Raw genomic sequence first — 72089 nt, 5'->3', positions numbered from 1 at the left:
TCTTCTCAAGTTTAAGTGGAACCTCTTGTGTTCCAGTTTATACCCATTACCCCTTGTCCTATCATTGTTTGCCATTGAGAAGAGCCTGGCTCCATCCTCATGACACTCCCCCTTTATATATTTATATACACTAATAAGGTCCCCCCGCAGTCTCCTCTTCTCCAAACTATAGAGACCCAGCTCCCTCAGCCTTTCCTCATAAGGGAGATGCTCCACTCCCTTAATCATCTTAGTTGCCCTGCGCTGGACTCTCTCCAGCAGGTCCCTGTCCTTCTTGAACTGAGGGGCCCAGAACTGGACACAATATTCCAGATGCGGTCTCACCAGGGCAGAGTAGAGGGGAAGGAGGACCTCTCTCGACCTACTGACCACTCCCCTTCTAATACACCCCAGGATGCCATTGGCCTTCTTGGCCACAAGGGCCAACTTCCTTGACCTCAAAAAGACTCCATAATTGTTCTCTAATACTAGATGCTATGTTGACATAAGATTTTTAAACAGTTTATTTTTGCCAGAATACTCTTATCTCAGTGCATTTTCCAGCAGGTTTTCCTGACATATCACACTACATGACTCAAAAGGAGAAGAAAACCTGGTGACTGCAACAGGAACCCAGAAAAATAAAAGACAGAGGAAATTGCTAATTTGTGAGAGGGAGCTGGAAAATAAGTCACAAAGAAAAACAATAGCTGGAATTAGAAAGCTGTGGGAAGAGATCTGAAGGAAGAATCAGAGAAAGAATAGGCACCATGGCTAATATAATTTAAAAGAAAATTAATCTAGTTCACAAGCATATAAATGCTCACTTAGAGATAATTCCATAAGTGGCATGTATTTTTTTGTATTATTTTGTTGGAAAGGACTTAGTTGGTAAACTTTAGATTTAGATGAGGTATCCAGGAGGCAGCCAGCGGGCTGGGAGCATAGAAAACATCTAGCATCATGTGAGATACTCATGCCTCATGCCTCCCTGAATGGTTAGTGTCCCTACACTACAAGTGGTGAGAAGGGAGGCTTCTTCCAGACTGTGATGTAGAATGAGGATCTCCCTCTGGAAGTGCTCACCTTTTCAGTAACCAGAAATTGTCACTTGTCTTTCAGAGGTAGGCTGACTGAAGACTGAAAACGTAATTCCAAGCTGTATCATACTGAAAGTGCTCAAGATCCATTGCCATTCAGTGGATTTGGGCTAACACATTCTTTCTTTCTTACAAGCGTTTCTTAGTAACTGAAGCAAGGTTCTAAGTGAAATAATTTGGAGAATTTATATACTTTGTAGGTATTTTAGCTATATCATAATGACTTTTTTGTCAATATTTCACTTGCGATCAACAATTACCTTCTGTCGTGGTTTATGCCCAGGCCGTAAATTAGAACCACGCAGTTTCTACTCCCTCCCACCCCCCCCAGAGGGATGGGGAGGAGAATCGAAAGAATGTAACTCCCACGGGTTGAGATAAAAACAGTCCAATAACTAAGGTATAACACAAACCACTACTGCTACCACCAATAATAATAATGATAAGAGAAATAACAAGGGAAGAGAATATGATACCGCCCGCCGGAAAAAGAGCCCGACAGAGAAGAGAGCGTGCCCTTCCGGGTAGCTCCCAGTTACATCCCTGGGCATGATGTGCTGTGGTATGGCATACCTCTTTGGCTAGTTTGGGTCAGGTGTCCTGTCTCTGCTTCCTCCCGGCTTCTCCTCCTCCTCCCTGGCAGAGCATGAAACTCACAAAGTCCTTGGTCAGGGTAAACATTCTGACCAGCAACTGAAAACATCGGCTTTGTCAGTATTATTCCCAGGCCGAAAGTCAAAACCACAGCACTGCACCAGCTACTAAGAAGGAGAAAAACTGATTGCTGCCGCTGAACCCAGGACACCTTCCAAGTTGTTATTTCCAGTGGTTTAGAACCACGGTAGCTCATCTGTGTCACCTTTTTTGTAAGTGATTTATGGCAATTTGAGCAATGATAAACTGATAAACTCATGGGCATTCTTACTAAGCATGTACATCTTTAAGTTCTCTGGCTGTGCTTGATGATGGCAAAGTGTTCCCCTTGGTAATTAGTCACATCTCACGTACCCCTCACCCTGCAGAGCCCTACCCCTTACCTGTATGGGCATGCTGGTCTAGGTGAGAGAAGGCTGTGAGAGTGAATGGGTGGCAGGTGTTCCAGGTAAGCCTCCCTTAGCTGGGAATGGCCATGGCTAAGGGAGCAGGGGTGGATTGGGACTAAAACCCATGCAGGATGCAATGTGTTTTTTCTGGACGTACTTAATGTGTCCTAGCCCTTTGCTGATTTACTAGATGCTGAAGTTTGATTACTCTTTGAGACTAATGGAAGTAAGGCAGGGTGAAAGAAGAGGCAAGCTTGTATTTGACTCACAAGGCAATGTAACTGGTTGCATCTGGTCAGGAAGAACTCAACCAATATGAAATGACAACTAAAATTACATATTGATTTGTTAGTAACAGTGACGTAGTAATCTTACTTGTTTTAGAAGCTGTCACACCAATGTATGCAGCTCAATCCTTGCTCAGCTATATGACAATATAGATTAAGCATATATGTTCAAAAGATATTTTAAAAGTATTGTTAAATGGTTATGTGTTTAAAGCTGCAAGGTATTTATTCAAGCTCACAAGATGTGATCAGTGTTACACTGATAAATCAGTACAATCTCTGTGTTTACCTTTCTGTCTTTAATTACCCCATTACAATGTGGACAGCCCACACTCCTCTGTAGTGGAAAAAGTAGTGTTTTGGATCTTCCACCTCATACACCCCACATTAAGAAAGGAGCTTCCTGTACTTGCCTATGGAATTTTACTCTGATTTACACACTGGACCTTGTATTTATAAATTTGAAATTAAATTCTCCTCACATTTTATTGAGAGATCTTTATTTCTTTGCTCATGATCTTGAACTGTGTTTGCATGTCACAGTCGAGATCAACACAGTGCAAAGTCAGGGCCTCAGAGGTGCTTCCAGTAATTTTGTTCTTGTGAAAGGATTTGCCTCAGATTTCTATTACTAGGAATTTATTGTATTTGCAGTATTGATATACATACTGGCCCAGAGAGGATGACAGCAGATGTGAACTGCAGCTTTCTTTTCTGTTACTGAATTTCTAGCCTATTGCTAGAAAAAGAATTGTGTGTTGTGTTTGCAGTATATCAGACATTCAGAAATCTAGGAAACTAGTATCAATGAGTTGTTTAAAAACGTTACTTTGCCCTGTGAATTTGGGCAAATGGTTTTGTTTGGATCTTATCTGGTTTAGACAGGCTATCACTGAACAAAAGGAAAGAGCTGGAGGGATTCCAGTGGATGGCAGTGGCAAGTGAGGATAAAAGCTAGCTCTTCCTGTACACATCCAAGTTAAATTAAAGACTCTAGAAATGAATGATGGGCAAAACAATGAATCTTCTCTTAATTCTATTCTCCAAATTTCTATCGTACTGAATTGTCTTTCTCAGTTTCAAACTGTAACCCTGTAATCTCCAACAACCCCTATTATGGTATTGTCTCATCTTTTTTTTTTTTTTTCTTCAATTTATTTAGTCTTCCTAACTTTTGATACACTTGATATAACAGCTAGCGCTGGTTTCCTGTTACAATGAAATTTTAAGCCTCTGCAAGGGTTTTAGGTTTCCTATTGATTTTTCTTTATGACTTCTATATTTTTATGTTATTTCCCACACTCATCATCATTTATTTTAGCACATCAAAAAATCCCTCTGGTCTTCACAAAGTGCTCCTGATCTATTGAACCATAGCCTATTTAATGAGTTGTCCAAGGTCTGAAATGAATGCTACAACATTTCTCTGCATGTGAGTGGATGTTTTTGTGTGCTTGCAAGAACAGCAGGCAACTCACTTCTGAACCTAACTGATATGGTCATATCAATTTATTGACTTATTTGTACCTGTATGTGGTTAGGTAAGGAATTCTAAGCTGAGATGATGAAGGCTCATGGACTCTGCATGTGAAGTGGTTGATTGCCTCACCTTCTATAAAGTTAACATCTCAGGTAGGGAACTAACCTTAGCTCAACAGCTCAGACTGAATCAGACGGAGGTTTCATAGATTCAATCTGAGAGAACATAGCTTCTTCTCCCCCCCTCATTAAACTAAGATAGATTTCCAAATTAAAGTAACTAGCCAGCAGCTAACTGTGGCTCTGAATCTATTTACTTTATAGCAATAGGAGAAATCTTCTCCCCAGAGTCGTTTTTTAGTTTATAAAATGTATTACATGCAATTATTAAAAAAAATAAGATCAAATCTAGATTAGATGTAAACTTGCTTTGCTCTGATGAAGCAGGAAAGCAGATACTCAAAGTAACCTGATGTGACTGTTGATGAGGTGAGTTGGGATTTTCCACTTAGAAACATCTATGAAAAGTACTGAGGTACATTTTGGACTAGATTCTAATCTGAGGAATGAGGATGGTTGTGTAATCATGAGAAGAGAAGGCTGCATGGAGACCTCATAGCAGCCTTCCAGTATCTCAAGGGGGGCTATAGGGGTGCTGGGGATGGACTATTCATTAGGGACTGTAGTGATAAGACAAGGGGTAATGGGTTAAAACTTAAACAGGGGAAGCTTAGATTGCACATAAGGAAGAAGCTCTTTACTGTGAGGGTGGTGAGGCACTGGAATTGAAGTTGTCAATGCTCCATCCCTGGTGGTGTTCAAGGCCAGGTTGGACAGAGCCTTGGGTGACATGGTTTAGTGTGAGATATCCCTGCCCATGGCGGGGCGGTTGGAACTAGATGATCTTAAGGTTCTTTTCAATCCTATCTATTCTATAATTCTATGCCCATCTAAGGCTACAGTTACCATAATATTTTAAATGCCTTTAGGAAGCTTCTGTGATGGTCAATAGACCCTTTTGGTGCATGTCTCAAAACAACTCAACAGACAGAAGCAGCTGAGGGAGGCTGAGGCCTGTTGATGGTGAGCAGCGTGTTGGTGGCTGGGGGCAGAGCAGGGACCATGCTTCACAAAGGTGGGGGATGGTTTCCTCTCTTGTCTGCCCTGAGGCCCAGAAGATCAACTGCCCAGGCAAGAACCTATCCGGAGACAGTGGCACAGCCCCTGTGGCTGCCCACAGCACCATGCTGCACCCCTCAGGGTACAACGGGAACTGGCAGTGGGGCTCACGACAGAGCCCTGGCACCGGCTGGAACCTTCCAGAACAGCTTCTGGTGCGTGTGAGGGCAGGAAATGAGTCTGAGCCCGTGACAGGTGTCCGAGAGACCTTGACCCACAGGCAACTGGCCTGCAGCCAACTGCTGTATTGTTTTAGCCAGCTCTCTGAAGGGGTAGGGGCTCAGGCTGTGACTGCAAGGGTGTCAACTCGCTGGCCGAGAAGATGTCACTGGATCTATGGAGTGGTGATCCTATTGCTTTGTTTTCTTTCTTCTTCCTTTCCTTTCTCCTTTTGTCTTGTACTTTGGGTCTTTCATAAGAATTAAGAACTTGCAAAGTTTCTTATTCCTCCTGGCACAGTTTTAGGGAACTTTAGAATAAAATTAGTTGTTATTTTGTTTTCAGTCTTTGTTGGGCCTGTCTTTCTCCTGCAAACTGTGCAGTGTGGTAAGAGATCAGCTCCCTACACACCCACCAAGCAGGATAGAACAGTTTTCTTGATAGGACATGCTTAAAATCTGTAGCTGTGAAGATTTTATATGTGCCCCGAAAAGGTGCATATGTATTTTGTCTTTAGTGATAGAATGAAAAAGCACCAAAAAAAATTAAAATGCTTCTTTTTCAGTGGTCTGTATTAGAACTGAGCTGAGAGGGACAGAAAGAATACCAATTGCCTAAGACTTGAAAGGTAGTCAGGTCTTTATCGCTACTTACAACTTAACTTTTTAATTTAAAGTTCATATGTATTGTGCTCACTGGTTTACCAGTGGTTTACCTCTTGGATGCTTTATTATGTGTGCAGATGTGTTCCTTTATTAATACCAATATCTGAAAAAATAACTCTGAAAAAAGAGTGTTTTTGAAAGTCCTGAACAAACAAACCATGCACTTCTGATGGCCTTTATTATGTAAAGGTAAGTGGGCTCAAGCCATTTATAAAATTCCAGTGAGATTTGTAAATTTATGGTCTCGCCAGTGCTGCATTTAGAGTTGCAAACTCATGGAGAAGCTGCGTTTGGAAAAGCTCCCAGGAGGTCCTCTTCTCCAGTGCCCTGCTCTAAGCAGAGCTGCCCTCTGGGGGGGGCGCAGCGCAAGCAGGACCTTGCATGGTTGCGCTGTGAGTCCCTGGGAGGGGAGCTCCAAGGCTTGTCCCCCTGCCCAGCTCCCCTGTTGGAGGTACTGCGGACTCCACTGCAGGTGTGTTTGAAAGAAAAGCTTTATTTTTGGGAGAAAAAGGTGAAGTAGTAAGACTTCAGGTGTTTGAAATGTGTGTATTTCCTTAAGCATGCCTATACCAGTACTTTGAGTTAACAAGATGTCAGAAAAATCCTGTTTATAAAAATACTATTGCTAGCAAGCACCGACTGAAATAGGTACAGCATGTAATACTTAAAGCATTTCTTTTGGAATGATTTATTACTATCATTACCTGAGGACTTACATTGCAGAACTTTGTAAAAAAAAAAAAGTGTTTTAAGAGGAAACTTTTCTGCTACATTCAAACTTGCAAATTACCATTATTCACCTGCGGTTTGTTGTCTATAGTTTTAAGCTTGTTGGTTTATAATGCAGCCCCTTAAACAAATACAGGTCAACACAAGAACTGTGTCTTGAGTTCTGTGTGATAACGACACAAAGTTGGGAAATAGAGGTTTCTATGAGCCTTTTTTTTTAAAAAAAAAATTGAACTCTTTTCAGGTATATCTTACCAGACATTTTATTTACATTTGTCCACTAGGATTTTTTCCTAAGAAATGTCTGGATGCGTTGTCTCTTACTATAAACTGTTAGAGCGGGAATGTATATAAAAAAAAAAAAAAAAAAACAAAACCAAAACCCCTGCAAACAAACAAACAAACAAAAAAAAAAAAAACCCCAAAAAAAAACCAACACAAAAAACCAGAAAACCCAAAACCTCATAATAACTGTCTTTGGTGAAAGGTCTTTCAGTACAAACATGCAAAAAAGGTTTCAACATTTATAAATCTATGAAGTAAGAAAAAGAAACCAGGATTGTGCTGATTCATTCATTTGGTATTACAAAAGATATATAATTTTACTTTTTTAATGAATAATTTTGGTGCTTGTGCTTTTTTTAAAGAATAAAACTACCTTTTTCAAAATTATACAGTGTGATTAATAAATAGAAGATAAAAAGACAACAGAATTGGAAGAGAGCTCAGGAGATAATTAATTTTGCAGGGTGCTTGTTTACCATGTTAGTTAATAACTGCCTCATTTTAAAGCACTGCTCACTTGGTGAACTGCAAAACAAAAGAAAGTACAAACCATGTTCTCAGTCATCAAAAGTTAGCTCTGCCTAAGAATCAGAATACAGCAGAAATTTCTGAACTCTCAATGTCCATGAATTGTGCTGCTCTCTTTCTGTACACTTTGTGTGTTTCTTGATAAAAGGCTTTATTAAGGAATCAGGATCCGGTATTTAGTCTGCAAACTCGGCCTACAATTTTTGTCTGTAAAGGTGTGCAGCAGTTTAGTTCCCTCTGTATGTCTTGCTTGTTTTTACTTCAAGCTCCCAAAGGCAGTACTTAATACAGTAATGGCCTACTTTTTTATTTGACACTTTTTTTTTAGTGGTCTCTGAATTTCAGCATGTTAATCATTAAAAATACTAAAGTCTACAGTGTCTATAAGGACCTGGAAGGATAAAAGTGATGAAACTTTTTTTTTTTCTTTCCTCCTTCAGAAGCTCATGAACACTTTTGAGAAAGTTTCTAAAGAAAATGAAAAGATGGGTAAAATGAAAATGGGCCTTCAGAGTAAAAGTTAATGTGGTTTAATTTGAAGTATAGCCAAGTGAGTGAACTGGGCGAGTTTCAGAAATTTTCCGTCTTGTTACTATCATAAGCAATATTCACACATCTCATTTTATGGAGAACAGTACAACTTTTGCTTCACTGTCCCGCTCTCTTGAAGGGTAGTAGGGGCAGAATCTATATATTTTTGTGGAAAACTCTTTCCATTTACCTTGAAAAAATGTGCCAGCAGACAGAATTTCTCAACACCTAACTCCATGCAAAAAATCCCAGTTTGAGTTTTGTCATCTGTTGTTCAATACATTTTTTTCAAACAGAAATAATTGTGAAGTTTTATGTTTATTAGTCTTGTTAAAAAATAAATCAGAAATCCTAGTTATTTGAAGATTAAATAAATTTTTGAGACTGAAGAAAGGTCTTCTGAAGATGCATACTTAGGAATCTAAAAGGAATCATTTTCCTTGTAAAATTGCAATAATTTTGGCACCTCCTAGAGAATGGAGTAAAAAAAACACTCTAGAGAGAATTCATTGCTTGTTAGAACTGAGCCTTCTTTTTTGTTTTGTGTTTTGGTTTTTGTTTGTTTGTTTTTTTCTTGGTTTTTTTATTTTTGTTGTGTGTTTTTTTGTTTGGGGTTTTTTGGTTTGTTTTTTTTTTTTTAGTGTCTGAAAATCTAGGCAGCCTTGTATTAAAAAAGGATCTTGGATAATTTGATGGGAAAAGTATGTGCAAGATGGAAGTCTATTTTAACATTGGTTATAATAAGAAAGCAGTGAAAGAAGACTGATCTCTGCCTAACGTAATCATTCAACCTTCTGTTCTACTCATTCGTTAGTTTCACAAAGAACCATGTTAAAAGATAACTGGCACGAAGAGGGGAGGAAACATATGTCCCAGTATAAATAAGCTCTTTTTGCTGAACCTGTAGAGAATTTGGTTACACAAATGTGACAGATGTTTCCCCTGACAGTAAGCCAAATTGACAATGACCTTGATGTTTTTGTAAGGTAACATCTAATATGAGAATAGAATGTTCTTGAAGGTGTTGGGCATAGTAGCACAAACAGGATTTTGTCCCTGTTGCATGTGATTTTTCCAGTGCTCCTTTCTTGAGCACTTAAAAATCTCTTCACCTTTATTTGATTCCTCACCAAATTCACCAGCTGCTAATGTGAATTCACAGAGCAGTGCACCAGTTACTTTTTGTAAAAACAGTTAGATTTGGAGAGTACTTGCTATGTTTTTTAGCCATTTGCACACAGATGTAGATTGCCCACAGGAGAAAAACACCACTTGCAGGCCTTGGGTAAGACTTTTAAGCATAGATTGTGGCAATTCTTAACAGGGGCAAGGGCATGTGCATCAGTTACTCTAAGCATCTAATTATAGTCCTGTGGCTTTTGGGAATTGAGTCTCCCTTTAAGTCCTAGGGAGTCAGTGAGAAGAGGTAAATTTCTCTAGAAAGGAAATGCAGGCCCTTTAAATTAGCGTCCACACCACATTAACTTCTACAGGAGTCCACTGTCTGGTGTTACTAGATTTTCTTTTCTCAGAAGAAAACTGCTTGACTACAGGTGTAGGGTACCATTTAGTATCTGGAAGTTTTATGGGGCCACTGGCAATTTAGTAGAAAACTGCTGTATGTATTTGATTCCAAGTAAAAATGTGACCTCAAAATAGAATTCTAATGGTCAAAAGTAAGATTTTTCCATATGCATATAGTTTCAGAGTTTTCGGAGCTTAATCACTTTAGCATCTACTCTTTTAATCTTGAGGCATCTTTACTAATGTGGACTGCAGAGCTTTCATTGCTATTAAAGCTGTTTACTTATGCTACAGCTAGCTCAGTTGTGCATTTCCATGGTGAAAAGCTGTCTTTGCAGACTGTGTAGCAAAATGTATTTGCTGGAGGGTATAAACAATGAGGAGGAGCTAGAAAATAATAAAAATATGCTTTTATAAGTGGAAGTGTGCAATGGAAAAGGAAGAGCATTGTATAAAGCAGAGAAGAAATGGCGAAGTTTGAATGAGCCATTTTCCATGGGTATTTAAATATTCATTGTACCAGACAGATATAATTACACTCTAACTTCACATGTACAAAACCTTTCTGATAGAGAGAGGCTTAGTTCATATCCATGGAAAGAAAAAAAAAAAACAAACAACAACTTGAGTTTTGTCTCAGTGTGCCTGAACAACCAGTTTGAAGAGTTGCTTGCCCTAGCTTACACAGTGTTTAATTATTCTGTCCATTGTGGAGAAACCACAACAGAGAAATCTAAACCCACAAGGGTTTAATATGTAATAGCATGATGCTGATTTGTCATACAATACAGGTGTCTCAAACCCTCTTTCATTTGGAGATAGATATTCATCCCTGAAAACACTTTCTCAATTTCCTCCTGCTTGTTTAGTTGACTTTGTGTTTACCTAGTGGAAACTTCTCTTACTTTAGAGTTTTCCTTGTGGTAAGAAATCCAAATGTAGTCTAAAGACAGAATTACTAGCTTTCACCCATAGGAAATGGAAAACACTGTTGTAGTTTTCATTTATTTTGTTATATTATACATACTACATCACAAAATGTGTCAAAATTAGTCCAAGTGACAGTTTGAAAGTATTTTATCATTATAATTTTGGTATTTGCTTAGCTTTAACACAAATTTGCAAGTACTTTTCTGTGTGATCTTTAAGTTCAGATCCATGAACTAATTTCTGCAGTAGTCAGTCAAGAGTACCTCTTGACAACTGGAATTAACCTTGGCAACAAAATGCTCAGCCTGGAAGGAAGTTTAAACCTGCTGAAGGCTGCTCATGTTGCTCACCTGCTACATCTCCATCTTTGTCTTTTGAGTTAAGCTCTAAGAAATGGTAATTGTGGCCCAGAGTGGCATCAGGTGAGGCTCATGTGAGCCCTTGGCCCTGCAGTCTTAATGCTTTCATTCTGGCAAGTGGGCGGTTGTCAGAATTTGTTGGGTAGGACTGCACCGTACAGACAGTCATTAGAAAGGAAAAATTGCTTGTGATGCCTCCTCTCCTCTTCTCCTCTTCCTCATTCTTCTGAATTAAGACATAGAATTTCTTGCAACCCAAAGGCAGAAAGAGAGGTGCTGAGGGCTCACTCTGCCCTATTTATTATTGGGTGTTCAGTGCATGGGAGAAGGGAAACCTGGGATCTAGCCCTACAGGTATGACTCATAGTTTGTAACAGTAAGGATAGTCTCGCTGCCAGACAGTACTCCCATTCAACAGTATGCACGTAGGCTTAATTTATAGTTAATTATAGCTGTGATGAAAATACAGCAATGAAATCTGCCTCAGTGCATGTGAACATGACATTGATGTATAGAGCTGCACTGTCTCACCACTACAGCTGATTATTGCTACATCTATAGTATATGTATGAGCTAACATTGTATGCTACTGTAATTTCACTTAGAAATATAAGTTCTCATCTTCCCTTTAAAGTGATTACCACAGAACATTTCTCCAATTAAACATTGCTTTAGACAATAATGTACTTTACTGTACTACTAAAAAAATGTAAAGTTTAATTTCTTAACAATTTAAATCAGCTTCTTCATATTCAAGTTTCTTTGTCTTTATAAAAAAAAATAAGTAAGTAGAACATTAAAAACATTAATCCAATATGCAGGTACTTTCTGGAGTTGCATTTGTATTAAGGCTTTAATAATGGGACTGCATTTACAACATGTATCCTATTATATCTATTTATAATGTGTTTGTATATATATGCAATACATACAGTGCACCCTTATTAGAAGGGTGTAGTCTTGCCTTTTGAATAAATACTATGAAAATGCTTGTTGTAGTGAAAAATCTGTTTGGTTATTTTGAAAAACCTCTTCATAAGTTACTAATTAGACGCATTCCTTGGAATACCACCATTAAATATTTTTTTTTACAAGACCTTGAAATATCCTACTTACAAAGAGTATAAGCTTTCTTGTGAAGCAATTAAAGCTCACTTTTTCAAGGCTAGTAGAGTCTAACATCTCTTATTTCAAACTTTGTTGCTTATATTTACTTGATCCTTTTTTTTTTTTTTTTTTTTTTTAATAAAGACAGGATATTTCTGTTTCTCCAGAAAACAAACAAACAAACAAACAAAAAAACAAAACCAAAAACTTGCTGTCAAATAACATTGCATGGGACAGCTCATCCATAGTTTCTAGTGGGGTTTGTTCTCTTGTCCTTTGTGCACTGTCTTCACTGGAAATACCCAGCTCTGTTTTCAGCTAGTTTTCATTTCAAAATAATGAGGTGAAAAATTCTGATCAGTAATGAGAATTATATCTACTTTTGGACTGTGCAAGTTATTGTAGCAGTTTTATTATATAAACAAGCTGATGAAACAGGTGGACAAATATGCTCTAATACAGGTTTGTCTTGGTTTAAAGGTGTCTCTTAGCAAGCAGCTTTGCAAGAGAAAACAAACTAAAATGAAATTACACAGTAGGATGTGTGTAGGTTTTCTTCCTAGCAATTTCTTCACTGTAGGCAATAATAATAGCAAGAATAAAGAAGTAACATGATTTTTTTAGATAGGAAATGTACAAGGGATTGTTACCCTTTGGTTTTTTACTTTGTTACATTTGTCTTTTGCATATGTGTTTTTAAGACAAACAAACAGCATTTCCTGTAATCATAACCCTAGGAGGGTTTGAAGCAGTGATACAGCAAATGTTGTCTTGTATGATTGTTTCTATGGTAAGAAAAAATACTTCCTCAAATGGAAAACCAAATGGTTTTCTATTGATGGAAAATTACTTTAGAAGCCCTATTACAATAAAAAGCTGCATAGAAAATATGGGAAGACTTCAAGAATATTATTCAGATACTCTTATGTGATGCAGTATTAATTCTTTTATAGGCATTGCCTTATTTGTAACCTATCCAATCTATTTCTGGTTTAGCCACTCCTGTTCTGTTTAGCAGTATACCTAAAGATTTGTTGAAGATAGACAGTTTTATTCTTGTTTACAAATCTGCTGTTGTATTGAAATTAAATAATACAAAGGCATCCAGTTGGTTTGGCATATTCTATCTTTAGTAAAATCTCTGAGTTTATTTATTCCTAATCTTACATATATGTTTAATTACTCTTCATTTCAAATTTTTGAAGGAAACATAGCATGTTTTAAGAATCTGAGTTGCCTAGATTTTTTTTCTTTCTCTGCACTATTATTTTTCTGTATCTGCTACTACGATATTCCCAGGGCTCTGGATGGAGATTGTATTTTCCTGTCCTTGTTTTCTTTATCTTCTGTTTATTTTCTCAGGCTAGGCACATCAAATCTTGATTCCAGTATGAATATGAAAACTTACATGCCCATGTTTCTGTTAGTTGTTCTGCCTTTGCTCCAGTGAATACAGTCATTCTGAGAGAAATTACTGATTTGGGGGTCATGTGTAAAGATCTCTCATCTTCAGTGCATCAGTCTCACAAAACAATTTAACTCTAGCTCTTATATTTGTTTATATAACTGACAGACTGCAAAAAAAGAAAAAGATAACAACTTACTCTGAGGAGTTCAAACTCCGTTTTGATAGATGTAATTCTCATTTTAATCCAATGTTTATTAGTTTATGCTTGCAACACCTTAAGGGACATTTAACAAGAGTATAGTACAGTGAGTTTCTCCTTATTTCTTTGTGCTTAAGCACAGTATTAATGAACGTGACAACTTTTATCCTGAAGATATAAATGGTACTAAGAAAACATGCAAATATTAATTATCTTGCAGTGGCTGTGGCTCGTTCATATGGCAATTTTCCTGTCAAATTCAAAAGGCACATACCAGTCATATAATACTGAATTAAATGCACGCTCTCCAAAAACAAAATACCCCAAACAAGCAAAAAACCCCAAACCTCATGTTAACAACTGTAACAAAGCAACAGAGTCATGTTTACCAAGAATGGAAATAGATGCCAGATAGAACTTCTCTGTGTTGTCCTAATAGGATAGAACAAATTGAGAAAAAAGTTACTAAATTAAAAAGCAATGTGCCTTTAAATCTGGTAACCTTTTTCTACCACTGACAAGGGCAGAGTTTTTCTGTTGACACTATGCATGAATGGAACTCAAATAATCCCACTTTCATGTTAAACTAAACTTCTAGAGGCGTTTCTTACATGCTTTTATACTTGACTTACAATTTATGAAAACTTAAAGGTACCATTATAAAATACACAGTAACTAAAGATCTCCTAAATGAATTGTCACTCTTTATAACTTCAAAAAATTAAAGTAAAAAAATATGTAGATATAATATAAAATGTAGGCTTCTATTCGTTTTGTAGAGTCAGACACTCCTAGCGATACATGACTTGTCAGACCATAGAATCATAGAATAGTTAGGGTTGGAAAGGAAAGTAAGATCATCTAGTTCCAACCCCCCTGCCATGGGCAGGGACTCCTCACACTAAACCATGTCACTCAAGGCTCTGTCCAATCTGGCCTTGAACACCGCCAGAGATGGAGCATTCAAAACTTCCCTGGGCAACCCATTCCAGTGCCTCACCACCCTCACAGTAAAGAACTTCTTCCTTATATCCAATCTAAACTTACCCTGTGTCCTGGGTTCAGCAGCAGCACTCATTTTTTCTCTTGCTTAAGGGGGCAACCGAAATTGGTATGAATTGGTCCTCTGGTTTAGCTGCAGTGATTATCACTGTGGTTTGAGTATCAACTTGTCATGGTTTAAGCCAGTCGGCAAGTCAGCCACACAGTTTCTACTCACCTCGCCTCCCCTCCCAGAGGGATGGGGAGCAGAATCGAAAGAATGTAACTCCCATGGGTTGACAAAAGAACAGTCCAGTAACTATAACACAAACCACTACTGCTGCCACCAATAATAATAATGATAAGAGAAATAACAAGGGAAGAGAATATGATACCGCCCACCGGAAAAGAGCCCAACAGAGCAGAGAGCCTGCCCTTCTGGGTCACTTCCAGTTACATCCCCAGGCATGATGTGCTGTGGTATGGAGTACCTCTTTGGCTAGTTTGGGTCAGGTGTCCTGCCCCTGCTTCCTCCCGGCCCCTCCTCCTCCCTGGCAGAGCATGAGACTCACAAAGTCCTTGGTCAGAGTAAACATTCTGACCAGAAACTGAAAACATCAGTTTTATCAGTATTATACCCAGGCCAAAAGTCAAAACACAGCGTTGCACCAGCTACTAAGAAGGAGAAAAACTGACTGCTGCTGCTGAACCCAGGACACCCTGTTTAAGTTTTAACCCATTACTCCTTGTCCTATCACTAGAGTCTCTAACGAGTAGTCTGTCCCCAGCATCCCTATAGCACCCCTTCAGATACTGGAAGGCTGCTATGAGGTCTCCACGCAGCCTTCTCTTCTCCAGGCTGAGCAGCCCCAACTTTCTCAGCCTCTCTTCATACAGGAGGTACTCCACTTCCCTGATCATCCTCGTGGCCCTCCTCTGGAATTGTTCCAACAGTTCCACATCCTTTTTATGATGAGGACACCAGAACTGCACACAATACTCCAAGTGAAGTCTCAGGAGAGCAGAGTAGAGGGGCAGGATCACCTCCTTCGACCTGCTGGTCATGCTCCTCTTGATGCAGCCCAGGATACGGTTGGCTTTCTGGGCTGCGAGCGCACACTGAAGCCAGCTCATGTTCATTTTTTCATCGACCAACACCCCAAGTCCTTCTCCGCAGGGCTGCTCTGAATCTCTTCTCTGCCCAACCTGTAGCCATGCCTGGGATTGCTCCGACTCGGGTGTAGGACCTTGCACTTGGCGTGGCTAAACTTCATAAGGTTGGCATCAGCCCACCTCACAAGCGTGTCAAGGTCCCTCTGCTTTTATTTGATCAAATCTGGCTTTATCCAATGAGAAGGTATGACTTTATTCAGTAGAAAAAAATAATGTATAAATTATCCTGATTTATACTGGAAAATGAGGAAGCATTATTACATTAATAGTTGGGGTTGGTTTCAGTTTGTTTTGTTGGCTTTGGTGTTTTGTTTTTGCTTTGTGAGAGTTTTGTTTGGTTTTGTTGCTTTGGAAACAAGCTGCAAGAAATGTAAAACCCAGTTAGAAAGGTAGCATAATTAGAAAGTGAAGCTTTCTTTAGATTCACATTAAGATGTGAATATCCATTAGAGAATTTTATTCACACTTTAATTCTTAGACAGTGAAGTTAACTTATACAGCATGCAGTGCAGTCACAATCTAACAAATACATCTATGCATTCAAATGAAATACCAGAGACATTGTTCATTCTGTATGCATGAGCAGCTCTCCCACAAATTCTCCAAACTACAGCTATTTTTTTACTTATTTCCAGACTCTAGTGCTTCTTTCTATTATGCTTTTCTCTTCTGTGAAGCTTTTCAGATGTGTTACATGTCTTGTGAAAAATCCTACAGAAGTAACTCTACACCAGCCCAACACAGAAATCGGGAAAACCCCTGGATCTTGTAATCACTGAAACTGCAAAAGCTAAAGTTCATGGCACTCCCTGGAAGCATAATGGTCCACATCTATGACTTCTGATTTATAACTGAAGCTCAAGAAATAATTCATGTTTTGAATTATGTGTAATAGGTTTGATGCAATAAGAGTCACATAATTAAAATGTCAATAAGAGAATTAATAATACAGAAGAAAGAGGAAGAAAAGGTGGATGAGTCGCACAATATGTCAAAATATCTGGAAAAAAGATAAAATTCAGCAAGATGTAATTTGATAAAGAGTGTTGAGCATCAGTTCTCTGGTAGAGAGAGAATAACTGTTACAAAACATGATTCTCAGCTCCAAAACAGAGATAAAGATGAGAAAATGTTTAGATTTTACAGTACCTTAAATCAATTTATACAGCTTGAATTTACTTGTATTTTTTTTTAAATGCAGCCCCTTCCTACTTCTTCATACTGGTAATTCATTTGCAAGACCATCTGTTCTGAATTAATTTTCAATACTTTGTATCACTAATTCACTAATCCTAATCTCCATTCTTGGTATACAACCTGGTTAACAGAGGCTGCCACAGAGATTATAGTGAAACAGTTGATTTCCTACCAGCATCAGCACAAAGGTTGAGTGAATAGGTATCTGCTCGCTCTCTGATAGCGCCTTCAGTGTCAAGCAAAGCCAACCCTCTAATACTCTGAAATGAGCCTAATTCTTGATAGTTTATAATGCTACATCTTACAGAGTCGAAAGAAACACACACAGGTTTCTTTTCTCCAAGGCAGCAAAAAATATTCTAAGTGTAGAAGGTGCATGTAGTCCTAGCTACTAAATCTGATTTCAGATTTAATGGACATTATAGTGTACAGTAATTAGGAATATAAATACTGGACATGTATTCCCATATGGAGGAGGAATTGTAAACACAAGCCTATCCTACACTTGAGCTTACTCTGGTTTACTTAAGGAAACCAAGTCCAGAAGACTGTTTTGCCACTCCTACATAAAATATTCAAAACTACAAATTAATTTTATCCTTCAAAGAATCTCTTCTATTTTACAAACATGCATGAAATGTGTCATTTAAACAGCGAGGAAGCTCCTATGAAGTCAGCGTTCTCTACACCAGGTGTTTTATGGATTTTCTAGCTGAGGTTTTTAAACTGAGAGTTTTTAAACTAGATTTTTAAACTGAGGTTCAAACTGAAAGTTTATTAGCTTTTTTTTTTTCTTCCCTAAATTACTAAGCACCTACAACAGTGAAAATTGTAAATGCAAAGGAAAAAAAAATAAAATCTTTGCATGCTGCTAATGGGCATTCCTGACTATTCTCAAGTTTTATTTATTAAGCATATTAATGTATGCTGACCAGCAGCTTGAGGCAGAAAGGTATCCTGTGCAATCCTCTAACACATTTTCCTTAAATTCATTATATAGTTTGTCACAGTTACAATAAAGAAGAAAGAAATTTTTTTCTTCAAATATAAAGATAATGCAGCAGGGTGCATTCGACGTTCAGTTTATCCGTGTCCTACTTCCAACTTGATGTAGGCAAAATACACTTCTTCACAGATGACAGCTGGCTTGATATTATTCACTAAACTACATTTACATTATTTGCTCTGTTGAGTGAAAGCTATGATAGTTTTTTGAATACTGACTTCAGACTTCATTTCTCCAGGACACTAACAGTAGAATTAAATCTATTCTATTTTTAAAGTTCAGTTTGATGATTAGCACCCTTAAAGATATAAAAATGGGAAATAGATTGTTTCCATTATTTCTAAACACTCTTTTTAACAGATCTCATAGTAACAGCATCTCTGACATAAAACAAAGTCCTTTCAGTTAGCAATGATTTTGAAACAGTTGATTGCATCTCTGAAATTCACTTCATTTGAAACTTCATTACTGCTAATAAGAAGAGCTTTTGACATTTTGAAAATGTTTAAGTTTGGTAAAAAGCTTATGAAGGGGTTGGCAATGACATGACTTCATAATGTAACTACTCAAAATATAAAAAGTGAGAAGGATTTCAGCTGACATCGTATTTTAGAATCTATAGTAACTACAAAGTGTTTGGTTAATTACATGATTCCAGCTCCAAAACCTGCAATTAAAAGAAAGTCGGAACACTTATGGTCTGATAAGCATTGATATTTCCACTGACAGACTTGTATGAGTTCACCGAAGTTCTAGAAAGATTTTTCAGCCATGCAACTGAATGCAGAATGAAATTGATAGGTTTTTCTATTACAGTGCATTTAAATGCAAATTTCTCCATTTCATCTTGAATAAAATCACATTTAAATGGACTACAATACTACAGTGCTAGTGTCTGAAATATTAACTATATTGAAAAAAGCTGCATTTGACATTCATTAAAATGTGTTACACTGTAATTTGAATGGACATTTTAAATATTCATTGCATAAAAGGCAATGAAACAATAGTTAGATGTCAAAGATACGTAATGTCATTCTTCTAATCATCTCTGTCCCCAGTGAGGAGACCTAAAAACCTATTTTGATTGGTACTAGCCACTATAACATACTCTTTCCTCTATGGAAGAATGAAAGCTTTAGTATTTCATAAAACAGAGCTAGAATCCACCTAGCCCATACATGCCCATACAATATGCTAAAATTGACTAAAAATTGTCATTTCCTGGGACTCAGCCATTACTGAGACTTCTGTGGTTGAAGAAACACAGGGAAATATACTGATTTTCTTTCATGCCAGTCATTCAATGAACAGGTTTAAGGGATTATGGTTAAAAGTTGGCTTTGTAGTGACCTTGATGTCTAAGGAGCAGAATAATAATACCCATCTTAAAATTTTAGCACCATATAATTAAAACAGCAAATACAAGCACCATCCTTTTTTTTTAAACTAAGAATATCCCTTAAAGGAACACTAGCATGTTATATCTTGTAAAGAGACATCATAGAATAACGCTTTTGAGATTAAAATAAAAGTTATTCTCACAGTTTACCTGACCAGAAATTACCTTTTTTCCTTCTTCCCTTCCCACAACAGGTTGTGTAACTAACAAAACCTCCATTTTTAATAATTAGTTTTTTCCCTTATTGGACCATAATTATGTTTGCTGGGTTTTGCGACTTAACTTGGAAAATTTGCCAGAACAGCATTATTTCACAGAGCCAGAATCTCAATCCCAGAATCAGCAAATTAACAAAACAATTCTGCTAAGAAATCTAATCTGGTATCTGAACCCTGCCAGTGTGTATAGGAACTGGGTACTCCTGTGAATCACTGCAATTAGCCAAAACAATCAATTGACCTTCAGGTAAAATTATACCCTGTCAGTTGACAGAGAGTAGGGCAGTGACAGTAAATAATACTAAGGTGAATGCCAAGTCTTGCCAGATTTATTCAATTCTACACGTTACCTAAGAAAGTGGGAATTACAAACTAAAGTTTAGCACACTCTTCCTATTTGAACTAGAACAGTAAAGGCACAGTCCACCTTCCTCTGTTCTTGGATGACATAATTTCTAACCCTTCCTAATACAGCTCTGGAGCACAGAAAAGTCATGATTTGTATGACATTGTTCTGTCAATATAGATGACTGAATTAAAAATAAACATACTACTTGGTGCTGCATCAATTTATTCCAAAACGTCATTTTAAACCAACAGACAACAAGTTCTTATTTTGTTCCACTGTCAAATTTTGGCATTTGAAAGTTAGCATTTTCTGTCTTTGAATGATTCTATTTTTAAATTTACATTGTGTTGTAAGGCAATCAAAGAAATTAATTCCAATGTTGAAAGCACACAGAATATTTTTGTTAGGAGGATATTCTTTTGTGATGAACTTAAAACATTCTTTTTTCCCTTTTCATCTGGAAAGAAGAGAAATTCTGAAATATGTTGAGAAAAAGACTCTTCATCCTCTGCAAAGTGTGTGTTAGCACATAACCAGTGGGACATGGGGTAATTTTTAGTCTTGCAGATTTAAACATTTGACTATTTTTCTCTTAAAGTATTTTCTGCCAGCTCCTATGAACCACCAAGGGGAGTTGTTTGCATAACCATTATCAGAGACTTTCAAATGTTTCTTCAATATGCATAGCTGGGAAATAACAGCAGGAAAAGATGGAAAATGACAATGAATTAAGCTGCAGTGACATTAACATCATCTCTGCCTTTTAAGTTGTTCCTTGGTCAGCCATGCTCTCCAGAAAGTTACTTCAGTGAGACAGCTCATGTTACCAAAGTGAAGAAATAGCTTTAGTGAAAGCTCTAGCAAGTGGTTACAGCGTAGGAAAGTAGTAATAACAAGTTTTCCTTCAAAGGTTAAGTAAACCCAGTTGCCTAAGATTCCTCGTGCAGTACAGGATCCACTGCTGCATCCCACCATGGCAAAGTGATAGTTTACTCCTTAGCAAGTCAGTCAGAATAAATACAATCTACTCCAAGTAATAAAAGATACGTGCATCCTGTTTAGCAGCTCTAATTAAGTAAAGCCTTTATTTTTGCTACACATGATGATGTCTTTATTTGCCTGAGGCCTTGAGGACTCTGATGAACATCTTGCTCTATGTAATCTCTGAACTTGCTTCATTTCAGAACAGAACCTTATTTCACGCAAGGTGCCTTTGCAGGATAATTTGGTGCCCACTAAACTCTGGTTTGGGAAAGTAGCTGGGTTTTAAGGTTGGCTTGTGAGGGCTATGTTTGTTAAATTCTTCTCTGCAACACTAAAATTCCACTTCTGAGTTGTGCCACTGCTGTCCATCACCTCCCACTCTTCCCCCTGGTATTCCTCCACCAGTAAGAAAGAATAATTTCAATGCAGACTCAACCAATTCAGGTTATTCTCTCCCTTCTCATTATATTTGATTTGACAAAATATGGAAACATACATCTGAGCTTCTCCACCATGACGAGGTTCTCCACCGTGACAATGAAAGAAAACTCAGAACTCTTTAGACATGATTAATATCATAATAAAAGCAGGCAGATAAAACAGGTCAGATGAATCTGGCACAAAAATGCCTTTTCCTGCACTAACTTAAAATTATTTTTCTATAAATACTGGAAACCTAAAGTTAGAAAAGAGGAATTCCACTCTTTCATCTTTATTAATTTTCTGTCACAAGCTGTGTTCCATTAGCTCGTACAGTGTTAGATATGCTCATATCACCCCAAAAGATTACAGTGTAGTATGGCTTGTAATTATATCAGTTATACTTCTATGCATAAAGACATACATATTCTCACATGAAACTACTATGCTCCTTCAAGTCACTGGGCCCACGCACCCTAAGAAATGAAGTATCTGATGAAAAATTTACTTAAGTGGGTGTTATGCAACCCTCCCACACAGGGCACCATACAACAGAGGTTGTTGGGGTTTTTTCCCCATTCCTGAAAAAGGCTTAAATTGTGGGTTGTTTAAATAAATGGCAGTTCAAATCCATCCATTTTAAAATCTGTTTTTATGATTCACCCTTTTTTCTTTTTTCTGTTGTAGCCAGTGTTTGAAAAAGTAGCTTACTGACGTACATTTTAAAAATACAAGCACGATGTTCATGCTATCTTCCCTCCCCTCCCCCCAAATCTGTGTCTGAGTGATAATCAGGGTTTCCTTGGTATCTACTTGGAGGTTAGCCTGTTTTATGACAGGGCTTTTGCAGCACAGTGATGTGACAGCTCTGTGTCAGGGCCCATCTTCTCAGGTCCCACACATACCAAGGTGCTGGCTGTGCTACAGCAGGGCTCAGAGGGAGAGAAGACAACAGTACAAATCAGAGGCTGTCCACAGAGGAGGATGTTGAAAGAATTAGTGTAACTGTGTGTGTGAGTGGAAAGGAATTTGGGAAAGCAGAAACCAAGCCTATGCCTGTTTAAAGCTGAGTGCAGATGCTGTTACAAGGGAAGGCCTAGAAATAATGACACAGAGCTATACTGAAATAGAGGAATCTGGTCTGAACTGATTGAGAAGTGAAGCCTGAACAAGACCAGAAAGCATAGAGGAGAGTAGTGTAATGCCAAAGCAATAGAGAAACAACAAAAACAACAATGCTGCCCTTTTTAGCCCACATTTTAACACACCTATTTTGACTGAACTTCAGGCTTCAGAATGCAGAGCGGATACCCCAGGTCACACTGATCCTGATTTTACTTTATTACCTGCTTCATTTTACCACTAGACTGCATTAGGGAGTTATAATCTAACAGGTCCGTGACAGCTAAATTCACTTCTGGTAAGCTAGTCCCAGCAATTCTGCAGACCAAAACGCTTACTGCAGGAAAAAGTTTGTATTTCTATTTCCTAGGCAACATTTCCAGAAGATATTAGATTAACTGCTCCCTAGGGTAAATGTTAGTCACAATGATCCTCTCTACATCCATATCCTCTTATGTTCATTACCACCATTAATTATACTTAGAAATGAAGCCATCAACCACAGTAAAAATCTAGTTAATTCAGAAGCACAGCCTGCTTACTCAGCAATAGAAGCTGTAGTGTTATGCAGAGGCCATTTCAGTATTTCATACTGGTTTTTTAGTGAGTATAATCTTTTTTTAATCCTTCTGTTATGCACCACACAACACACATTGCAATAACTGACCTGAGCTGATGAAATCTACAGTGCTGACTGGGACAGAAAAAAGAGACAGATTGCTCATGATTAGTTTGGTTAGGGGTTCTGATTTTGGTGTATTACCAAAAATGGTGATTGGGTCACGTGTTTAGTGTTGCTTTCAACTACAAATATGTTAGACAAGAAAAGGGAGAAATATGCTTCTTAAAAAATAAACAGGATTCTTTAACACAAATCAAGAAATCTTCTGCTTGCAGATGGGTTATATTATGAGGAATGCATAAACTGATTTCAATTATTGCATTATATTCACAATAATCCCATGGTAATAGTCATTCTAACAATTTTACAATCAATTTGACAGGTGGACCACCTGGTGGATAAAGGACTGGCTGGATGGCTGCATGCAAAGAGTTGTGGTCAGTGTCCAGCTGGAGATCAGTAACGAATGGTGTCCCTCAGGGATCGGTGTTGGGACCAGTCTTGTTCAACATCTTTGCCGGTGACATGGACAGTGGGATTGAGTGCGCCCTCAGCAAGTTTGCCCATGACACCAAGCTGTGTGGTTCGGTTGATACGCTGGAGGGAAGGGATGCCATCCAGAGGGACCTTGACACGCTTGTGAGGTGGGCTGATGCCACCCTTATGAAGTTTAGCCACGCCAAGTGCAAGGTCCTACACCTGGGTCACAGCAATCTCAAGCACAGCTATAGGTTGGGCAGAGAAGAGATTCAGAGCAGCCCTGCAGAGAAGGACTTGGGGGTGTTGGTTGATGAGAAAATGAATGTGAGTCGGCTTCAGTGTGCGCTCGCAGCCCAGAAAGCCAACCGTATCCTGGGCTGCATCAAGAGGAGCATGACCAGCAGGTCGAAGGAGGTGATCCTGCCCCTCTACTCTACTCTCCTGAGACATCACTTGGAGTCTTGTGTGCAGTTCTGGTGTCCTCAACATAAAAAGGATGTGGAACTGTTGGAACAAGTCCAGAGGAGGACCACGAGGATGATCAGGGAAGTGGAGTACCTCCTGTATGAAGAGAGGCTGAGAAAGTTGGGGCTGCTCAGCCTGGAGAAGAGAAGGCAGCCTTCCAGTATCTGAAGCTGGGGTATAGGGATGCTGGGGAGGGACTCTTCATCAGGGACTGTAGTGACAGGACAAGGGGTAACAGGTTCAGACTTAAACAGGGGAAGTTTAGATTGGATCTAAGGAAGAAATTTTTTACTGAGAGGGTGGTGAGGCACTGGAATGGGTTGGCCAGGGAAGCTGTGAATGCTCCATCCTTGGCAGTGTTCAAGGCCAGGTTGGATGAGGTCTTGGGTGGCATGGGTTGGAGCTAGATGATCTTAAGGTCCTTTCCAACCCTAACTATTCTATGATTCTATGTTTCTAAATGTGTATCCTAATGAATAACAGTAATCATAACAGTCATTATTTTCATTACTAGAACCTTACAGTTATACCAGAAAGAAGTCTTATTTCTTCCCTCTCATTTCTATCTCTCGGCCCTTTATTAGGGATTTAAAATTTATTATCTTGCTGATATGACCCTGCAGTTCAATAGGTAAATGGATCTGTATTAGTAATTACAAAATTACATGTATGATTATGGTAGCAGTAAATAATAGCTCTAGCATTTTGAGCAAGAATATGATAGATTACTGCTAACTCAAATTGCAAAGAAGAAAGATCTTTTTTGTTCTGCTGGAAATGTTGGCAGTCACCATTACCTGCCCACCCTTTCCAATTTAGCTATACCAGATATTCTAAATGTTAAGTCTTAATTTGAGACAAAAAAGTCACGTCTGCTAATGAGTCTTGATTTTACAGCCCATTTTTACCTTGTAGATAGTTTAATAGTCCATAGTTTCCTCTTGAAAGAATGCTGAAGTTACAGAAATTATGATTATTCGTCATCTCAACATGTAAAATATGTGCATGGCATTCTAAATAAACTATCAAAATATGTTTCTAATGGTAGGTACTGTAGCATCCTTCTGAAGTTCACTAAAAGGAATTGCATTTCCTCGGGTTTCTTTTCTGTATTTTTCACTCAGTCTTTTATAAAACTGCTATTTTTAACTACAGTGAGAGATTATGAACCAAAGTAGGTGCTGCAATATTATTACTCCTTTATTAGCCATAAATATTCATCAATACTTCTTCAGTACGTACACCTTAGAAATGTATCTCACAGCATGTTTTTGCTGCGTTTAGTGCTGAACCAGTTAAAACCCATTGATCTTACCCCTAGTGCTCAAAATAGAGCTGAAAGAATAATAGTTCTCTTTCCATTTGGTGGGTGAATTGTAAAAGGAATTTGGTTCAAGTGGAACTAAACTATTTTTAGTACTATTTCTGACAAAATGGAAAAATACAACAGTGTTCATTTTTCAGTCAACTTGAAGTTTTTATTCAAGTTGCCTTAGTAAGTATGGAAAACCTATTAGCCAAAGAATAAAAAATGAAATGGAAAAAACGTAACTTTAAAATGTAATGTTAAAAAGTTTATTTAAAATTTTTGATGTTTCCAAATGAAATTTGGAATTCTCTTTTAAAACCTCTTTTAAAGGTTTTCAGTTTTTCTGCTTAACAGTGCTCAAAAAATATCTGTAATGATTAACATCTTATCAAATCTCCACCTTTTGGGAGAAACTACTCTTAGCTAGCACAGCTTTGAAACACTTATGATCAGCTTCTAGTCTTGTGGAAGTGTGATCTTTGTACACACTGAAGAGGAATTTATCTGAGATTTCAATGTTCTTTTGTATGTCTGAAAAAATTCACAAGGGTAATTTTCTTGGTAAGATTTAGTGAACACTAGCTCTCTAAGATTTCATTTAATGAAAGATAATAGAGAAAAATACTGAGAAATGGAGTAAGTTACAATTTATACACAGAATTCTAAAAATACCCATAAAATAATCAAAGACCTGTGTAAATGTAGCTGTAAGAACAATTGGCATTAGACCTGCTAATAGGTATTTTCTCCTAGGATTTACAGTATTGTACGAATTTACCTTAGGATTCAAACTAAACTACAAATATTCCACAAAAATATTCCCATTTCCACAGTGACGTTTCCTGAACATGATCTTTGGTTCTTCCACAGTGTTTAGGAATGCAAACCTCACCATTTTTGAGTAGGCTGAAGGGGAGCACACTGAATGGACAAGGATGTGCTGCACTGGGAGCAGGAGGTCCCACAGGCTTGGTAATGTTTTGAAGGAAATGACCATTAAAAATACCCATAAAATCATTGACTCTAATATCCTGTTTATATTTAGTATCTGGCAGATTTCAGAAATGGTGCTTTTGAACAGGAAGCTAAGAAGATTTTAATATTTTTTTTTTTCCCGTGTAGGAGCATTTTCCGCTAATCCCAAAGGCTATGAATTACTCAACATTACTTAGCGTGGTAAGTAGATAAATATTTTGAGTAATTGTTGTACTTTCCAAAACTTTTCATCAAAATATTTCTTCCTGATTTAATTTCTGATTTAACTTTGTAAATTTAAAGTTCTTAAATCTTTATCTTAGCTTCCTAAACTGGCCTTTTTCCCTTCTCTGTGTGTGAGTGCACATACATATTTGTAGGTGGGTAGATACCAGCATGCTTAAACCAAGATGTTTCTGCCTGTGAGGAAATCTAGATCTCTGCAAGAAGTCCATGCAGTGATATGACTCATCATGCCACATAGCTCCCTGTAACCTTCCTTAAAGCTTAGATGTCATGCAGACTCTGCCGTAACTTCTGGATTTTTGCCTTTTAACTCATATGCTGTCTTATTTCATTAACAGTCTTGACTGTCACGATTTTTCTCTAGGGACCAGATTCTAATTTGTTACAAATTCTGGTCTGTAAATCACAGAAAATTTCTCTGTACTAGCTATTTTTATTTATACTCCTGTTGATGCCAGATAATCTAATCCTATCAGAGGCTGAGAAAGTTGGGGCTATTCAGCCTGGAGAAGAAAAGGCTGCGTGGAGACCTCATAGCAGCCTTCCAGTATCTGAAGGGGGCCTATGAGGATGCTGGGGAGGGACTCTTCGTTAGGTACTATAGTGACAGGACAAGGCGTAATGGGTTTAAACTTAAACAAGGGAAGGTTAGATTGGTTATAAGGAAGAAGTTCTTTACTATAATTTTTACTGTAAGGGTGGTGAGGTACTGGAATGGGTTGCCCAGGGAAGTTGTGAATGCTCCATCCCTGGTGGTGTTCAAGTCCAGGTTGAACAGAGCCTTGGGTGACATGGTTTAGTGTGAGGTGTCTCTGCCCGTGGCAAAGGGGTTGGAACTAGATGATCTTAAGGTCCTTTGCAGCCCTAACCATTCTATGAGTCTATGATTCTGTGATTAGTTAGGGATTGTAGTGATAAGACAAGGGGCAATGGGTTCAAACTTAAACAGGGGAAGGTTAGGTTAGATATAAGGAAGAAGTTCTGTACTGTGAGGGTGGTGAGGCACTGGAATGCATTGCTCAGAGAAGTTTTGAATGCTCAGTCCCTGGTGGTGTTCAAGGCTGGGTTGGACAGAGCCTTGGGTGACATGGTCTAATGTGAGGCGTCCCTGCCCATGGCAGGGAGGTTGGAACTAGATGATCTTAAGATCCTTTCCAACCCTAACCATTCTATGATTACATTTTGTGGTATAACTGAAGATCCACCTGAATCACAGCATAGTTTGGGTTGGAAGGGACCTTCAAAAGCTATCTAGTCCAACCCCCCTGCAATGAGCAGGGACATCTTCAGCTAGATCATGTTGCCCAGAACCGCATCCAGCCTGTTCTTGAATGTCTCCAAGGATGGTGCAACTATCACATCTCTGGGCAGCCTGTTCCAGTATTTCACCCTAGTTGTGAAGAATTTTTCCTCTCATTCAGCCTGAATCTCCCCTCTTTTAGTTTAATACCATCACCCCTTGTCCTTCCACAACAGGTTGTGTCTCTCCCCATCCTTTTTACAGGCCCCTTTTAAGAACAGAAAGGCTGCAATAACGTCTCCCTGGAGTCTTCTCCAGGCTGAACCCCAGCTCTTAGTCTTTCCTCAGATTTACTGTTACATGGAGCAATAGCTCTTCCATGTGCAGTGGTCTTTCAGACAGGATCAAAACAAATAGTCAGGCTGTCCAGCCTTATCACTGTACCTGCTTTGTTGACTAGACGCCTTGGTTACAGATTGTGGACACAGCTGCCAGGGCCATAGAAGCACATTGACTTGTGACACTTGTAGTCGTCTATGATACTTAGCTGCAGATGAGCTCTTTGCTGTTTTCATGGTGCTGCTTTCCTTTTCTGTGTGCCACTGGCTGGTGTCGGAAGGCAATAATCAGATTCTGAAGTGATATGGGAACAGAAGTTAATTAATTCTTTCTTTTTAGGGCATACAGAAAAGAAATTCTGTCACATCCTGAATTTGTTTACAGACATTTGTTTTTAAGCAAGAAAATTTCTGTAGATAATGTTCAGAAATTATTTTTATACGTGTCCATATATATGCCATTACTTGATGGCAAAAGTACCAGACCACCTAGTCTTTTTCCTTCTCTATAAAGCCTTTTAGGCTGGCGCATTTTCCTAGTCTTTGAATTTACATATTTTTTTCATCTTACTTAACGATGAATTATTTGCATTGAATAACATGGAAAACCTGTCTCTCCATAGGGAGAATTCTATGTAGATTCTAGTGTGATATGATTAAGGAACTAATTCTAATATATGTGTTTGTAACACTTTTGTTGTTTTCTTCTGTTTTGAAAATTATAATTCCTTTTCCGGAACAATAATGGAAAAGAACCAAAAAAAAGCAGATACTATCAAACTGTAAAAGTAGTTTCAAAGTTTTCTAAAATACTTGCAGAAAGCTGTCTGCAGCAGCCATCTAGCTCAGAGCATTAGTCATGTTGATAATTGTAGTCAGTGAGATGTTTTTGGGTAGTGTTCTAGGAACTTAGAGTAGGACCTCTTACTTTCATTGCCTCTCTTGAAAAATGAGGCCAGAGTTTCCTTAAAACATTTTTTTTTTTCCTTTCCTGACATACTTTTTGAACTGTACTCCAGGTTTTAATTTTTAGGTACCTATACTTTGTGGTTTTTAATGGAGTGGCAGTCTCCCGGATCTCTTCACACGTTTCTTTTCTTTTTCTAGTGTAAAACGTGATGAGACACTGGATATATTTACTTGCTGGGTGAAGACTAAAGGCTTTGGCTTATATGTGTTTTTCAATCTTCTTTCTCAGATTAGTTATACCAAAGAATTTGTTCATCTTTCCACTATCTCTCACAGTTACTGAGTCTCTATGCATCACCTGAGAAGTGGAGCTGGTTTAGTTCTGATCCTGGCTAGAATGATTTAATCTAGTGATCTTTCCAATAGCCTGTGCTTTTAGGTGGTTTTTAGGTGCTTTTTTCTCCTGTACTGTAAAGATTGCAAAAACAATACTGTTTGAAAAACACATCTTTTAACAAGCAAACCTTTCATAAGGGCAATGCCTTTATATATAGACAATGTTAATAATTGGATCCTTTCTATTGAACATGGATCATCGTGAACATAGTAACAGAAGTGCGTTCTTTCCTTGGTACAAATTCACAGCTGCAGATAATAAACCAAAATCATTCTATGCCATGAACTTTCACTAAGAATGAGCTAAAGTACAAAGCATACTGCATAAAAATAAAATATTAAGAAAATCACAGTGCTTAAGTCACTCCTATTTCTCATTTCCTAAGTTGTGATATACTTAGTTTTCATTGAAAACAACACATGTGCATGTTCAAACACAACCTATCCAGACAGTGCAGCTCATTTCGGGGGAAATAGATTGTTAAAGGTGTACCTGTCAATGTAATGCTGTAAGATAAAACCTTGGGGATTCCTGGAAGCTTCTCCTGTGGGTGCTTCGCTGTACCGAAGAAAACATTTTGTTTATTTCTTCTCAAACCCATCTCTATATTTTGAAGATTGCCAAGCTAACAATATGACATGCTGCATTAATTCAAACTTCTGTTTACTGAAGAAACTAGCACTACACATGCTTACAATGGTAAAAAAAGGAGAAGGAGATAGTATTTCTGGTTATGTGTCCCAAGCAAATTTGATTATTTCTAAACTAAGCATGTTACCATTTGTTTTTAAAATAGGTTCTTACAAAAGTGATGCATTCTAATGAAGCAATTTGTTACTGAGGTATGAAGTGTCTGATAAAGTCAGTTATGAAGTACATTCATATTGTATTAATTTTGGCAGGAGTACAATAATCAGCATTTTTTGTAATCAGATTCTGCAGTTGCTGTTAAGATCAGCAAAACCCTTTTTTATTTATTTTTGTCAGACTTCTGTGCTTCCTGACATCACTGGAGTTTGCAACAGAAAGTGTTCTCATGTTCTTTAAATTCCAGCCTCCAGAGAAGAGGGGAATAAATATAAAATATTGTGACACAAGATTTTACTGAGCTCCATCTTGATTTTTCTTAAAACTGCACATGCAGAGGGTTCAACCAAGGCATTTTGGTAAGAGAACATGAGGAAAAAAGCAGTTAGGGAATTAAAATAGTTTGTAAGGATATGTAAGTATAGAAGTTATAAAATCATTAATTGTTCATGACTGATGGAAGGTAATACTTGCAAAATAATTGTTCAGTGAGTAATACAGCGCATAGCATTCCCTGTGATGGGGAAAGAAAATCTTTGCAGAAAAGTGAGAAAAAGTAATCCAGGCAAGTATTTCCAAATATTTAGACTTGTAGTTCTGCTGTGCTTAATTGACTGTCCTTCAGTGTTCTCAGCACCAGGCAGAGGCAAAAATAAGAGGAGAAGAAGCTGATTTCTTAACCTTGTGACACTTCAGGAGCGAAGCAGACATTCTTACTCTTTGTGTAGTACATTGCCAGGACAAGATGTATTTGAAAAGGGGGAAATGAATTAAACACTCTGAATCCCCAGAACTTCAATTCAGAGTAGATGGTATGTTGATACTTTGAGAAACTAGGGGAGAGCAGCAGTGTGGTACTGTAGATATTGGGAAAAACGGGGACGTGGGGACTCAAGCAGCATTGTCACAAAGATGTGAAAAGATGTAGGGAAATGATTTTCTCTGTTAGCCTTATTATAATAGGCAGGAGTTCCCATGTTACAACTAGATTATTTACATTTGCAGGTAAGTTATGTATTCAGATTGTTACAACTAGATTATTTACATTTGCAAGTAAGTTATGTATTCAGATTTTGTACCCTGTCATGGTTTAAGCCCAACCAGTAACTGAGAACCATGCAGCCTCTTGCTTACTCCCTCTTCTTCTCCCTCCCTGCTCCTGGAGGTATGGGGAGGAGAATCAAAAGAATGTAACTCCCACAGGTTGAGGTAAGAACGGTCCAGTAACTAAGGCATAACACAAACCACTACTGCTACCACCAATAATTATAATGATAAGGGGAAAAACAAGGGAAGAGAATAGAACCACTCACCACCTGCTGATTGATACCCAGCCCAACCCGAGCAGTGATCTAGCCCTTCTGCATAACTGCCCCCAGTTTATATACTGGGTATGATGTGTTGTGGCATAGAATACGCCTTTGGTTAGTTTGGGTCAGGTGTCCTGTCTCTGCTTCCTTCCAGCTTCCCCTCCTCCCTGGCAAAGCATGAGACTCAGAAAGTCCTTGGTTGGAGTAAACATTATTTAGCAACAACTAAAAACATCGGTGTTATCAGTGTTGTCCCCAGATTAAGTTCAAAACCATAGCACTGCACCAGCTACTAAGAAGGAGAAAATGATTGCTACTGCTGAATCCAGGACACACACTCAAAAAAAAAAAAAAAAAAATCTTTAAAAAGGTCAAGTTACAGTAGGATGTCTGGTAACATTCAGGTTTCTACAGCCAGTGATTAGCAGTGAAAACACATGAATATCTTGTGAATTAAAGAGGTAGTGTTTCTGTGCAAGGGCTTTGGACTAGTTTCTTAAAATGGTAGTGTCTCAAATGTACTTCAGTGAGCATAGGTGTATGAAAGATCTGTGATGTGACTGTGAGTTTTTTTTCCACTGATGTTGTAATGAGAGAAAACAAGTAGAAAAGCTTTTTTTGCATTTGAACTCAGTAACAGATAACACTAAACCCTTTTTTGTTATCATTACCACAGCTACAAAAGAATGCAGTACCTGTACATGAGAAGTTAAATGAATACTAGGTGAGGCTATTTGGAGTGGCAAGTGTTTTGGCAGAACAAGACACTTTGAGGGCACAAATTTTGTATCCTACCCAGATTTTCTGCTTTCATAGGAACTTGATTGTCCTGGGTTCAGCAGCAGCAGACAGTTTTTCTCCTTCTTAGTAGCTGGTGCAGCGCTGTGGTTTTGACTTTCAGCCTGGGAATAATATTGATAAAACTGATGTTTTCAGTTTCTGGTCAGAATGTTTACCCTGACCAAGGACTTTGTGAGTCTCATGCTCTGCCAGGGAGGAGGAGGGGCCGGGAGGAAGCAGGGGCAGGACACCTGATCCAAACTAGCCAAAGAGGTATTCCATACCACAGCACGTCATGCCCGGGGATGTAACTGGGAGTTTCCTGGAAGGGCACATCCTCTTCTCTGTCGGGCTCTTTTCCGGCGGGCAGTATTGTATTCTCTTCCCTTGTTATTTCTCTTATCATTATTATTATTGGTGGCAGCAGTAGTGATTTGTGTTATATCTTAGTTACTGGACTGTTTTTATCTCAACCCATGGGAGTTACATTCTTTCGATTCTCCTCCCCATCCCTCTGGGGGTGGAAGGGAGGTGTGTAGAAACTGCATGGATGACTTGCCGACCGGCTTAAACCACGACATTGATAAAATGCGTAGTTGTTTCTAAATAAAAATGACTATTCAAAGTACCCACCCACCCCCCCCGGCCTACCTTTTCTCCTTTGGACATCAAAGTCCTTAATGTTTAACTGAAGTACCAGGATTTAGCAGATAATCTGACTACTTCAGAATATAAAAGTTTCTTGTCAGTGAAATCACGTATTTCAGATGCTGTTCATTGAGGATGCTTCGTTTTTAAAATGCACCACTCTAGTATAATTTGCTGGTTTTATTCAGTAGATAATGGATTGTGAAGAACAGCAGTGTTGTGGGAGAGGTGCTGTTTGCCTGTATATACCTGAGGTGGGATGCTCTTACTCTTCAACTCCACCTGATGCTTCCTTGGTGACTTAATATCTATTTTCCTAGGTGACATTTGTCCTACCTTTGTGTCGTGGTCTAAGCCCAGGCCGTAAATTAGAACCACACAGTCTACTTCCCCCCACACCCTTTCTTCCCCCTCCTGGAGGGACAGGGAGGAAAATCGAAAGAATGCAACTCCACGGGTTAAGATAAGAACAGTTTAGTAACTAAGGTATAACACAAATCAGTATCACAGTATCACAGTATGCTAGAGATTGGAAGGGACCTCAAAAGATCATCTAGTCCAATCCTACCACCAATAATAATGATAAAGGAAATAACAAGGGATGAGAATACAACCGCTCACTGACTGGTACCTTGCCCCCACCCCCCCGAGCTCTAGCCCTTCCAGGAACTCCCAGTTACATCCCCGGGCATGACGTGCTGTGGTATGGAATACCTCTTTGGCTAGTTTGGGTCAGGTGTCCTGTCCCTGCTTCCTCCCGGCTTCTCCTCCTCCCTGGCAGAGCATGAGACTCACAAAGTCCTTGGTCAGAGTAAACATTCTGACCAGCAACTGAAAACATCGGTTTTATCAGTATTATCCCCAGGACCAAAGTCAAAACACGGCTTTGTACCAGCTACTAAGAAGTAGAAAAAATGACTGCTACTGCTAAACCAGGACACTTTGTTAAGGGGAATTTGCCTTTTCTGGTTTTGTTCCTCTGGACACAGATAATTGAAGTGATCACTGAGGATTTTTACACAGCAGAAGTGTAGGGGATCAAAGGATATTGGTCACAGACTTCTGAAACATTTGTAAGAAGATTGTTCAAATACCAGGCAGAAACTCTGAAGTCTGTCCAAGTGTTCTTGGATATTTGTTATCATGGAGCTCTAAAAAGACAGCTTACCCTCTCTGGAGAAAATATGACCATCAGTTTCTGTTCAGCCTTTTTTTAGGCAACTCGCATCACCATCCCCTTCTTCTTGACATGGTTAATTAGTAAATATGTTTGATTTTTTTGTCTTGCATATGTGCATATCAGAAGTAGCTCTACTGAAGCACAGCTATGTTAAACCCACATGATAAAATGAGATTCTCATTCTTTATCTAGTGCCTTTCACTTGGTCTTCTGTCTTCTATTTTATTCCTTATCTTCATATGTTGCGAAGGATATTCTGTAGTATTTTATTTTCTGCTATCTTTTGTCAATAGCTGGTTCTTTTCTCCTTCTCCTACCTCTTCCCTTTCTCAAGCCATGCTTCAGTAAATTAGGTCTACTTTTTTGCTATTTTATTTAGATATCTAAATCTCAAAAGAAATCTGGGATAATCACTTGATAATCACTTGATCTTCTCTTTCAGAATTTCTGTAGAATGCTGTATCCACCAAAAAAAACCCCACCAAACAACAAACCAACAAACCAACCAGAAAAATTAAAAATCTGATTATCATTCTTTCTGCTATATAATCAGGTCATGATGCCTTGATTAGTGCTGCTAGATCTTCAGTACAAATTTGATACTGATGGTTTGACAGCATTTGTGCCATTTGTGTTGGAACAACCTGAAGTTGAAATAAAGAGCTTATGTGATGCTCTCCTGGTGCTGCAAGAGTGACAGTATCGGAAAGAGCCTGTCAGTGAAAAAGTAACCATGAATATTTCTAACCAGATGGACCACTTCATATGATATCAGCATTCAGAGTATGTGACATCAGACTTTTTTTTCTCAGACCTCTGAGGTTACAGATGTGCCTAGTGACTCATTCGTGGTGGCTTGATTCTTTGTAATGCATTTCTTCATGGTTCTTAGTTGAAGAAAGGATTAGTCAAAATTTGGTATTTACATTATCTTAGGACTTCTATGCCTAAAAATCTATTGTATGAATTCAAGGCATTGAAGACTTTCTCCTGGTAGATACGTCTCTTGTAGAACTGTTCAAAAATTCTCAAGAAATGATAGAATGGTTTGGGTTGGAAGGGACCCTAAAAATCATCTAGCTCCAATGCCCATGTCATGGACAGGGACAACTTATACTAGGCCAGGTTGCTCAGAACCCCATCCTGTCTGGTCTTGAACACTGCCCCGGATGAGGCAGCCACAACTTGTTTTGCCACTCTCATAGTGAAGAACTTCATCCTAATATCTAATCCAAATCTCCCCTCTTTCTGTTTAAAGCCATTACCCCTTGTCCTGTCCCTACATATGCTTGGAAAAGGTCCCTCTCCAGATTTCTTATAGGCCCCCTTCAGGTACTGGAAGGCTGCTATAAGGTCTCCCCAGAGCTTTCTCTTCCCCAGGCTGAAAGAGATGAACTCTCTCAGCCTGTCTTAACAGGAGACGTCTGCCATCATACCTCCAGCTCACATAAAAACAATCTCCATAGGTATTTTTGTTGTTTGACTAATCAGGAAAGTTGAATTCTGAGGTTAGGAATGTGATGGTTTTGTTTCCTCTAATCTTTTCCAATGTCACAGCGTGCAAATAGAGGGGTTGAAGTGCATAGAAGTGATAAAGTACATTGTCAAAAAACCTTTGTTATGTGTGAATCTATTGTGTGGAGGAAGAGAGGTATGTTTGAATGCAGTCTCTGCTGCAGTGTCATTTCAAATAACATTAAAATCTCCCCCAAAACCCCAACCCCTTATGATTTAGAGTATCTTTTCATTTTGAGTATTTTTTTTTCCTTTCATAATGGACATTACCTGTTCAGCGTGATTTGAGCTACTTTATTATTGGAGATTTCTGAAAAACAATTACAAATCTATATATGCTCAAGTCCTTCAAGTATGTTCCTCCAGAGAAGCCAGTCATCGTTTATAGCTACCTTTGATTTCATGGCAGGGAATAATTTATAATAATTGTATGCAAAAAATGCAGAACTGTAGTTAGGTAAAAATTCTTCCAAACCAGCAAAAAACTTATGCCAAACTTGGCTTCTCTTTATGTAGAGAATCAAACCCAGTCATTTACACAAATTTACAAGAAAACTAAGGCCAACCCGTATTTTGACATGGGCTGTAAAACCACCCACTGCTCTCATTGTATCACATGTCCTCGTTGCACTGAATCAGCAGCATCTCTTGTCGCTCACTACAAAAAAGGTTTGCTGCTGCAGATATTTTTCAGCAGAACAAGGTATGAGTAAGCGACAATGGGAGGGAGCCTTTGAAAAGTTAAAAAGGAAAGAAAAGGGAAAGCAGTGAAAGAAGCAAGTGGAGAATACAGAAGGGAAGGCACAGGGTGAGATGGTGGAAAATAAAGAAAACAGCACATGGGTGGGAAATGATTAATTTTCTGACAATTTATAGAAATAAGTAGTGAATCTGGGACAGAATCATAATTGAGCCGATGTAGGAAAACTCATGTATTCTTATGTGTGTTATTTGTGAAGGAACATGGAGAGAAATTACTTAATTTCTGATATGGAGGTTCCCTGAGGCTGGTCTAACCTTTCCCATCTTCATGTAGCACTTCCGTGCAAAATATTGAAAAAGACGAATCCAGATGCAGTTACTCCATGTCACTCTGCTATTTTACTGAGAAAATTTACAATTTTAGGAATAGTAACACAGATAAGTACTAAGGAAAATATTCTTGTAATTCTGTCTTTAAGGAGAGCAACTTCTTAGTTTTTGTTCTTAATAAGGGCTCAGAAAAGCCCATCTGAATATGTTTGAAACCTAGTCAAGGAATTACTATGTTAATTTGTGCAGTTTACCTTATCTTCTTCTGTTTCTTACCTATTCCTTAAATCAAAAAACTCGAGCTTTAAAGATCACTGTGTCCCATTGTTCTTCAGTGTTGCTGGCATGCTTTAATTATGTTCTTTTTAATTTGTTCCATGTTCAGTCCTGCCTGAGTTGAATGAGACCCCAAATAAAATGTAGTTTCGTCAAAGGGCTATCAGAATCATAGCTGAGTAAGTGATTACAGGAGAGTGGAGACAGTAGGGTGAAAGAGGAATCAGCTGAGCCATATCCGGGATTGAGTGCTATCTTGCATATAACACTGCAGCACCACATCAGGTGAACTTGTGCTACGGGTAGCTCAGTTGCAAGATCTGTCAGAAGATAGATATGCTTCTTTCAGCCAACGAGGAACAAACAGGTCTTGTCTGTATATTCCTCTTTCCTCTTGCAACTCAGAAATGATTTCACAACAGTGCTGAAAACATATTAGACCTTTATGTTCTGCCAGAAGAAGATTGCACACCCAGGAGCAAGTGCTGAAGTCTATTGCATAAAAGTATTGCATCTCTAAATTATATCATGGCAGGGATTGACCTTCATGGCTGGAACATAAAAATGGCTTTAATTTTAATATAATGTGTTTTAAGGCATCTTGGGAGCCTACTCACAGTGAATGCTTCACTGTGAGCATTTTTTTGACAGTTTGCCTCCCTTTAAAGCTCTAAGGTTTTCTCTTTCATATTTCTCTAGCCTTTATTACCACTGGTTTTATTCAAAGTATGCATGGAAAAGACAGTCACGCCTTCTGAAAAAGAAAAATATGCAGTAGCTTCAGTTAACTATGCCACACAATCTACAGTTTGCTGTCAGTTTTTCTTTATTATGCATTTTTCATTATACCTGTTATGTTATTTTTTACCATTGATTCTAGCTTAGGCAAAAATTTAAATGGCTGCTAGTTTAAGAATTTAGTGAGTCCCATCTACTGCAGAATAACAAACATTTGCTTGAAGCTAAGTGTCTGTTAAGTGTTGTTGTGAAGCTGTCTTTGAGGCTGATCTCTTTGTTAGGTTTCTTTTAAATATTCGCTAAGAATTCAGGGACAAACAGTTCTTTTCATGCAGAAATTTAAGAAACTAAACTCAAATCCAGAATGAGTCAGTGCTGGATAACAGATATATTGAAGAAAAATGGAGTCTAATGGAAGCTCTTCAGTATCTTTTAAGCTCTTCATGGTGAAAGTCATGTCATGGTTTGATGAATGTTTCTCTTACAATGAGTTTACGTAAAATTATGTATTTTGTGGGACTCTCAGCATTATGAGATCAAAGGTGTCTAAGTATTATGTCTATTATTTGAAAGAAATATATGCTCGGAATACTTTCATTTTTAAAAATAAAAAAAAACAACCCTGTGGTGATCAGAACTGTCAATAAAAGATGTAAAGATATGTAGCAAGGGCAAAAAAAGGGGAAAACTATGGCAGTTCAACCTATGAAGGAAAAACACGAGTGTCAATAAGAAAATGTAATCCAGAATACTAGAAGGAATGTCATGGTTAAGTTTAAAAATATTATACAAAAATTTACAATTTGTCATATTAATTTAAAATCCTTATAACCACTTAGGAATTCTTAGTTCATTACAGTTTGACTATGAATGTACTTACCAATGTCCATGAGTCCAACTAAAGTTCATTTTATTGGGGCACATGCTGCTTACATTGAAGAACCCGGGTTCAGGAGGTCAGTCATGCTCACAGACGAGACCCAGCAAAAACAAAACCTTTTTCCAGTTCAGCACTGGCAGACTATTTTTATTCCTTACCACAATATGTGGTGATACTCCGTAAATCAGAGGTGATCAGTATATGCATTTTGAGCTGTGTGCAGATCACACAGCGTAAATTTATCATGGAGTGGGCATGAGAGAACTAGGAAAGGAAAACCAAAGCTGGCAGGCTACCCTGAATTCAGAAGCCTCATCTTCCAATGCAGCCTACAAGTTTACAGCTTTTTACACCTATGGAGCTCCCTCAACACACTCTTTGAAGTGCCATCTCCTGCCAGATTGCTGAAGTATGCTACACATGTTGTGTGATTCAAGGATATGAAGGTTTGGACCAGTGAGGGACAGCAGGGATTGTTTTGTGACAATCTTACTACTGGGTAATTTCCTTATTGTGGGGAGATTGAGATGATGCTGTGTTTAGTTCAAGGTGGGTCTGTGACAATGAAAAGGGTGTTCTGTGTGAAGATTATTGGCTGCAGAGAAGCCACCTCACCATGTTGTCCTAATGGGGAACTAGAAGCATGAGAGTGTGTGGAAGGGACAAGGGTTCATAAGAGCATTATTCTCACAAGCAATTTGAAGATAAGTTAGCATAAGAAGAGTGAAGAGAGAAACTAGGGTTCTTAGCTTATTAATGAAAAGGCTGACCTTTAATTCTGTCAGATAGCATATTGCTGTCTTCAGAAACTTTGAATGAAAGATGTAGGAAGATAAAAAAGGGGTTTGAGCATCCTTCTTTCATAGGGTTAAGCAGTGTCATGTGCATTGTTCATTCTGCAACTGCCAGTTATTACTAGGGGATGGAGCTTTTTAACGGCCAGCTACAGCAGCCATAAAGATGTGGTCTGTGGAACATACTGGGACTAGGAGAGTGCTGTTGGTTGGGGGAATTTGTTGTGAAGGAAATGAAGAGATGGGAATAGACCAGAACCTGAGACACATGATGGATGGAAACTGACACTAAGATTTTATCTCATTGAAGACATACCATGGTGTGAATGAAAGGGTAAAATACCTTCTATGTATTCAGAATAGGGCACAGTTTTAGTTCAAGGCTCCCATTAGGTAAAACATCTCTACAAGATAGCATCTAAAGACATGCTCAAAGTACACATTCTGAATAATAATAGACATAAACAGTGGGTTTTGTCTGTTAGGTTTTGGTAGTTTGGTTTTTATTTGGTTTTTGGTGGGTTTTTTCTTTTCTTTTTTTTTTTTATTATTTTTCCTGGAAAACAATCTAAAAATATTCATACAGAAAGTAAGTGCCAATGTTTATGTTGTTACTTAGTTCAGAATTGGCATGCCTTATAGTATAATGGAGGTTTGAATGTAAGATGGGAAATCATGGGCATCTGCTGTGCAGATCCCACTGGGGGCAAATTCATAAGAAAGTGGAGATTTCTGAGTCCCTATTATAGTAGGAGGCAGAACCTCTTCCTTTCACATAGCTATCACCCTTTTTCTTTTAGAGGCAGCTGCCTTGTCTAGGAAACATTATGGGTTTGAACAGGGTGAAAAACATTGATGGTGGACCTCAGAAGCCACCATGGCTTATAGCTGTAACTGTAAATCTCTCTCCTCTCTCTTCTGGTGCCTTTACCTCTTCTGTTTAACATAGACAGGTTTTCAGAAGGAAAATATGGTGTTTCTCGGCTGAAATACCATAATTGGAATGTACATATGAAAGAAAGACATCTTTTTTGATAAAGTCTTACGTGGCTCTTCTGTAATCAATGAAACCCTCATTTTTTCATTCAGTTTAGTCTGATTCAAGTAGAACAAAATACCTGTTTTTCAGTCCCCTGAGGTGTTGCTTTTTACTGAAAAGTCAAATGGCAGGTAGTTTTTACTACTCTCTTGTGTTATTGCAAAGATGAAGATGTAAGATGTTGTAAAAAGCATATTGCATACTGATTTTCTTACACTACACATGCAGTATGCTTATACTACTGTATGCAATTACAAAATGGTATGTAGTGTTGTACACTGTATAACTCTTCTTTCCAACATCAGAATATATGAAATACATATTTCAACCTTGGACATACCTTAAAAATATCTATAGCTGTATTTATTTTTAATTTAAATCCACAGTCTATTTGGAAGATGTCACTCATGCAATTATATGTACATCTCATTAAGCAATAGTAGATATTATGTAGAAAAGGTTTTGCTTTCACAGCCTGTGGTTTTTATTGAGATAACAGATGGTAATTTGCGAAGGTTTCAGTTTCAGGAGTATTAGGTTTCATTTTTATAGCCATAATTACTTCTGTAAGTTATAGATAAGATACTTGAAATTTCAGATTGCTGTTACACTCTCTCCTTTTTTCTTTTTAAAGGAATACTATGCACTGTTCATTGTTGTATGTAAACTGAAAGATACCCTGGCACTTGTGTATAACCATATATTTAAATCAGCCATCTATGTACATCTAAACAAAATCTGTCACAGCTAACATTTATTATGATAGTGGCAGTGAACTGCAAGTGGCATGCTGTTGGAAAGAAGATAGCAGCGGTAGGGGACATGAGCTCAAGATGGTGAAGATTGCAGGGAAATTCACTATGCAATGTTCCGTTTCTTTTAAAAATTGTTACTAAATGAGGCTTATAGCAGAAAAGTAGCACTATTTGATTACATGATTTTAGATGGATTATTAAAAATAAAGAACAGAGATAAATTCATGGAGGCTCTGATGGGACTGTGGCAAACATTGCACAGCACACTCAGTTGTCCTGTTTCCCCAGTCATCTCTAGCAATAATGTGAACATGCAAGGGCAGTGCAGTCCTTTTCCAGCCTGTCTGGCTTTCTTTTGGTGGAAATCATGTTGTGAGGCAAGGTATGTAATAGTGCATGCATGTGTCTGCAGACACTAAGCCTTGATGCCACTGGCATAGTTAGAGGGAAGTGGTCTTGAAACATTTGTCTTAGATTCCTAACTGGAATTCATAGCAGGAGCTTAGCATTCCTACTCTTGCAGAAGGAACTGGGGAGACGTGTGTAACTCTGACCTTGACTCCAGACACCCAGATGACTGAACAGTGGATCTCTTTTTTAACCTGTAAGTAATAACAGGTCTTGTTAATGGTTTTAGGTATGCTAAGTATCTTACATTTAGGTTAAATGAAAGAAGCAATGAAACTCTACCTGGATTAATATAGCTGAAAAAAACAGAGCAAAAAGTTTCTTGTGGGGAGTCAGGGAGAAGGATTTCTGAGGAATGATAAAAAATAGTAGTTCTAGTTTGTTTCTGTGTTTCCTATATGTGCATATGAGGCAAATAATTAGAAGGCAAGCAAGCAGAGCCAGTCATTTGTGCCAAGAGGGGGTAAAGATGAGATTTCTTAAGTCACAGGACTGTCTGGAGAAGTAGCCTTGGAAACCATGTCTTGCTTGTTCATCCTCTTCAAAGAAGCAGGATTTCATGCTGCTTTTTAATAACAACTGAGAAAGCACCAAAAAAGAAATAACAGTAATACCCCTTTTTTTCCTCCTATCTCCAGACTAATTCCCACAAAAACAGTCCAGCTGGATGCTGGTAGGCTGGACAACACTAGCAAAGGATAAGCACTGGATAACATTTCAGACTATGTTGCCAGGGCTTTGGTGCTCTTCACATAAAATTCGTGTTAATCTCTAACAGACATACTCATTTGACCATGTCGAGTGACAGTTTATCATTTGTGTGTTCCAAAACACTATGAAAATTTGACTCATCACAGAGCAAGTTTGATTTTAGAATACTGCGAAAGTTAATGCCCCATTACACAATAAACTAATCCCATTATATTGTTAGTATTTGCAATAAATCACATTTCATCACCTATTATGAAGCATCTGGTCTTAAGTCGAGAACTTTGTCATAGTGCAAATGTAAGGAATTTTAGAGCTATGTCACACACTGACATACCAAATGTCCTTGGGTTTTGTGCTGTTACTGTGAGGTATTAATCATCTGGGTGTCAGAGACATCCATGGGCAAAATAAGAATTTGTTTGAATAATTCAGCATAGTCTTGCCATAAACTGCATGGTAAAGGAGTGAGCCCTGAAGGATGTGACTAATTAGTTGCTACTTCTCATCTAAACTAGAAGGCTTGAAGAAGAATTGTTGGTGCTAATAAAGGCTAGGGAAATCTACAGTGCTGGCTTCTGTATACACTCTTGGGTTTGCTTCTGAAAGGAGCTAAAGAGAATTGCCTTCCAAAACAGGAATTGTGAGGGCATGCCAACAGACTTTGGATAGGAAGGGCTGAAAATTGAGTCAAAACCTTTCTTGTTTGCTTGGATATTGATGACCAAAGTTTTCAGATTTTATGTTTTGATTGCATTATAAATTTTTGTTGGTCTATGACCATGTGGGTGCTAGTGATGTTGATAGCAGTAGCCTGGAGAACATAAAGAAGGACTACAGAGCCCTGGGAGAGGTGGTTAGGGGCTCTGGAGCTCAAATAGTCTTTTCCTCAATTCTCCAGGATACAGGGGAGGACCTTAAAAAAGCTAGGAGGATTGGCCAGGTTAATAAATGGTTAAAAGGGTGGTGTCATAGTCAGGGGTTTGAGTGTCTTGAACATGAGACCCAAGTTAGTAGGCCAGGTCTACTAGGGGCTGGCGGAGCTGGTCTGCCAAAGAAGGGGAAGAGCTGTTTTGGTAGGAGGCTTGCCAGGCTGGTCAAGGTTGCTTTAAACTAGATGTGTGGGGGGAAGGGGCATCATTCTGTCCCAACACACCCAGTCAGTTGCCAGCACCTATAATAAATGCTCGGAGCACTGTAGAGATATTCCAGCCACTCCAGCCAATGAGCCGGCTTCATTTGGAGCTCGGCTTAGATGCCTCTATACAAACGCCTGTAGTATGGGGAACAAAGAAGAGGAATTAGAGATGTGTGCACGTCTACGGGGGTATGATATCACAGAAACATGGTGGGATGGCTCCTATGGCTGGAGTGTTGGAATGGAAGGTTACAGGCTCTTTAGAAAAGACAGGCGTGGCAGGTGGGGAGGGGAAGTTGCTATTTATGTTAGGGATAGGCCGGAGAGTATGGAACTCTGTCTGGGGACAGGTGAGCAGTCGACAGAGAGTTTGTGGGTCAGGGTTAAAGGCAGGACAGCGATGGGGGACATTACTGTGGGGATCTGTTACAGACCGCCTGATCAAGAGGAATCTGCAAATGAAGCACTCTACAGACAGATAGGAATAGTCTCACACTCACAGGCCCTTGTTCTCATGGGGGACTTCAACCACCCTGACATCTGCTGGAGTGATGGTACGGCCCGGCACAAGCAATCCAGGAGGTTCCTCGACTGTGTGGAAGACAACTTCCTTCTGCAAGTAATAGAGGAGGCGACAAGGAGAGGTGCCATGCTTGACCTCGTGCTCACCAACAGGGAAGGGCTCGTTGGAAATGTGGTGCTCCAGGGCAACTTTGGATGCAGCAATCACGAGAAGATCGAATTCGAGATCCTTGGGACGGTAAGAAGAGCGTGCAGCAAGCTCACTGCCCTGGACTTCAAGAGAGCAGACTTTGGCCTCTTCAGGAGCCTGCTTAGTAAGGTTCCATGGGATACAGCCCTAGAGGGCAGGGGGGCCCAAGACTGTTGGTTGTTATTCAAGGATCACCTGCTCCAAGCTCAGGAGTGTTGCATCCCAACTAGAAGGAAGTGCAGCAGGAGGGCCAGGAGACTTCCTTGGATGGATAAGGAGCTGCTTAGGAAAATTCAAAGGAAAAAAGAGGCTTATAGAAGGTGGAAGCAGGGACAGGCGGCCTGGGAAGAATACAGGGATGCTGTCCGGGAAGCTAGGGACCAGGTGAGGAAGGCTAAGGCCCAGCTAGAATTAAACTTGCCTAGGTATGTTAAGGATAACAGGAAGGGATTCTATAGGTACGTAGCGAGTAAAAGACAGACTAGGGACAATGTAGGCCCCCTTCAGAAGATATCTGGAGAACTGGCTACCCAGGATTTGGAGAAGGCTGAGGTTCTTAATGACTTCTTTGCCTCAGTCTTCACTGGCAAAGTCTCTGACTGCACCACCCAAGTCTTGGAGAGCGAACGCAGGAACTGTGAGAATGAGGACCCTAGGCCCACTGTAGGAGAGGATCTGGTTAGAGACCATCTTAAAAACCTAAAAGTACACAAGTCCATGGGACCTGACAAAATCCATTCGTGGGTCCTGAAGGAGCTGGCGAATGAAGTTGCTAAGCCACTTGCCATCATATTTGAAAAATCATGACAGTCAGGTGAAGTTCCTGACGACTGGAAAAAGGGAAATATAACCCCCATTTTCAAGAAGGGGAAAATGGATGACCCAGGGAATTACAGACCAGTCAGTCTCACCTCTGTGTCTGGCAAACTCTTGGAGCAGATTCTCCTGGAAGGCATGCTAAGGCACACGAAAAACAAGGAGGTGGTTGGTGACAGTCAGCATGGCTTCACTAAGGGGAAATCCTGCCTGACCAATTTGGTGGCCTTCAATGATGGGGCTACAAAACTGATGGGTAGGGGCAGAGCACTTGCCATCATCTACCTGGACTTGTGCAAAGCCTTTGGCACTGTCCCACATGACATCCTTGTCTCTAAATTAGAGAGACATCAATTTGATTGGTGGACCACTCGGTGGATAAAGAACTGGCTGGATGGCCGCACACAAAGAGTTGTGGTCAATGGCTCGATGTCTGGCTGGAGACCGGTAACGAGTAGTGTCCCTCAGGGATCAGTGTTGGGACTGGTCTTGTTCAACATCTTTGTCAGTGACACGGACAGGGGGGTTGAGTACGCCTTCAGCAAGTTTGCCAATGGCACCAAGCTGTGCGATTCGGTTGATACGCTGGAGGGAAGGGATGCCATCTAGAGGGACCTCGACACGCTTGTGAGTTGGGCTGATGCCAACCATATGAAATTTAACCATGCCAAGTGCAAGGTCCTACACCTGGGTCACAGCAATCTCAAGCACAGCTATAGGTTGGGCAGAGAAGAGATTCAGAGCAGCCCTGCAGAGAAAGACTTGGAGGTATTGGTTGATGAGAAAATGAGCATGAGCCGGCAGTGTGCGCTCGCAGCCCAGAAAGCCAACCGCATCCTGGGCTGCATCAAGAGGAGGGTGACCAGCAGGTCAAAGGAGGTGATCCTGCCCCTTGACTCTGCTCTCATGAGACCTCACTTGGAGTATTGTGTACAGTTCCGGTGTCCTCAACATAAAAAGGACATGGAACTGTTGGAACAAGTCCAGAGGAGGGCCACGAGGATGATCAGGGGACTGGAGCACCTCCTGTATGAAGACAGGCTGAGAAAGTTGGGGCTGTTCAGCCTGGAGATGAGAAGGCTGCGTGGAGACCTCATAGCAGCCTTCCAGTATCTGAAGGGCGCCTACAGGGATGCTGGGGATGGACTATTCATCAGGGATTGTAGTGACAGGACAAGGGGTAACGGGTTAAAACTTAAACAGGGGAAGTTTAGATTGTATATAAGGAAGAAATTCTTTACTGAGAGGGTGGTGAGGCACTGGAATGGGTTGCCCAGGGAGGTTGTGAGTGCTCCATCCCTGGCGGTGTTCAAGGCCATGTTGGATGAGGCCTTGGGTGACATGGTTTAGTGTGATGTGTCCCTGCCCATGGCAGGGGTGTTGGAACTAGATGATCTGAAGGTCCTTTCCAACCCTAACTATTCTGTGATTCTATTCTATGTTTGTAAAAATAAGAATATTAAAATAATGAAGTAATTTGTATAGGTTTGAACAGAAGGCTGTCACGTGGATCCAGGGCAAGAAACAGATGGACTTAGATCTGTTTGTAGAGAACAGTAAGGCAAACTTAAGCTTGCTCAGAATGACTGTAAGTCTGACTGCTGGAGCACATTTTTCTCCAGTACTGGGGTGGTTCTGTTATGCTTGGGTTAACTAAAGATGCATATATTAGATTGTCTAACGGTAATCAGCATGAGGCTTTTAGAGAACTGATTTCATTTTGATGTTTATGAACATTTCTTTTGTTAGCTCGTGAAAATGGCCTGCTGTCTGTATAACCACTTGAGTAACAGAATCTGGTCAATCTTCGTATCTTAAGTTAAAAAGGCCATTTAATTTAATATTAGTATAAGGTTTGGTTTTGCACAGTAATTTTTGTTATTTTCATCAAGGGATTTTTTTATGTATCCCTGGATAGAGAAGTGTATGACTTACTTTATATTTTTAAAGTTACCAAACAAGAGCCAGTTGTTAAAATAGATGTTTTGGACAGCATCACATACCAAGAAGAAAAGTTAAATTCTGTGAAGTTAGATCTTCTGTTGCCGTGGTTGACTTCTTAAGAATAACTAATAATCAGAACTTGATCTTCTTAATTTCCTCATCAAGAAACTCTTGCGGTCATTTCCTGTACTGCTTGTCCTCACGAAGGGTAAGAACTGGTTATTCCTACTGAAGATTAGGAAATGTCATCATTCAGGGATACAGTCCCTTGATATATCTAAATGTTTTATCTTAGAACATAAATCTTAAATGCCTGTCACTGCATTCTCAGTTTACATTGACTAACGCATGATGTTTTTGCTTTCCTATTTTAGAGAACCTGTGTTAAGTCAAATAGCCAACCTTTTGCCAGTGACGTTTCTTTTATTGCTAACATCAGTTAAGGTATTGCTATTGATTTAATTCTGAACCCTTTTGCTTGAAGTTGAGTTAATTGAAACAAAAATTGTGCTAGACATGTGAAGAGCACAGCTTTTCCAAATTCCAGTAGCTATGCTTCTGGGAGAAAAAAAAAAAGCAGCTGGTGAAATGGATTGCTCTCCATCACATTCAAAAAGAGAAAAAAATTACTTCCCATCTCAGCCTTCCCAAAATGCATGAATGCTTTTTTTCATTATGAAGTATTGAAAAATTATTTTTTACTCTATATTCCTGCCTATAACAAACTTTTCCTTTATTGTTCCAGTTTTGTTCTTGACAACATTTCTGTAGTAATAATCTGCATTTTCTGCATCATACATCAGAAAACTTCGTAATTAATCTTTAAAGCTCTTTCCTCATATTTTGTTTGTAGCATTATTCCTTTTAATTACTATTTTAAAGAGCTCTTTAGTTAATGCAACATGTCAATATAGCCTAATTCACTTCAGTGTAAAAGCTTCTAAAAATTTGTATCTGTGCAGTTTAGTAATCTTACAAAAAATATTACAGATTGCCTCAATACTAATTACTTTCTGCACATCAGATTATGAGCTGTAAATCAGCCTTGCTTTCCAAAGTTCCAAATCAGAAGCTACAAAAAGACAATCTTCCAGTCAACTGTGTAGAAGGATGGTTGCTTCCAGTATCTTGCCTCTCAATTCTCCTGGAAGCTATTTGTCTGTGTAAATAATTCCCCCTTAATTGGAACGCCATCTGTTAGGTTAACCAGTGATTCGTCGCTGACAGTGCATATATTTATGCTTAGTATGTCCTAGCTCTTGTGATTATCTGTGGTGAAACAAGTATTTCAAAAAACTTGAACAAGACCAGACTTCAGTAAATGCTTCTGTTACCAATAAAGAGCTGCATAGCTCTGCAGACCAATGTCATTTTTGAGAATTCACTGGAACAATGGCTGAACAAAGGGGAAATTCATGAAAATATAGAAGTTCCCCTTCACATTTTATTACTGTACTGTGAGCAGGTAGGACGGAGTCTTGGGTGATGTGGTCTAGTGTGTAGTGTGTCCCTGCCCATGGCAGGGGGGGTTGGAACTAGATGATATTAATTAAGGTATTTTCCAACCCTAGCTATTCTATGATTCTATGACTACAGGCTCTAAGTGTAACCATACGAAAAAAGAGCCATTACGAAGGGCACTAGGTAGTGGTCTAGTGGCAGCCAAACATTCCTCCTAGTGATTTTGTTGGTATGAACTGCTTGTCTTTGTTCTGGGTCCACTTTCACTGTAAGTATCCACTTACCTGTTTGGTGCTGGAGCAAGAGATAGGACAGCAGCAATTTGCTGTCAGCATACTGATCGAAGATCATGCCTTGCTTTCCCCCTTTCTTTCATAGCTAAAGCCAGAGAAACATCACAGAGAGGCAAACTGATTGGGCGAGTCCATGATCTTTTGATAATGAACTGAAATCTGCTGACTTCTTACATCCCACTATTTGGCTTTCCTATGTGGCCACACCAGCACATGCATGATCTGTTGTTTTGGATTATCTTAAAAAAATCTGCAAAGCATTTCCTAGCTTAAGTATGTACAAAAGACTGACCTCAGTGAACATTTCTGCAATTGCAAGAACACTTCTGACTGACTATTGATGGTGTCCTATCTATGGACAATCAGATGTCTGGTTTGTTTTGGAACAGCAGCCACCTGAGGAGTGCTTGGGTTATTAATTAAATAATAATTGAAGCATGCAGATAATACTTAACAATTTGTCTAGGCACAGCAGGAGCTACCTGGGAGAATCTCCAAGACTGTTAGTTGGCCAAATGTTTTCATGTAAAGTGAGAAGGAATTCAGTTAATCTTGTCTCTTAAGTCAGTCTGTTGTTTCATCTGTGCAGAAAGAGCTGTGGAGTTCCTTAACCACCTCATGACTAAATGCTGTGCATGTGCACAGAGGCATGGCCCTGACACCCAGCCAAACCAAGTTATACCTGTAGGACAGCTGAATTATTTTGTCACAGTTGCAACATGAGCTGTGCAGCTCTTGCCACATGGGGTTGAGTACCATGAAGGATGTTAAAATGATAATCTCTCCCCAAGAAGTTATTTTGTCTTCATTCTTCATTTGAAAGAATTTTTTTTTTCTATGCCACTGAGAAGCCTGGAGGTGACTCTGAATGTAGCTTTGAGGGTTTCACTGCACTTTGTTTAGCATGTATGTTTTTGTATTATGAAGATCTGATTTACATCTTGCATCTATTATAATTCTGTTTAAAATCCTGAACTCAAAACTAGCCTGCAGTGCTGGGGCACGTACGAAGAAATTACAGGTTTGCCCATGCACAGATCTACTAGAGGAAATACTCTTCCAAAATAAGGAAATGGTGTCAGCCACCATTAATTGAAACTGGCTGTGAGGTTCTGATTTAGCACAAGGAGAAAAAAATTACTTACCTTGAGCATAATTAATCATTGGAATGTGTTTCTCCGAGAGACTGTGAACTGCAGAATCTATGCCCTTGGAGGTTTTCACAGCCCAACTGAAAAAAGTCCTGGACAACCTGCTTTAATTCCGTGTTGACTGTACTCTGGGTGAAAGACTGGATGTGAGGATCTCTTGAAGTCCTTTCCAACTCACGTATTCTGTGATTCCGTGATTCTATGGGAATTTGAGAACATAAACAACTGAAGCAAGGAGACAGCCATCTATAGATATGGAAGATTTTTTTAATAAGCTATATCTAACTTTTTCCCCCATCACTTTGTTTTAAAATGGCAGTAAACGTTTCTATGGATTCTCTGTTACAGCCATAATTGACTATTAACTAGAATGTTCTATGCAATAGGTCCATAGAAAGTGACAATAATGCTGTGAAAAGGTTTGGCCTTTGTTTATTTTACCTACTTCACTACAGCATCTTCTTCACAAGCAGTTTCCGTGTAATAGAGTTACTTCTGAAAAAAATTGGAATAACATTATGGTGAATCTAGTTCAAACAGGACTTTTTTATCTAGTTTACAGGGCAGGATCAGGTTCATAAATCATAGCAACTCCTGTCCGAAGGGAAAAAGATTTTCTAAAGTCATGCATGTTTCTAACAGAATGAATTGCCTAAGGAAGGTATTCATGAAAACAGTAGCCAAAAGTGTAAGCCAGGAGAAACCGTCTGGTGAAATTGGAGTAATATATCAAAGTGACAGAAATGAGACAGTAGGGTTTCTTTTAATCAGTGAGTTCTGAGTAATTAAATGTGGTGTAACCAAAGAATACTTTTACTGTAAAGAAATGAAAATACAAATGTGTTTACATATTTGCAATCATACATCTTTGGTAAGAAATGAAAAATAAAATTACATGGAAGGGAAAAGTGTATTTATTTTCTTCATGGGTAAAGTATAAAACCACAGTTTTGTTCAGTGCGTGTTAGGACCAGTAAAGCTCTTAGGACTTCACTGATTACAAAGCAAAACAACTTAAAGAGGCAACATATTATTTAACTTACTAGACCATGTAAGTCAGAAACAGAGCCAGGAATAGCTGGGAATATTCCTGTGTGTTTGCTAATGATGTTGCCATTCACAGGCAATGTTCACTGTGAAGTAAACAAAATTGGTGAAATATTTCACAGCTCTTGAAACCCAGCAACATACATGAAGAAAAAGCGATTTCTTCAAAGCAATAGAAACGTTGTGCTTCAAATCATTGCTATTAAAATCTGAATAGTTCAATCCTGAGAGCTAAAAGGCTGTATGGTAGGACAGCAAGAACTGCAGCAGGTGGGTAAAATAGATGTCTGAATTTTTATAGCATGCAGTCTTGAAGCCAACATAATTACTGAGGATGTTTTAAATATAGCTGCTTGAGTTTATTGATATGCAGTGCAGAAAGTTGATTCATGTCATGAGTTAGCCTGTGATATTCACATATGTGCATTTTTGCTAAAACAAACAAACCAGCGAAAGTATTTCTGTATTCAATACAAAGTCAGCTTTCTTGAGATCCTTGGGTTCTAAACCACCTTGACATATGCTTGGCCCTGAAATGCCATCTGATTTCTGTGAACTTCTGATCATATTTCACTTCACATTCTTCTGTTCTTTCAAGGATGATCATTTAACACTGTTTAAAATAATTTCAGTCAAAATTCAGAAATTTTTTTTTCAAGGTATATCTGCAAGAAAATAATAATTCAATCTGAAGACTGTAAAGATTTAACTCCTTCCAATTTAGCTTGCTTACATCAAAGTCAATTGGCTTTCTGCATTGCTGCTAAGTAACCTTCTCCTTTCTTAAATTTTACCGTTTGCAGCTATGTCTCTGTCTCATTTTCTCTCCATTGACTTGATTTACAATGACAAAAGAAAAGGGAGATACGCAACATTTTCGTACTGATTCATAGGTAAAAAAAGCAAACGTTTTAGTGCCATCTCCTAAGGGTTGAAGTCTTTCACCTTTATCTCTCAGGTCTATTTGCCGAGTGAGATGCCACCTGAGGGAAATAATGGTGAGAATGTGAGGTAATATAAAGTATAAGGTAGAATAAGTCTGGGAAGCTGGTGACACTGTTCTGTAATCTGACATCTGGTTCAAAATACTGTTGTTTAAGAAAGACAGCAGTGATGGATGGCTTTGTTTAACATCTAGACTTGTGCTTTCTGCATATATTTATAAAGCTGTTGACTTTAACTTAGGATATTATCAGCCTTTGGTTGCCTCAAAGCAAACTAAGTAGTTCCTGATGAAGAATCTTGAAGTTTACATCTCACTGGATTAAAAATGCCTTTGGGAATGCCCAGGAATGTAAAGCTGGTGTATCTCCTACTGTTTGTTCCTTGGAAGTTTCTTTGTAACTGAATAAATCCACTAGAAGGTACAGAAGCCAAGCAGCTAGGATCACTTGCTAGAGAAGGGGGAATTGATAAAGCAATTGCAAGACAGAAAAAGTCCCTCAGTCTTTGGAGGCGGCTCTTGGCAGCTGTGAAAGAAAGGTTTCCATACAAGGACAATGTTACGAGTCGTTCAGCCAAGTGGACTACTTTAGACAAAGGCATTCAGTCTCTGAGGGAATCGGCCATCATAGAGAAGATCTATCACATCAAGCCGAATAATGAGGATATACCCATAGACCCAGATGAAGTCGAATGTACAAGCCCCATGTGGTGAAATCTTACACGGAATGCACCATCATCATATGCCTATTCACTGGCAACAGTAACCTGGAATGACATAGTACCACTAACAGTGGATGAAATGATTCATAAACTCCGAGAGTTCGAAGACAATCTCACCCCTTCCATCATCTCAGCTGTAGAAAAACTGTCCCAGGATCTCAAACAATTGAGGGACGATCTATCTGATTTATCCAGCTCCTCACGTGTACCAACACATGTCTCAGCTATTAACAAAAGGCGTCCTATTGTTCGAAAGAGAAGATACAGAAGGTATATGCCACGGGTCACCCTATGGTTTTTACCTGCCGGATCACAGAGAAGACATGACGAAGTGGGATGGAAAACCTACTTCAGCTTTGGAGGAATGGGTGAGTGAATTGAAGAGGAGAACAAGGGGCAAGGCTGATCATCCCATGAAAGCTGCAGCTTCAGTCTCTGGTGAGCAGGTTCCCAGATGGAGCGGAAGAGCTGATTTTACTCCAGCTTCTGTGATAAAGAAGAATAATCCCTTTCTACAAGACTTAAGTGTCCAACGCTGTGATGACTGTTAGAGGGGCCCTGCCTCCAGCCAGGTGGAGGTAGGGGACAATCAGATTTACTGGACTGTGTGGGTCAGATGGCCTGGCACATCAGTCCCACAGAAGTATAAGGCTCTAGTAGATACTGGTGCACAGTGTACCCTGATGCCGTCAAGCTGTCAAGGGGTGGAACCCATCTATATCTCTGGAGTGACAGGAGGATCCCAAGAGTTGACTGTACTGGAGGCTGAGATCAGCCTGACTGGAAGGAAATGGCAAAAGCACCCCATTGTGACTGGTCCAGAGGCTCCATGCATCCTCGGCATAGATTACCTCAGGAGAGGGTACTTCAAAGACCCAAAAGGGTACCGATGGGCTTTTGGTATTGCTGCTTTGGAAACAGAGGAAATTGAACAACTGTCCACCTTGCCTGGTCTCTCAGAGGATCCTTCTGTTGTCGAAGAAAAAAAAGTGCCAATCGCGACCACAACAGTGCACCAGCGGCAATACTGCACCAACTGGGACTCCCTGATTCCCATCCATAAGCTGATCCATAGACTGGAGAGTCAGGGAGTGATCAGCAGGACCCGCTCACCCTATGATATATGAACATATGGCCAGTGCGAAAGTCTAACGGAGAGTGGAGACTAACAGTAGACTACCATGGCCTGAATGAAGTCACACTACCATTGAGTCCAACCATATCGGACATGCTAGAACTTCAGTGTGAAGTCAAAGGCAGCCAAGTGGTATGCCACGACTGATATTGCCAATGCATTTTTCTCAATTCCTTTGGCAGCAGAGTACAGGCCACAATTTGCTTTTTACTTGGACGGGCATCCAGTACACTTGGAACTGACTGCCCCAGGGGTGGAAACACAGCCCTGCCATCTGCCATGGACTGATCCAGACTGCACTGGAACAGGGGCAAGCACCAGAACACCTGCAATACATCGATGACATTATTGTGTGGGGTGATACAGCGGAAGAAGTCTTTGAGAAAGGGAGGAAAATAATCCAAATCCTGCTGAAAGCCGGTTTTGCCATAAAATGGAGTAAAATTCAATTTTTGGCAATAAAATGGCAAGATGGACGTTGCCAGATCCCTATAGATGTGATCAATAAGATAACAGCAATGTCTCCACCAACTAATAAGAAAGAAACACAAGCTTTCTTGAGTGCTGTGGGGTTCTGGAGAATGCACATCCCAAATTACAGTTCGATTGCAAGCCCTTTCTATTATGTGACCCAGAAGAAGAATGATTTCAAATGGGGCCCTGAGCAACAACAAGCTTTTGATCAAATTAAACATGAGATAGTTCATGCAGTAGCCCTTGGACCAGTTCGGACTGGGCCAGATGTAAAAAATGTACTGTACACCGCAGCTGGGGAGAATGGTCCTACCTGGAGCCTCTGGCAGAAAGCTCCAGGGGAGACTCGAGGTCGACCCCTCGGCTTTTGGAGTCAGGGATACAAAGGATCTGAGGCCAGCTATACCCCAACTGAGAAAGAGATACTGGCAGCCTATGAAGGGGTTCGAGCTGCTTCGGAAGTGATTGGCACTGAAGCACAGCTCCTCCTGGCACCCCGGTTGCCCATGCTGGGCTGGATGTTCAAAGGCAGGGTCTCCTCTACACATCATGCAACCGATGCGACATGGAGTAAATGGGCTGCACTAATTACACAACGAGCTCGCATAGGAAATCCCAGTCGTCCAGGCATTCTAGAAGTCATCATGGACCGGCCAGAGGGCAAAGATTTTGGAATGTCACCAGAGGAGGAGGTGATGCGTGCTGAAGAGGCCCCACCATATAATAAACTATCAGAAAGTGAAAAGCAGTATGCCTTGTTTACTGATGGGTCCTGCCGTATTGTGGAAAGGCATCGGAGATGGAAGGCAGCCGTATGGAGTCCTCAACGACAAGTTGCAGAAACTGCTGAAGGAGAGGGTGAATCGAGTCAGTTTGCCGAGGTGAAAGCCATCCAGCTGGCCCTGGACATTGCTGAACGAGAAAAGTGGCCAGTACTTTATCTCTATACTGACTCATGGATGGTGGCAAATGCCCTGTGGGGGTGGTTGCAGCAATGGAAGCAGAGCAACTGGCAACGCAGAGGTAAACCCATCTGGGCTGCTGCACTGTGGCAAGATATCGCTGCCCGGGTGCAGAACCTGGTGGTGAAGGTACGCCATGTAGACGCCCATGTACCCAAGAGTCGGGCCACTGAGGAACACCAGAACAATCAACAAGTGGATAAAGCTGCTAAGATTGAAGTGGCTCAGATGGACTTAGATTGGCAACATAAGGGTGAATTATTTTTGGCCCGGTGGGCCCATGACACTTCAGGCCATCAGGGCAGAGATGCAACATATAGATGGGTCCGTGATTGAGGGGTGGACTTAACAATGGACACTATCGCCCAGGTTATTCATGAGTGTGAAACATGTGCTGCAATTAAACAAGCTAAATAGTTAAAGCCTCCTTGGTATGGAGGATGATGGCTGAAGTATAAATATGGGGAGGCCTGGCAGATTATATCACACTCCCACCAACCCGCCAAGGCAAGCGCCATGTGCTTACCATGGTGGAAGCAACCACCGGATGGCTGGAAACATACGCTGTGCCCCACGCCACTGCCCGGAACACTGTCCTGGGCCTTGAGGAACAGATTTTGTGGTGACATGGCACCCCAGAAAGAATTGAATCAGACAATGGGACTCATTTCCAGAATAACCTTATAGACACTTGGGCCAAAGAGCATGGCATTGAGGGGATATATCGCATCCCCTACCATGGACCAGCCTCTGGGAAAATCGAACGGTACAATGGGCTGTTAAAAACTACACTGAGAGCAATGGGTGGGGGAACTTTCGAACACTGGGATACACACTTACCAAAGGCCACCTGGTTGGTCAACACCAGAGGATCTGCCAACAGGGCTGGTCCAGCCCAGTTGGAACATTTACATCTTGTAGAGGGGGACGAAGTTCCTGTGGTGCACATGAAGAATTTGCTGGGGAAGACAGTCTGGGTTATTCCTGCTTCAGGGAAAGGCAAACCTACTTGTGGGATTGCTTTACTTGTGGGATTGCTTTTGCTCAGGGACCCGGGTATAGTTGGTGGGTAATGCGAGGAGATAGGGAAGTCCCATGTATACCTCAAGGGGATTTGATTTTAAGGGAAAACAGCCAATGAACTCAATTATATGCTGTTGCCTGCTATGTAATACTTTTATAGCCCATGAACTAGAAGTCTTCAGGTCACGAGCGACTGGCCCTGACTTCCCTCTGACCATCATCCTAACACAGAATGAACTTTGATAGAATCAGATGAGTTCTGTGGCAAAGGAACAACCAGCACCAGCAGGCAACGATCCAACACTGCACACAGCCTCTCCTGCCCCAGAAGACTGTTACAAGAGATGGAACCTGACATCATGGACCGAATGGACTCAGCAGCTTAATAGGGATTGGTCCATGCACTAAGGAATGATCTTTTTCTCCTTGTCTGTGTGTGTATGTGAATATATATGTATACGTAAGAGTATAAGTATATGTATATGTAAGAGTATATGTATATGTAAGAGTATATGTAAGAGGGATGGTATATTGAAAATGTGGGATCTGAGCATGACGTGAATGGTATGGAATAAGGGGTGGATACTGTCCTGGGTTCAGCAGTAGCAGTCATTTTTTCTCCTTCTTAGTAGCTGGTGCAGCGCTGTGGTTTTGACTTTCGGCCTGGGAACAGAGCTGATAACACCAATGTTTTCAGTTGCTGCTCGGTAATGTTTACTCTGATCAAGGACTTTGTGAGTCTCATGCTCTGCCAGGGAGGAGGAAAAGCCGGGAGGAAGCAGGGACAGGACACCTGACTCAAACTAGCCAAAGAGGTATTCCATACCACAGCACGTCATGCCCAGGATGTAACTGGGAGTTACCAGGAAGGGCTGGCTCACTGCTCGGTTGGGCTGGTTTTCGGAGTGTAGTATCATATTCTCTTCCCTTGTTATTTCTCTTATCATTATTATTATTGGTGGTAGCAGTAGTGATTTGTGTTATACCTTAGTTACTGGACTGTTTTTATCTCAACCCGTGGGAGTTACATTCTTTCCATTCTCCCTGTCCCTCCGGGAGTGGGGGGGGGTGGGGTGGGGCAGGAAGAAAGGGCGGGGGGGAGTGGACTACGTGGCTAACTTGACGACAGGGTTTAAACCACGACACACGCTTAATGCACAGTTACAGTTCCTAGTGTTTTTGGATAGCTATTTGCCAGGATTTTCATGGACTGAAGTTTTAGGAGACTCATTTTTTAAAAAATCAAACTTTCGGGAATAAAAACCTAAGGTTTCCCAAGTATGAGCAGCAATATCTGCTATCAGATATTAACTTCTTTAACTCTTTACATTCCCTCTGGGTGTACTTGATGAATGCTGAAAGAACACTTTTACAGCTTTTATTTAAGAGATTTTGTTCCCATCAGAAAATTCTGTAATCGGGTTTGGAGCATGCTGCACTTGGCCCTGGACATATGATTGTAAAAAAGTCAAACTTTGGGTCGTGATTTGAAGACAGTGTGATCAGGTCTATCAGAAGCCCTAGGAAAGTTAAATATCAGTTGTATATGAGTATTAGTGGGAGTTGACTATTTTAAAAAATCCATTTCGTGACACAAAAAAGACTATAGGTTTTATATTATGTTTTGAGTCACCACTGTGAATCACTGCAGCTTTTTGTTTTCACCTGTGTACTTCCCACAGTAAGTTAATTATAGTACTCAATGCATTCATTTAGGTTGCTGTATGACAGCTTTTTTTGTATTCAGATTTTTTAGTTTTGGTATTGAGCAGGTAGGTTTTTATAGTTTCATCCAAAATCTGCATTCTGATTGAAACTGTCCTGGACAAAAGGACTCAAGCTGAATCCAATTTTGATCAGGATGTAACAATTCATGAAAATCTTCTCCATCATCTTCAGGGTAAAATGCTAATGTGATATTTATGGTTCATAATCCACTTTTGCACAAATACTACCTTACCAGAAATTCCAGTTTTATAGTATGATTTGAAACCACAAGGGAATCGGGATGCTTCTCACTTCTGACTATCTAATTGGAATCACCTTCTCTGCAAATACAGACTCAAGACAAAATGCCATAAAAGTACCATATCACCACCCGAAGAATCAAATTCACCGTCTGGTCTGAGAAGTCTACTAGCAGGCTCAAGGAAATTGCCTACTAAACCTCGCTGAGACTAGTAAAAATCCAAAGCCCAGCATTATATGATCTGTATTTAGAGCCTAGTGGTAAAAGCAGGAGTGACGTTATAAATGGGAAAGAAAAAATAAAGTAGTAAGAGAAAACCCAGCATGGTGATATGTGTGCCTAATCATAGAATCATGGAATTATAGAATAGTTAGGGTTGGAAAGGACCTTGAGATCATCTAGTTCCAGCCCCCCTGCCATAGGCAGGGAAACCTCACAATAAACCATGCCACCCAAGGCCTCATCCAACATGGCCTTGAACACTGCCAAGGATGGAGCAGTCGCAACTTCCCTGGGCAACCCATTCCAGTGCCTCACCACCCTCACAGTAAAGAATTTCTTCCTTAGATCCAATCTAAACTTCCCTTGTTTAAGTTTGAACCTGTTACCTCTTGTCCTGTCACTACAGTCCCTGATGAAGAGTCCCTCCCCAGCATCCTTGTAGCCCCCCTTCAGATACTGGAAGGCTGCTCTGAGGTCTTCATGCAGCCTTCTCTTCTCCAGGCTGAACAGCCCCAACTTTCTCAGCCTGTCTTCATACAGGAGGTGCTCCAGTCCCCTGATCATCCTCGTGGCCCTCCTCTGGACTTGTTCCAACAGTTCCATGTCCTTTTTATGATAAGGATACCAGAACTGCACACAATATTCCAAGTCAGGTCTCACGAGAGCAGAGTAGAGGGGCAGGATCACCTCCTTCGACCTGCTGGTCACCCTCCTCTTGATGCAGCCCAGGATGCGGCTGGCTTTCTGGGCTGCGAGCGCACACTGCTGGCTCATGTTCATTTTCGCATTGACCAACACCCCCAAGTGCTTCTCCGCAGGGCTGCTCTGAATTGAATATTGTGTCAGCTGATCTAAAACCATAGATTTCCTTGAATTTTTCTGGCAGTAACATTTCACCACTTCAACTTTTGCTTTAAATCTGAAGATTTTTCTTTCTTAAAGAACTTTCTGTTTTAGTGTGTCTGCTAGTGGTGAGTTTCTGCATATTTGATTTAAATAATGTCATATCCATTTTCCCAATTTTCTTTGCATTGAATGTCTTTTTGATGGGAAAATTCGTGACTCCAGGATACATTTTAGTAGGATACCTGCAGGTTACAGTAATGCTTTTAAAACTTAAGTTTGAATTGAAGCATTTTAAAGCTATCAAACATACCCAGTGTCTTCAGTGTTGTCTGTTATTTCTCCTGTTAGTAACATTATGCTGACACATCATGCAAGAAACATGCAATAATGAGTTGGCTTCAGTTAAATAATTGAAACAAAATTTATTCTCATTAGTCAACAAAACTTCACCTTAAATTTCATTTTTTAAAGAAATGTTATTTCACCCTCTGAAAGCTAGTTGGCTTTCACTAAGAAAGACACATTGTAAGACAGTCTTTAAAAGCTTGTTTTCATTAACTGTCACACTCATCAGAAGAGAAGGTGCTTATTGAATGTGTTTCCACCATATGTTATGCCAGAGGCTTGTTGAAAGTTTAGGAAGGGTGAGGTCTTGTTTACTTATTTAAGAAAGCTTATGTATATCCTCAAACACAGACCATAAGAAACATAGACAAGGTAAAAAAAGACTTGCTTCATTGTTTGGCACTTCACCAGCAATTATTTGTTAGGAAAGCCTGTGGTTCCTTAACATATCAACATTAACTTTTTTTTTTCCTTATGTTGCTGTGTGAAATAAAACAGAGAAAGCAAAAACTACCAGTGGAGATTCAAACCGTTTATTGTAAGAATAAAAACTGCATATTACAGTTCAGAGTATTATTAAAGTGGCATTCAGAAGAAGGTGGTGAGATTAATTCCCTATGCAGTCTCTTGCTTCCATGTGCACCCTAATCTGGTTGAATATTACCATGCAGTCTTTTTATACAAGTGTGGTGGCTTGTGACACCAAGTTGTGGAGATTACACTTTAGAACGCTCTTGATGATAATGCAGTTAGGACCACTCCAGCAGGGACCGAAACTAGAACTCAACAACAAAATAAAGAGGGAAGGGAAGAATATTAAATATTATGATGAAATTCTCCCTTCCTACATGCATTCCTCCCAGAATTAAATTTGGGATTTTTCCCTGATATTCCAGTTTTTCACTCAACTCCAAAATTAATTTCTAAATTCCATGAATTTATCAACATACCAGTATAAACACTTTGATCAGTTATGTCTGCAGCACGTGAACCTTCTCTGTGGCTTTATGTGCCTGATTTTTTTCTGCCTGACATTGTCCTCTGTGAAATTTTAAGATGCAGCTTGCTATTACAATTGCCTGTCAGATTTTGCGTATTGGAACCATCTTGAATTGTTCTCCACCTGTGTGTCTTCTGATATGGCTCTCTGTATCAGTATGGCCAATACAGATATGTAAACCTAGGCGAGGTGGTTTGTGTATTTCAGTATGATTATAATCTGTCACAGAGGTGCTTACCTTTTTTTCCAGTAGCTGTGCCTCTGCCGGGACAAGTTCGGACTCTTTTTCCATGGTTTTCACATCAGCAACTACTCTCTAACTGGGTCCTCAATACAGTCCATTTCCAGTCTGCCATTTATCAAAAAATCAGGAAAAGAGAGTAGATTGAATGCAGTGCCCTCTCTTGGCTTATGGTTTATCCAGTTCATTGCACTGGTAAGTAATTCACTGTCATGGTTTAAGCCCACCCAGCAACCCAGAAACCGCACAGCCGCTAGCTCACTCCCCCCCGCCTTCTTCCCCCTGCTCCCAGAGGGATAGGGAGGAGAATCAAAAGAATGTAACTCCCATGGTTTGAGATAAGAACAGTCCAGTAATTAAGGTATAACAAAAAACCACTACTGCTGCCACCAATAATAATAATGATAAGGGAAATAACAAGGGAAGAGAATAGAACCTCTCACCACCTGCTGACCGATACCCAGCCCAACCCGAGCAGTGATCTAGCCCTTCCAGGTAACTGCCTCCAGTTTATATACTGGGCATGACGTGCTGTGGTATGGAATACCTCTTTGGCTAGTTTGGGTCAGGTGTCCTGTCTCTGCTTCCTCCCAGCTTCCCCTCCTCCCTGGCAGAGCATGAGACTCAGAAAGTCCTTGGTCAGAGTAAACATTACTGAGCAGCAACTAAAAATATTGGTGTTATCAGCACTGTTCTCAGGCTGAAAGTCAAAAATACAGCACTGCTGAACCCAGGACATTCACACAAAGAAATCCTAGGGTAAAGCTATATATTTTATGAGTCCCCCTTCTGAGATTCCTTTAAAAAATCCTTTCATCAGATTGCTTGTTTATGCTATTTTTGTCAAGAGACAACAGCAAAGTCTACATGATCTATTGTATTCAGGAATAAAAAAATTCCAAAGTACAATCTAAGCACAGAAATGTGGCCCATGCAGACTTCCACATTCCCCAAAGCTTTACATTCTATTAATGTATATAAATTCACATCACACATTAATGTACATAAATGCTTACATCTTCTGGGAACATTTCATGAGATTAATTTTCAATATAAGGCAATATAGGAATGGCATCAGCTTGAGGTTTAGGGTTTGGGTTGTGCTTTTTTTTTGTTATAGCAGTTTATAATGAATCTTATTAAAAGTTTGTTCTCATATAACCTTTATTACACCCTTTTTCCTGTGGTAAAACGATGCATAGTAATTTCGCTTCTATTATTGCCCTCCATGATCTGACCTTCAAATGTCAGACTTGCTGCTTTTTGATCATGCATATAATATGCACTTTGACTCACTTATGTGGAGCTATATTGGACAAAGGTCCTTTCATAATTCAAACTTTGGGTGAAATAATTATACTATATTCATCATTTACACCAAAAGAGCAGATATTTTAGCGAAACTTAGCATCTTTCTTATTGCTGTAAAATGAAAGTGACATACAAAAAAACGCAGCTTAAAGCACAAAAGAAAAAAAGTAATATATGCTCCTTTTCAAACACTAGTGGTTGTGCAAAATCATACTAGATTGTTTAGACACAAAAGTAATTGTCTTACAAGCACACATCAGTGTTTAGGCTGTATTGTATTTCATGCTAGAATTGTAGAACTGGTTCAATGACTGCATAATACACTTGGCACCATTAATCTCTCCAATTATTGCATGTTAACATAAAAAAAGAAAATAAAAATCTTCTTCCTTACATAATTATTTATCACCAATCTCTGTAAATTATTAAGCATCAGATGTCTTTTAATTTACTTCCTTATCAGTGGCATTTCTCTGTACTAGTACTCATTTTTTCATAACCCGGTAGGAAATGTTCATTTGTTCCAAGGATCAGTCAGCATAATATTGTTTCAGATATTGAAAACTGGAAGACATTTAAAATAGATGGCTAACAAAGAAAGCTGATGCATAAAATCCATTTTTATGAGGAACTGGGTATTTTCAGGGCCAATGAAGTCTGTATAGAGCTCTTTAAATCAGGAAAATTCAAAAAGAGAGCTTAGGCGGCCTCATTTTTTTCTCTCATTTAGCTGTCTAGATCAGAAATTGCATACTTTATTGAAGTCAAATGAGTAACATAGACCTAATAGGGGTATGAATAAAACTCAAGTCTTGCAATGATTTAAATTTGTTAAAATTTGAGTTATTGTTATTACTTGCCCTAGAATTTCTGTACAAGTGAAATCTATTCCATGAAAGCTTGCAAGTTATGTTTTCTTTCATCAGGATGGAAAGTTAAGAGCTTTCACAAGAAAGTAGTCCCAAGGGGACAAAACAATGCCTTAAGGTACATAATCAGAGTTGCACTTTTTTCTTGCTGGCAGAAAAGGAAAGAAACAAAACTTTTCTAATTCCAGTTGCTGGGAATATTGATCACTTATTTTCTTGATAGAGAAATTGTACTTATTTTACTCTTTACATTTTTACACAACTTTACTATGGACAATTTCTATCATGTAAAAGTTCTTGAGCATTACCACACTTTGCATACAGCAATACCCAACAAATGAAATGACTAGCCAGAAGATTTTTCTTTTTTTTTTTCTTTTTTTTTTTTTTTAACTTGAAGAGGTTAATAGATACATTATATTAAGAACTCAAGTGCCCTGGGATAAGGCTATGTTATGGGGTAGAAATACCAGTTTCTGAGTGATTTGAGGTCATTTCCATGTGGGAAGAAATCTAGTCTGTTCATCACAAGACAAAGGGATCATCTTTACTTTCCAATGGAACCAAGACATCCAGAATTCTTGGTATCTGAAGCATTATGATATGCTTCAGAGAATCTCTTGCTGAGGATGACTGGAAGCAAAGGACTGAAATGAGCATCACACAATGCCCATTCACTACTCGGTAGTCTCTGGTTTCAAGGTAGCTAGCGTGGGACAGGATTTCACATGAAACTTCAAGCAGTATAGCCAACTGATGCAATGCATATGTCCACTGAGGTGTAATACTCTCCTTCAACCTGTTTTGTCCCAGTATTTGTTGTTATTGTTGCTTTTTTTTTTTCATCTAAAACTCTTCTATAGCCAGGAACTGTTATTAAAGGGTTTTTGCTCTCTCTCTCCACTTTCAATATGAACTTTTTTAAAAAGAAAAAGGCCAAATATTTGTTAAGAAGCTAATCTATTTTGAAAGCATTGAGTATAATTTTTCATTTCTACAATCTTTATTCTTCACGTTGTTAAACATTTTTCATTTACATCACTTCAGCTAATTATATGGTTGGATTAATGGGCTGCGTTAAGAATTATTGTTAGTTTTGTGACTGATGATTGATTCCTTTTTCTCTCAGGAAGGTAACTGTGATTCATTTTATCTGAATTTTTACCATTTCTTTTCAAACACTTGTGTGCACCTGTATCATAATAGACATGCTATTACTCAGTTTGTGGCATATTTATGCTTGGGGAGGACTATGATACCCCAGGGGTTTAAGATCTCCGGCATTAATAAACTTATAGGCAAGAAAGGGTCTGTAATTAGTGCTTTTGTCAGAAAACTTTCTACTAGATGTGTAACCTTAAGCAAAATGTGACAGCAAGAGAGCCCAAATGTATATCCTTAAACTGCCATGAATAACTCGACTGTATAAAAGCGTTGGTCCTTTCAAGGTATTGCTGGCAAGACATTTATTTCACCCTAAGCTGGAGAACTGAATGTCTGAATTAAGAGGTGGTCCACAATTTTCAAAATAATCTATTTTAAAAAATGAGATTTAGGCAATTTGCTATGAAACCAGCTTGTGATATTTAAAAATCACATCTTACTTCCAACAATCATTGTGAACAGTTAAACCTGGGTCTTCAACTGGCTTAACGAAAAAAAAACATAAAACCCACAACAATTTTCAGTAAAAGACAGACTTTTACTGCAGTTGATACAGTTAAGCCACAAAACCCTATTTTATTCACCCTGTTTCTTAGGAATTCTTATGTGGATGCCTATTTCTCACTGGTAACTCACTGGCTTGCCTTTTGCTCTGTATCATTTGTTGCAGCATTTTGCAAGCAGCATTAGAAGGGTCTGATCTGTGTTATAGCTGTTGAATGGGGAGGCTGTCACCAACAGGTCTAGAATCGTGCAATAGCAAACAACGTATTTGAACACTGCCACTCACTAGGCCAGTGGAAGCAGCTACGTTATAAAAGGCAAAAAAAAAAAAAATAAATTGAAGATGGCAGTGCTTCCACATTTTTTACCACAGATTATAATTTATATGCCTGTGTATGAACATGTGAAAGGCCTGTACAAGGATCAGTGAAAAAATCAAACCCAAATTAATAGTGTCTTTAGCTCTCCGGAAATAGTGTGTTTTAATTTCAGTAAAATTGGTAATAAGTGCATTGCCTTACTAGGAACGAATAGATCTAAATCCAGTGAAGACACCGATGTTTTTCAAACACAAAACTGACATATTAGCTTTTTATTATATAATTCCACTATTTACAGGGTAAAATGGATTAATACATAATGCATTCAGATTCAGTTTGCATTACTAAACCTTCAGATTAAAGTTACTTCCCGGTTTTTAGCAGTGCTTTTTATCTGTCTGCAGGTAGATATTTGACAGGCAAAATGAAGGCAGCTGGCACTGACATGCTGCTTTATTAGTATGCTTTGTAGAATGAAAAAAATACAAGAAAGCTGTGAGTGGCTTTTTCTGGTATTTCTACTATTATTTTCTGCTGATGTATTGCTCCACTTATGATAAATTGCAGATTGCATCTTATTGGACTTTATCCTGAGACTTGTCACATCTGAGAGACCATTACGCAGCTTCCACTGCATGAAGATTAGTCATGTGCCAGGAAGAGCAGACCTTTATGTATGAAATACCTGCAGAGAAAAAAGACACCACTGACAGGCTTATCATGAGAGAAGCGACGCTTTTTAAGGTGTAAAGTGAAATGCACATACAACATTTGCACTGAAAATACAAAATATTCTTATTATTTTTAGCAGAAGAAATATGAGAGAAGGTTTACAGCTTCTGACGAGTCAGAAAATAGAGGTGGATTAAAAAGCAGAATGTCTTGACCCAGATGGAACTTTTGTGGGAGGATGCAGCCAGCCACGTCTGGGCAGCAGGGAGTGATGGGCCTCTCCAGGGACAGCAGCAACATCAACAGCAGGAGGTATGCACTGATCAAAGCCCGAAGTCACCAGGGTAAGGAGCTGCAGGAGGAGTTGACCAGGCTGTGTGCTATCAGAGAGGATGAACACATGATTGACAGCAACTTCACAGGAAACCTTGCAGAGGGAAGACCTGAGCTCTGTGATGCAGGGAAGGAGGGACAGATAAAGGCCATGCTTGAATGAGTAATGGGTAGAGAGAGACTCATAGGATGGGAGAGGCTTGAAGGTTGTGACCTCTGGCAGCAAAAGAAAGGCTCCTTATCTGCCCTCGGATCTGAATTCCCAGAACTGGTAGTAATAGCAATCTGTGTAAGGGAACAAGCTCCGTTAAGGGGAGCCTCAGAGCAAGCTCGTCCTGTACATAGCACTAGCACCAAGGGCGGTGGTGGTTGGAGGTCCCCTTTTTCAGGGAGTGAAGCATCCCACATCTGATCAGACGTGCTAGGTCACTCTTTGCCCGCCATTAGGTTTGTTGTTTGCAGAGGTTATGTGCTGGGATAGGAAGTGTGGTTCCAGAGAGACTGCCAGAGGTTTTCAAACTCTGGGGCTGATTTTCATTTTGTCTGTGTGCATTGCTGCTGAGGGAGACCTGGAACAAACTGGGAGAAGGGACTACAGAGGTCTGGAGGTAAAAGACGTGGGAGGCCAATTGGTGTTCCCCTCAGTCCTACAATTGAAGGGACAGGTCTCGGGTAGGAGTGGATACACCCTGTGAGTTAACAACTGTCTGGTGTCATGGGTAGTGCCTTGGCTTTTATCATCATAGGTGTTTCTCCAAGGAATGAAGACTGCTAGCAAGTGATAGAACCCATTTGACAGTGATGGTGTAAAAGCATCTGTCTCCCGTCTTGCTTCTTTGTCAGAAGATTTTAAACCAGGTACACAGAGAATGATGACAGTTTGCAGGTTAAGTGAAAAAATTGAGGTCAAGGGTGATAAGTACATGGGGCCTTTGGAAAGGATGAGGTGGGTGTCAAAGACTGCCTGTCAAGTTCCCACACATAAATGCACACACAGGAAATGTAGCCTGGAAAACCAGCAGGAGGAGAAAGTGCAGTGTGTGTGAACGCAGAACTGAAACATGATTGCAATAACTGAGATGAGGACAGCTCATATGTCTGGAGCTCTGTAATGGATTGATGGATAGATCTTAAGAAAGCTCCTTAGAAAAGAGGCAAGTCGGGAAAAGGAGATGGTGTTGCCAGTGTCCTAAGGAGCAGCTCAGATAAATGGAGCTCTTCAGACAGGTGAGAAACTTGTTGAGAGTCTGTGAGTCAGGATTAGAGAACAGAACAAGAGCAATATTGTAGTAAGAATTTGTTACAGACCACCTGATCAAGGTGAGCAATTGAACAATGTCATCTTTAAGCAGCTTGAAGGAGTCTGGAGACCACAGACCCTTGTTCTTTGGGATACTGCCTGACACATCCTGGAAGGGCAACACGATTGGACTCCTGTAATCCAGAAGGTTTCTGGAGGATGTTGGGGACAACTTAATGCAAGCGTTAGACGGGCCAAACAGGAGTGGATGTGTTCTGTACCTGCTACCCCAAAAAAACCATCAAACCAAGAACTGCTCAGAGATGGGACAAACAGGGAGAGCCATGGCTGCAGCAGCTAGGGAGTGAGGAAGTACAAGATGCTAAGGTCAGTGAGGAAAGCAAGTAGTACTGTACAGACCCTAGGAATCTGAAGAGCAGATTTCAGCTTTTCAGGGAACTGGTAGGTGGGACCTGATAGGAGCAAAAGAGCTTAGGACAGATGAGAGGTCTTTAAGAACAGTGTTGTCCTTGTGCAAGAACTGTTCGTCTCAATACTGAGGAAAATGTGTGGACTTGGAAAACTTGGCTAAGCAGGGAACGCACAACTCAACTGTAATGCAAAAAGGATGTACACAGGAAGTGTGAGGATAGGCAACAAGCAGGACTGTAACAACATGTTGTGTAGGCATAGAGGAGCACTGCCATGAAAGCCAAGCTCAGCTGGAGATGATTGATTGATGGCTTGGGTTCACAAATGAAGATTTGGGAAGTGCATTACCAACAATCACTACAAACACGATGACTAAGTGGAATAGGCAAAACTGATTGGAGAAAAGCTGCATAGGCAATCAGGAAGATTCCACACGAGACTGTCATCTCCTGGATCAAGTTCGAGTGACCAAAGGCCTGAACTGCCTGCAGGCAAGGCTGGGCCTGCAGTTTCCAGTGCACCTTGTCACCTGCCGTTTCGACCCTCGCTTGTCGCTACAGAGCTTTGCAAGTGTGAGTAAACCCTTCCAGCCTGTGCAATGGATTTTTTAGGTGAGCCACAGAGTGAGTAGAACTGGCCCCACCCTTTACACCTGAGGTTTATCTGCCATGGCCTAGATAGCTGGGATGGTGACAGCAAAGTCCTCAGGTCGTAGGTTTTGTAACAGTGTCCTTCTCTGAGATGGAAGACCTTACAAGGCTAGACGAGCTCCATCAGCCCCAGTTTGAAGATAGGAGTTTTCCTTCTCCTATGAGGATGGCATGTCTTCGCTAACGAAGATTTGGAAAGGGTTTTACCCTTGCATTCTGAACAGGACTGTCATCTCCTGGGTCAATCTCAAGTGACCAATGACACAACAGCACAACATCAAGCGTCTAGGTGGGATTCTGACTTAGAGGTGTTCAGTCATAAGCCTGCAGATGGTAGCCTCACGCCAGTGGCTCCTCAGCCAAGCGCACGCACCAGGGGTCTGAACCTGCGGTTCCTCTCATGCTGAGCAGGATTACTACTGCAACAACACATCATCAGTAGGGTAAAACTAACCTGTCTCACGACGGTCTAACCCAGCTCATGTTCCCTATTAGTGGGTGAACAATCCAACGCTTGGTGAATTCTGCTTCACAATGACAGGCAGAGCTGACATCGAAGGATCAAAAAGCGACGTTGCTATGAATGCTTGGCCGCCACAAGCCAGTTACCCCTGTGGTAACTTTTCTGACACCTCCTGCTTAAAAAAGCCAGAAGGATCGTGACGATACTTGCAAGGAATCTAACATGAAGAGTGTGTGCTACTACATTAGCAGTTAAAGATAAAACAGAAAAATGTAGGCCTACTACTGAGTGTTGTGAGTGATTAGTGACAGCAGGTGAAGATAAGGCTCAGGTAGTCAGTGCCATCTTTGCCTTAGCCTTCACCTACAAGGTCTTCCAAGGTCTGTGTATGTATATACATGGCTGAAGGAAAAGCGTTACAGGCAGTGGAAGAGGACTGACTTGGAGAGCTCTTGAGAAATCTTGATCTATACAATGATGAGAGGCATCATAGAACACCTAAAGAGCTTTATTCTTTCTTTTCACTATTCAGATTTGTAAATTCTGGTTCATTCTTTTGATCTGTTCCACAATGAAATCTAAGGCAAACTCAGCCTGCAGCAGTGTAGGAAATTAAAAGACTGAGCACAGTGCTTCATCTATTGCCCTTAAACAGGACAGAAAGTAAATGTATTAAAAACAAATGTGCTGGAATTATTGCCATCGTCTAAGCAGAATTCGTGTTTATTCAAATAAATATGTTGTCTTTTGTTGGAAGTAGGGTGCTGAGATAAGAGACTGAATATAAAAAATTTTAAAGCGCATCAACATGCTGTGTTTTTCACCTCCCATGACAAATTTTTGCACAACATTAAGGCAAGCATTGGGCAGTTAAGTAATTTATTATTCTTGTCTTACATCACAAGGCTGTGGATGAGAAAAGGCTGGCTTTCTTAAGCCCTGAGCTTCCAATTTCCTGATTAAATAAAACAGGACCTTCAGCTTTTCTAATGTAAGCAATATTTATGGTGTTATATTACAGGGATTTTGTTTAAATGATGACTGACATTTAGAGATACTAGCAAGTTGTTGGCTTTCAAATTAGATAAGATTAGCTAGAAATTCTTTCACATACTGACCTCCTAGCCCCAGGCACTGAACAAATCAAAACAAAAACTGTATTCCTGCTCTGAAAAGCTAGTAGGGAGAGGTAAATGTAACAGGTATATATACACCTTGGAAAGTGAAAAAAAGCAATTCTATAACAAATTCATATCTTGAGGGTTTTATGTAAAGCACTAAATGAAGTTAAGGATCTGTCTGCTATAAATACATTGCAGCCTATTGGAAGTTGGTGTTTTAACAAGTGTGTATATCATCCGTATCCCTCCTACTACAACATTGATTCTACTTTTTTTACTAGTTTAAGCAACTGGAGTGTCATGGTCTTTCCAAAAAATGCTCAAATACTCTCTGTTTGACCATATTTTTATTTAGCGTGGTATCTTGGGAGGGGGAGAGTGATTCTAATTTTACTATTCTGAGAATCACAGGATTATAGTAGCTATCTGACTGCATTTTGCAGGCTTTTTTTCAAAGCTTATCCAGCAAATGGAATTAATTTTACCAGCTATGAAACGTGTTGTTTTATTAGAAAACTACAAAATTTTTCTGATCTTGACCCTCTCTTGAAATACACACAACATCTGTAAACCACTGATAAAGATGTGTTGTTTAAAATTACTCTTACTTTACTTATTAATCTTCTGTATTTTCAGGAAAACACAAAACTATGCTGTAAATATATATGTTTATTTGGACATAAAAAATGAAAAGCTTGGGAATTCTTAATTTTAAGAGGATGCTAGTTTGAATAAAATTGTTTAATCCTGTTAACAGTTAAGTGTATAAATGAATGCTTAGGTCCTTGCAGGCCTACAGTGGCATGGAAACTTGGCTGTAATAGAAGGGGCAATAAATGATCACTATGAAAATGCTAGAAATGCCAGCTGAGGCACAGCAGCACTTTACACAGTGCCTGGTCTCCAGCAGTGATAGTGGGAAATACCATTTTGGTAAACTGCATGAGCCTGGCTCCCAGCCATCGCCAGTGGCATTGTACTTCCCAGTGCCCATAGTCAGGCATTATCACTCCAATTGGACATCATTCCTCTGAATAGGTGACTGGTGCCAAGCCTTGAGAATTGGCTTTTGAGCTAGTGCAAATACTATGCCCTGGTATTAAGGCAAACCGGCTTTGGTATACGTGAATATATAATCTCAGTTGTGTTAATTTAGCTGAAAACTGGGGGTACAGGTACCAATTAACCAGTTCAGATATTTCTACCTCAAGGGTGGTACTATCAGTTGGAAGGGTAATTAGAGGTAATTATTGTCCATTAATATTTCTTATGGATCTGGGGTAAACTGTTTTAAGAGTACATACAATTGTTAATGCATTAGTATTTATCTCCCATAAACTTCATACTACTTTGTCTTATCGCGTGAGCAGGGTGAACAGATGTTCAGTCTTGGATTAATGGGAAAATGACATATAGGTGACACAATCCATAAAGAGGATTAGTTTTGTTATTACAGATGATAAAATTATCTAAAAAAGTAATAGTATGTAAATGAGGTAAATAACTATATCAGTGTATGAATACAATACTACTTAATAAAATATTTACATTGAAGGAAGTACAGAATTTTTTTCAGAAAGACCCTTCAAATGTGTTCTCATGTGTTAATAATACTTTGTGGTAAAACACTGAGGTCTTTTCCAAGACAGAGTTCACCTCAGGGGTAAAACACTGAGGTCTTTTCCAAGACAGAGTTCACCTCAAGGTTACTTTGAAATCTTAGGTGTTTTACATCTTAGTTATGTGTATTTTATTGGTAAGGTTCATGTGAAGATTAATAATTATTTTGCAGTTTCATTTTTGGTATTATTTTGACCAAACCCATAATGATTGATGTGTTTTGAAACAATGACCAGATTGAAAGAATGTTTCATTGTCAGAAGTTTTGTGATTTCAAGGTCAGACAAATTTTAAACAAAAAAACCAAAACAGAAACAAAGTAAACTATTCAGCTGGCAGAAAAACATCTCAGGATTGCTGCTTTTAAAAAACCTTATTAAAAAGCAGTATTTTCCATTAAATGTTTCCATAATGTAATCTAATTATAACAAACAGACTTTTCCAAGTCCACTGCCTCCCTCTGTGAAAGATTTCTATTTGCTATATGAATAACCAAATGACAGAGGTTAATTTGCAAGCATAACTGAGCAACATGAACTAAGGATGAAAAATGCTTTCTTTATCATAATGAGGAAGACACAATTTAATAGAGATCCATTGTTAAGTCATGATTCTGTATCACTTAGGTTATATTAAGGTGACTGTGGAGAATTTCAGTATGGAAACCAAACTGTTAGGTAGCAGAAGCAGTACAAAACAATCATCATCTAGAAAATAAACTCTTAGTCTCTTAAGTGACTGCTTCTTGCTGG

The sequence above is a fragment of the Psittacula echo genome (genome assembly GCF_963264785.1).
Source record: "Psittacula echo genome assembly, chromosome: 2".
In the NCBI taxonomy this organism is placed as follows: domain Eukaryota; kingdom Metazoa; phylum Chordata; class Aves; order Psittaciformes; family Psittacidae; genus Psittacula; species Psittacula echo.
This window is presented reverse-complemented; position numbering follows the sequence as displayed.